Below are 72,089 nucleotides of genomic sequence, written 5' to 3'. Positions count from 1 at the left end.
GTAAATGGGATCAGATGTGATCTGAGCAGGGCACTAATAATGTCTGCTACATGTGAGAAATTGCAGATACATTGGTCTAGTCACTTGATTTCTGAAAAATGTATCATGCAGGACTGTAAACTGAAAGATTTATGGTTAATCGAAGATTGCTAGATAGTAATTAATTTACTTACTGATTAGTGTTAGGTAAAATTGTTCTAAATGTGACTTCTAAAAAAACTGACAATGTCTCCTCTGTTCTAAACTAACATCTTCTTTTTACATTTGAGAAAATGTGAATCCTGGAGGAATTAAATGACTTCTTTGTTGTCATGACAAGTTCCAGCATAATATCTGGGGGTCAAGATCTCTGAACTCCATATTTAATTATGATTATTTAAAAAAACATTTGCACAATGCCATTTATAGTCTGCAAAATTAAATTTTTGAAAATTTAGATATTATTGGAGTCAATAAAAATTAGTGGTATAGAAATGCTCAGGATAAAAAGTAAAACTGACAGATAATTGGGTAACAAATTATTCAGTAAATGAGGTGATACAAAGAGACATAGGTGCAGCACAGCTGAGCATAAAATTGATGTCTGTATTATTTCATTTAAGGATGGGCATATTTTTAAAGAATGCTTGTTCAATATATTTGATTTTTGAAAGACTCTTTCAATTGCTTGGTGTGCCATGGTTTGAAACTTGTCAATGAAAGCACATTCTTAAAAAAGAATTGTTATCTTTATTTAATGTCCTATTCTTGACCTATTTTCATATTTTAAATTATCTCTTACAATTTTTCTGATATAACTTTCTTGAACTTAATAGTACTTTTAAATGTAATGCTTCTCTCTGCTGGATAGGTGTATTTTTTTTTTACAGCTCTTTCTTCAAGTTGATGTCATAAGTAGGTCAGCACAATGAAATATATATGGAGCAATAGAAATGAACAACTTTTGATAAGTTGCAGATTCAGTTTTGAATTATGAACCCTTCTAAGTCTTAGTTCTGAGAAAATTAGACCCTGTTACTCATAGCTTAAGCCATTTTTACTATCAAGTGAGCTTCTTCTTCTGGTTTTATAGAAAAAAAAAAAGTAAACAATTAGACATTGCTTTTCACATTAAGGACAGAGAAAAATATTTTATTTAAAGCATGAAAACGATAGTAATTTATATTTGATTATAAAATAAAAAGACAGTGTAGTATAAAAATTAATCTACTCAACCTTTTATAATCATGTATTTTAACTTTATAATATTCTACCTGCTTAAGAAATATAATATTTCTTTAACTTTTAAATTGAGTGTTTTTCTAAGAATCATTTAAAAATAACCAATACTATAATTTACATAATTTTATTGAATTAAGGTCAAGCTAAAGACCTATAAATAATTCAGATAAATTATACAAATGAGTTGTATGTGTTTCTCTTTATTTTCATTCTATGATTGCTTTTCTCCTAGTATTTTAGAAAAATAATGATCAGATCTCTCAAATGAATTGATTGTCATTTGATATGCAAATACTTTAACATGTCTTAACCATCTGGGGTTATTATAAGCTTTTTAATCACTATTTTAATAGAAACAATGTGCCAGTCAAATTTACAAAACACAATTTTATTACTACCAGATCTAACACATATATATTTGACAGGGACAGATTAAGATTTTGTGGCACTAAAGCTAATGTAATTTGTGGGAGCTCTTTTAGAGTAAAATGGGCCAGGTGCAGTGGCTCATGCTTATAATTTTAACACTTTGAGAGATCAAGGCAGGAAGATCACTCGAGGCCGGGAATTTGGGTAACATAGCAAGAATTCATTTCTACAAAACATCAAAAAATTAGCTGGGAATGGTGGCATGCACCTGTGGTCCCAACTACTCAGGGGGCTGAGTGGGGAGAATTGCTTAAGCTTGGGAAGTTGAGGCTGCAGTGAGCCATCACCATGCCACTGCATTGTAGTCTGAGTGACAGGGTAAGACCTTGTCTCAAACAATAACACACACACACACACACACACACACACACACACACACAAGAAACAAGAAAGGAAAATAGAATAAAATGATTCAAAATTAAAAATATAAAATTATTTATTAATGCTTATTTTATGTCATGAAAATAATTTAAAAAATAAGAATCTTTCAAAGATGAAAAATATAAGTTTTTTCTTTACATTTAGATGTTTTTATTTGTCACTCATATACTTCATTTTGCTCACATTTGAATTCTGAAAATAATTCTGAAAAGGTACATGAAATTAATTATATATTAATTAAGCAAGAACAATGGTAATAAATCTTAAAATTAAAACTGAATTGTATTAAGTTATTAAGAGTAGATTTTTTTTTTTTTGATACAAAGTCTCACTCGGTCACCCAGGCTGGAGTGCAATTGTGTGATCTCTGCTTACTGCAACCTCCACCTTCCTAGTTCAAGCTCTTCTCCCTGCCTCAACCTCCCGAGTATCTGGGATTACAGGAAGTAAATTATTCTTATAATGTGTTGAATTCCTGGTAATTAGGCATAGAAGTTTTCCTTTTTTTTTGTGGAGAAAACACTTATTTATTTGGATCATTTTGATGCCTCAATGACAGCCCTTGCATGACTGTTTCTTCTTTAACCACCCCAGTTAATCAGAAAAAAATTCTGACACTCTGTAAAATAATCCTCAGACCTTAGGTTGCATAAAATGTGTAACTTTACACACCAACATAATAGCTATATGAAATTTTGCTCCATATGTAACCTAGCATAGGAAACAAATCAACTTTATGTCAGGAAATTAGATAAAAGAGAAAATAAATATGTGGTGTGTTTACAATACTCTAGGCTGCATCGGTGAGTATTTTTCTAACAGGAGAGAACTTCCATTTTGTCTAGGTTTTAATGGGAACCTAATCGTGTTTATAGCTTTATATGCCTGATGACTGGGAAAAGTTTCATCCTGGAATCTACAATTATGAACCCAATAAAAAAAATTTAAATAACTTTGGGACAAGTAATTTATATTTTCAATGCTCTGAAATGTCCACTTTATTAACACACATATATTAAGAAAACTATCTAGTATTTCATATTATTTTTATTAAAAACTAAAGTGTAATTGTTAAACTACTACAGTTTTTACATCAATAAATACTTTAAAATAATTCAAAATGTTTCTATATTTAAACATCTATATAAATTCTTTTGTACAAAACCAGTCTCAAAAATATGATGCATAAACAATTTTTGACTTAGAAAGCATTTCATGTGTATTCATCTAATCTAGTAGCTAATTTAACATATACTTTAAATATGTACTGAATGTTGAGCTGAATTATGTTATTGTGTTTCCTGAGGACTTCTTTTTTTTTTTTTTTTTTTTAATGGAGTTTCGCTCTTATTGCCCAGGCTTGAGTGAAATGGCACAATCTCGGCTCACTGCAACCTCCGCCTCCTGGGTTCAAGTGATTCTCCTCCCTCAGGTTCCCCAGTAGCTGAGATTATAGGCACATGCCACCATGCCCAGCTAATTTTTGTATTTTTAGTAGAGACGGGGTTTAATCATGTTGGCCAGGCTAGTCATGAACTCCTGACCTCAGGTGAGCTGCCTGCCTTGGCCTCCCAAAGTGCTGGAATTACAGGTGTGAGCCACTGTGCCCGGCCTTCTTAAGGACTTCTTAAGCACAATGGGAACACAAAAGGCATAAATAACTGATATATTTATTAACATGAAAATTAAAAGTCATGGTTCTGCTTCTAAAATGGTGAGGTAAGCTCACTGCATCCTATATATTCCACTGATGATTACAACTATAACCTCTAAACAAATTATAAAAACAATTGCTTAAGAACCCGGAAATGAAAAAGAGAATATAACTACAAACACCATAGAGAGTAAAAAGATAATAAAAAAGTTATGAAATAATTTATGCTAACAAATTCTACAACTTACTATGTTTCAATATCTTTAAAAGCAGTGTTCACTCAAAATTAAGACAAAGAGAGAGCTGGTTAGAGCACTTAAATGGTCCTAAGTCTATTAAAGTCATTAATTCATAGCTAAAACTTTCTATAAAAGAAAATTCCTGGGCAAGATTGTTTCACAATAAATTCTACAAAATATTTTTAAAAGAAATTATGGTAATTCTACAGAAACTGATTTTATGAAACCACTATTGATTTTAAAACAAAATCAAGGAATCATAAAAATATAAAATTACATATTCTTCATAAATGTAGAAGCAAGTACCACCAACAAAATAATAGAATCTAACAAATACACTCTATAGCAAGTAGAATCCAGCAATGTTTAAAAATATAATATATAAAGATTAAATGGGGATTATTCTAGTACATAAGGTAATTTGACCTTTGAAAACCTTCAAAATGTCATATAAACAGACTAAAGAAAAATCTGTATGAGCATCTCAATTAATGTTAAAAATATTGGACAAAATTCAACACCATTTTTGATACTCTCAGCAAAATAGAAATAGAAACCCTTTAACATTATAAATACCATCTACATAAATCTAAAGCTAATATCAAATATCAAAACTACTGATGAAAGATGAAATACTTTTTAAAATTAGAACTGAAAACAAGGCAGTGCTACCTATTCCTACCACTTCTAATTAAAATCATACTGACACTCTTACTGTGTACAAAAAGCTAGAAATATGGACTTCCAGATTGTTAAGGAAAAAATAAAACTGTCTCTATTTGTAGAAGAGAGAGAGCTATGTGGATAATCATATGGAATCAATAAAGATATGTCTCCAAAACTAATAAGTTAGGTAGGCATAGATATAGAGCAAATATAAAGAAAATATAATATTAATTTATGTTAACAAAGAACAATTGAAGTTAATTTTTTTTAAATGAACTATTTATGATGACACCAATAACACAAATTTGGTAAGTATAAGCTAACAAAATGTGCTCAGGAATTCTATATTGTAAACTAAAAATTAATGACAAAAATTTTAAAAAGACCCATGTGAATGTAGAGGTGTACCATGTTCATAGATTGAAAGATTCAACAACATTAAGATAGTAATGCTCAGAGCATAGTTATGAGTCATTATGAGCCCTATTTAAAATGTTGGATATCCCTATGCAGAAAACTGAATCTCTACCCATACTTTGCACCTTATTAAAAACTTAAACAAAAGATTTAATAGTACCAGTAAAGCTTGAAAATACAGAATATGTGGAAGAAAACATATAATATTTGAAATTTGTTATCATCTTATTTCTTTAAGATTTTTTTCTATATATATATGTCTGTCTATATATATGTAAATAATACATAAACTATAATGTTATGGTGTGTGTGCATGTACATATATAGGCTTAGAAGCATTGAACAACACAAAAGTACAGAGAAAGAGTTATGGAGACAATTAAATTTTGTGGATGAAAGGGTGCAGACAGTTATCAGAGAATGCATTAAAGATGAAAGTTACACTTTATATTAGAGTGTGAAAAAATGACCTGATATTCAGCTGAAGGATATTGGTGGAGATTTCTATCAGAAGATGCAGCACAAAACAGACAGCTGGTGTGAAATACGATGGTGAACTTCACAATTATGTGTGAGGATTGGTAAGTAAGAATAATAGTTTAAGTATTTTATTTCCAACGATTGCTATGTAAGGCTTTCAGGACCAAAGAGACTATTTTCTGCTTGTGATTGGTATGTGATAGGTGTGTGTAGACATTCACTTGCCATTAAAATGAAAACTGCATAAATGTCTGCCATTTTGGGGGGGGTTACTGCCAATTTTCAAATATTTGCATTAACACGGTTAGCTTCTAAATACTGTCCACATATGAAAGTAATATATGCTTTGCAGTTTCATGAAGGTAAAGCATGTCATTTAAATTTTCTATTTGTTCAGTAAAAACAATTAAAATCTGTTATTTTAGAAAAAGGTTACTCATAAATAAATACAATGATGTCTCTGTACTGAAGAACCTTTAAAAATGTTGTTGGAAAAAATAAAGAAAGAATTAACATAAAGAAGAGCTTTATGATATAAATAAATAAATATTTTAAAATATTTTTTCCCCGATCTTTTAAAACGTTAGTATTCACTTTGATTTTCCAATAAGTGTTTATTATGTTATTTTTATAAGTTATATGACCACAGCCAATAATTTTTCCATAAGGCATCTGTTAGTACTATTGTAATTCAGAACATTTATGTGATATAACCCAAGAAATGTATAGCTCATTATAACTGCAGAAAGAAAATGCAGCATTTTCTAAACTCTAAAATAAATTAACATAGTTGTTAGAGTATTGCAGCCTTAATTATACAGAAGAATCAAACAGATTTGTAAAGTAAATTATCAATATTTTAATGATGGGACCTGGGAAATAATGAATATATTATCCAGCATTGTATCTAGCACCTTGTAGAACAGAATGGATAGTGCTTATCTCTGAATTTTGCTCATTTTTTTTACCCTTTCCATTTGAATATGGCACTGCATGTTCAAAATTAAGCATACCAAACCTTCTCTTTTTGTTTGATATATCCAGTGGAATTCACAATAAAGCATTTGAGAGAAATGCATCCTTTATTTGTTAATTCTTCTAATGATGCATATGAGTGTGTAAGGTACCCAAATGTGTTTTCTGTGTGGTATGTGTGTGTGTGTATGTGTAGGTTTGTGGTATTGGCATATGTGTACATACATATATGGAAAAAATAAACTTAAGCTTTAAATATTATAATAAATATGATATTAAATATCCCCCATAAAATTCAATACAAAATTAGAGTTTTTAGAATTACTGATTCCAACATTGTAAGAATATTGAAACATGTATCAGTAAAACAAATTTGTGTTGCTCTTAAATATGTGTGCATTTCTGTGCATTTTGTGGTTTGTTGACAAATGCTAACAAATATTTTCATTCTGCATACTTGATAGGCCAAGACATGTAGGCAGTTTCTTTCACAGTAATAGAAGCAGAGCACACCTTCAATTACATACAAAATATTCTCACATTAAAATTACTTTAGCTTTTTTCTTTTATGCTGCCATTCAAGTCATCTAGTTAACTAATATTGTAGACTAATGGTATTTTTCCTCCCACATCCTGAATTTATATGAAGAATCAAGTCCTGAAGCTGTTCAAATTATTCAGTTACAGGTCTGGTAAGTCTAACAGGTTTATAATTGCCTGAGAAGTCCTAATTTAAATCTCTTCTAGACCTTTTGGGGTTGCTGATTACTCCAAGAAACTTCTTTTTCCTAGCCTAAAACTATAAGGATGTCTCACGACACATTTGAAACAAAGGAATAGTGCTATGAAAAAGGTATATATTTGAAAACCTAAAACAAAAAGAATTTTAATGATTCACTAAAATTCAAGACAACCATGAATGTAGTTGATGTCATAGAAAGTTTTCCTTGTCCTATATGCAAACTCTCTTGCTAGGCAATAATAGTTTTAAATTTAAAGAAGGCATTCAGAATCATTATTGACAATTATTTCAAGCATTTTGATCATGGTTAAGTTCTTTCTATTTGCTTTCTTCCCATTCTATTATTTGCTTAAATTTTGGCCCTTGCAGTTTGTTTATATTTTTTATACATGGGTAATAATAATGTTTAGAAGTTGACTTTTTCAAATTTAAACTTTTGCTGGGTAAATCACTGCCCATGGAGAGATGGACATTTTAATCTACTAGATACCTTAGGTCTGCTCAATGCTCTTTTTTTGGTATTATCCTTATTTTGTAATTTATCCTTCTTGGAGATACACATTTATATTCTAGACTTAGAAAGTTATTGATTTCGAAGTTTTCTTCAAAACATCTACCAGAATCATATATGCTAAATCTGCCTTCCTTCCTTACTTTTTCTGATGTAGTTTGGATGTTTGTCCCCTCCAAATCTCATGTTGATATTTGATCCCCAGTGTTGGAGGTGAGGCCTGGTTAGATGTGTTTGGATCATGGCTGTGAATTCATGAATGGCTTGGTGCCATCTTTGTGGTAATGAATGAATTCTTGCTCTATTATTTCCTGGAAGAACAGATTGTTAAAAAGAGGCTGACACCTCCTCCCCTCTCTTGTTTTCTTCCACTGCCAAATCATGCCTGCTTCCCTTGCTTTCCACCTCACCAGAAGCAGATGCTGCACCATGCTTCTTGCCTGCATTGTGAGTCTGAAGATTTGTGAGCCAAATAATCTGCTTTTCTTTATAAATTACCCAGCCTCTGGTATTCCTTTAGAGCAGTGTAAATGGAATAAGACACCCTCACTTCCTCTCTTCCTCCCTTCCTTTTAACTTCCCTTCTTGTGCTATTCATTTCATTTTATAAGGCTAAGAAAGTTGAATGACAGCAGTAGATTTCTTTAGAAAACAATTACATCTAACAAAATTAATGCCTCTCTGAAGTCTTGTTGTTAGGGTGCTAATTGTCCTACTTTGGTTAAGCTTACATTTTAAATTTTACCTAAAACAATGCAAAAATAAAAACAGGAGTATCATACTTTTATGTGTCAATAACAATTTATTTTTCGCTTTATAAAACGGAAACTCCACAAAGAGGTTTCCAAATCCATAAGGTGTCCCCACTTGCTACATTTTGCCCTTGGATCAATGGTTTAGATGATAAAACACACAGCAATTTCCCTAGTGCCCATATTCTACTGCTGAAGATAAAGAATTAAGAGATTTTTTTTTTCAGGTAAATCTGGCATCTAACACTACTCACAATATCCTTACGGTAGTTTTCTTTTATGTTATGATATGATATTAATTGTATTTTTATGATTATACCTTTTTTTAAACATGCAAAGTTTCATTGTGGAACATATGTTTTGAACACATTTATGTTCAAAACTATGTTCAAATGTATGTTTGAACACATTTAAACATTTGATATAATTTAAATTCTTCTGTGTGTTTTCCTACACAACATTTTTAATCTTGTAGGATAGTGCTTCATTTTCATTAGGAAAAGAAATTATTTTGTTTTGTTTTCTTTCTTCACCTAGTAACGAATCAGATTAAGAATTTCAATACATAAATATTTAGTGTAATTATGTTTCTAGTTAACACTGTTCTCAACAATAACTAACATATAACAAGATTCAAACTAAACTATATTTTTACTATATCAATATTTAAAATTACTTGCCTCCAAAGAAATACAAGATAACTGCAAGAAATACATTGTAGTGAATATATAAGATTAATAATTCTGAAAAATCAACGTGCACACACACACACACACACCCCTACATACACAAAAATATTTGTGACAATATTATATAAGTATATGTAAGGAAATATAATGTTTCTAGAGTCATTAGTTGTAACATTGGTAAAAAACAGTTTCAGCTATGAATGCATCTACAAGCTAGACCAAAAATATAATTTTACAATACACAAAGAATTTCATAAGAAGTGAATGTATATTTGTTGCTGATTATGTGGATCTGTGAATGTTGGCAATTTTATCATTCATTGACCACACAATGTTATCTCTTACATACAGCAGGCTTGATATGAGTCTATTTTGAGTCTTATTTCTTTTTCTGTACTTGTTTTTGTGCATAACAGTGTATAATTTGGTAGAGTATACTAGACTCTGTACTGGCTTTACTAGGCTCTACTTTCATTTCATTACTAATAGCTTTGTGATCTAGGCAAGTAGGGACATCATTCTAGATTCTTCATTTCTGATTTTGAAAAATTTGTAATGATTTAAAATGGCTCTTTTCAGCCTTCAAACACTGTGCATTTTCCCCAAATAGAAGAGCATTTACGGACAATCTTGCTGTCTAGAAGAACGTTTCTTTTTTTCCTTTTTGAGGTGGAGTCTCACCCTGTTGCCCAGGCTGGAGTACAGTGGCATGATCTAGGCTCCCTGCAACCTTTGCCTGCCAGGTTCCAGGAATTCTCCTGCTGGGATTACAGGTGTGCGTCACCATGCCTGGCTAATTTCTTGTATCTTTAGTAGAGATGGGGTTTCACTATGTTGGCCAGGCTCATCTCGAACTCCTGACCTTGTGATCCTTCCACTTCGGCCTCCCAAAGTGCTGGGATTACAGGCATGAGCCACTGAGCCCCCCTGAAAGTTTCTATTTTTAATTTGTTAGGAATGATCCTTTACAAGACCCTAATATCAAACTTTAAGATTATGCTTCCTTAGGTTTTAATTTTTGTGTCATGTCACATACATCTGAAATCTACTTTATTCTAAATGAATAAATAAATCAGTTTTTTTCCTCCAGATGAATTCTGAAATTACTAGAGTATATCTATTTATGATTAACCAACTTCTATAGCAAAGTCAGTTGTATTGATTGGAATAAAATCAGTCATCTCCAGTTTCACAATAATCAAATGTGTGTTAGCCTAATGTATTCTTTAGGTATATGAAGCATATTAATAAAAAATGGATTATCATTTGGCCCACATTGAAATTTCTCTGGGTGAATATTCAGGTACCCCAGGTAGAAGTTTCTCTAAGCACTAACTCTTACAATAAATGAAAGATATAATGTGTCACTTTACAAAGCAGGAAGCTATTGCAATATTTGTTTATGATTACTAATTAATATTTTGAAACATTGTATTTGTTATGTAAAAATAAATGTGTTTATCTCAATAAATATTATTGACGAAAAATCATACTTGGTAGAGCTTGTATTTGATATTATTTTTCTTCAAACATCCATGACAATTATAAGCAATCAAATTAAGAAGCACAATATGTAGACAAATTGACCTACCCAAGTCCCCCAAGTCATTCTCCTCTATTTGGCAACTTATTAGAAATGTGAGAGAAACAAATACTTGCCAGGAGGTTGGTGATTCTATATCTAAGGAGTCTGACTAAAGGACATGAGAGAAAGGAAAGATCTAACTCCTTAAGTAAAATATTTCTCTCTAAGAACAACATCACTGTCCACTACTATTAATAGCTCTTGACTATTGCATATAAATTTTTTTCTACTAAGGATTATAGGGCAGCAGTAATTCTTTTTATCAACTATTATCTGATATCTAGGGAGACAGCCTCTTTAAAAACAATCAGTAAATTCAGTAGTGTTTTCTCTGACTGCTAAAACGTTTTAAATTCAACATTTCAGTGAATTCTGCAACCATTATTTGTAGTTTAAAAAATAAAAGGTCCCCAATCTACAAGCCAGTGAATGACAATGGACTGAGAATAAAAAATAAAATAAAATAATAAAATAAAAGGTCTAAAAAACATTCAGAAATTTTATATAACAAAAAGTCCTTCAAGTTGAATTTTGTGTCCAAATGAAAAATGAATTTTAGAAGCAAGAAGTTAAGCATTACATAATTTATCAAAAGTGTTTCAACACTATTATTAATTAGGAAACCCTCTATAGTTAGATATATGCTGGATATACTCCTGCTTATCAAAACACCCAGAGCCACAGATTACGATTATTGTTGGATTATTTGTCCTTGTCTTTAAAGCAGCTATTTATGTTCCATTAAAAATAATGCAGATTTTCTTTTTTTAAACAGGGCACCTTCTCTGTGCATTATGACACAAAGATTCAAACTAAGGAGCAATAAGCATTGCATAGATCTGGTTCTTAAAGTTGGACAAAGGTACATAACATTCCTCCATAGTAATTACAAAAATAACAGTAAAAAGAAAAGAATGGGGGTTTTGTAGAATCCAGATTCAAGACTTACTCTATATGTTGCAATTATGATTATCCAGATTCATATGAATTCACAAGAGTGAACCAAAACACAAGAAACTATTTACCACATTGAATACCTTTTTACATCCTCATCTAAGGAAGATCATAGTTAGATATGATAGCTAAATACACACAAAACTATAATATTAAAAAAGCCTCTGAGATAATGTAATAATCTTTATAATTTATACACCATGTAGGAGATATACCTAGAGTTACACATATTCCACCCTAATTATTTACTGTGCTTATTTTTCTGATGTTTCAGAGGTCAGAAGAAAATGTAAAAAACGCATGAACATGAAGGTCATTAAACTGAGGTTCTTTAGGTGATAAAATGAAAGGAAATCCAAAGATGACAACCATGTAAAACATCTGGCATCCTGGCACCTGAACATTTTTATAACTAAACTGCTACATGTGCTTTTGTGGGACTGTGCCAGATGGACACTGCAATTATATACTGCATTGAATTACAACTCTCAAAGGAGGAGATTTGCATGCCTCCACTTAGATCATCTATGCACTCAGAATAAGAAAGGCTACGGAAGGGAAAACAAACTGATGTTGAAAAAGCCTAACTGGCTCAATCTCAATTCTTCTATGATTGTTGACTGCTTTACCCTTTAATGGAAAATTACTAAACTGCCAACATATTCAGTTGTTGTTAATAAGGTTGATTTCTATCTAAAAAGAACAACAGTTTGAATTACCACACACTACCTTTTTCACAAGTGAGATGACTTTTAATTCAGGCATGGAAGTATCACGTAAATGTAAAGCTCATTCATAAAATTCGAAATATACTGATTCTCTTGGATTTATTATCAACATTAGTTGGATAAGTCGATGCCTTCATTACAATGGAGACACTAGTCCTATACACACAATAACTCACCTTCCGACTGGCAGTGTCCCATTCCTCTGTACCTGTCTGCATCATTTTCTCAGCAGCTATTGATAATCAACAACTGCTTCCAGGGGCAATGGGAACTTTTAACTATATCTATTGAATATAAATTACATTGTTTTTAAACAAGCTAATTAGAAAATTTAATCTCTAACAACCTCTAGAAACAAACTAATCACTTGAATTTAACTATTAAATATACACATATATTTTAAAGAAACAACAAAAGAAGACACTGTTATTTGCTTAAAGTCTACTGTGGGTCTGGCATTTAAAATATATTATCTAATTTAATCTTTATAAAAATACTTGAGGATGGTACTATGTCCATGTCATATTTCGGAAACTCAATGAGGAAGAAAATTTGAACAAGAGAAGGAGGGAAGTCATTTTAAAAGAGGCCGAACCAGAAGTTCTGTTGCTAATCAGAACTAAGGTCTGATTAACAACACTGTTCATGAACTTTCCATAATACCAGACTGATACATATAATTAACATCATTAACATGGTTCAGTAAGATAAATTATTACTATTAGAAATAAACTTTTTCATCTTCAGCTGATATCTGCCTCACCCAATCCTGCATTATGTCTGGAATTCAGAATTAAAATGGAAATTACACAATCGTGGTTTATAATCCAGAATAAACACACAGCAAATGAATTCCAGAAAATTTCTTCCTCAGTTATTTCAACTTTGTGTAAATATTTAGAGTGTTACTCTATTGGTTTTGGTAATGCCTTTTTTTTCTAGTTGAAAATCCCAGGCTGTGATTTTTAAGGGTAAAATATAACAGTCAATAAATATTCTATCCTACAATTAAACATGAAAATTATTATGAAAGCAGGTTTAGGCCAAAGAAATTATTTTTTTTTTTTTGCCAAGTTTGCTGCCATAAATTAACCATGCATGAACATTTAATATAAATAGTGTTTACCAGGTTAGTTGCTAAGACTGTTACAGTTTAAAAATATTGTTTTTCTTTTTGCTGCTTGTTTTACTTTGAGAAAAAAATATTTAAAATTTCTGCATTAGTTGAAGAAATTGTGACCATGGTCATGTTTCTCTCCAGTTGTCCATGTAAACTTTCAAATCAATTTCTCACTTGGGCAAAAGAATGAAAAGGAAAAAAAAATTTTTCTTGTACCAAAAACCTAAAAAAATTACCATGATTTAGATATGCCGAGTAAGTGAAAGCACAGCTATTTAATTACTTAACAGGTACCACTAAAACATAAATATGTCTTTAATTATTTATATTATTATTATTGTTATTATTATTTTGAGATGGAGTTTTGCTCTTGTTACCCAGCCTGAAGTGCAATGGCGCGATCACGGCTCACCGCAACCTCCGCCTCTTGGGTTCAGGCAATTCTCCTGCCTCAGCCTCCCGAGTAGCTGGAATTACAGGCGCGCGCCACCATGCCCAGCTAATTTTTTGTATTTTTAGTAGAGACGGGGTTTCACTATGTTGACCAGGATGGTCTCGATCTCTTGACCTCGTGATCCACCCACCTTGGCCTCCCAAAGTGCTGGGATTACAGGCGTGAGCCACCACGCCCAGCAATTATTTATATTATAATAAAATTGATGGATCATTGGTTATACAAAGTAATCTACTATATTTATATTAAATCAGATTTGAAAACAAATATCTTATTTCATAAATCAGGAGAGAAATATGAAATTAATACAATTTCTAAGTGATTCAAGTAAAACTTGAAGAAGGAAATTAAGTTAGTTCATGTTTATATTTCAAAAATCGGGCAAAAATATTAATCTACCTGTTTAATAAATTAACAAAATGTCTAACAATTAGACATAATGGATTTTATTGTACTTGAAATTAATTTGTTATATATGTAACACCAGTGAGTACAAAATGATATAGGCAAAATTAGGAGTACATTTTCAGTGCCTTACAATATGGTAAAAGCTACTTGATCCCATGACAAAGTAAGGCCTTGTGGAATGAAATAGTTAGAGATAATTTTACAGGGGGAAAAGAGATTTAAAGCAGTGGAATAATCACAGTGGAGAAACTGACTATGCAAATGGAGTTAAGATCTATGAAGATTCACTTCTTATCTGGTACAAGAGCTAACTGTTACCAATTTTAACCTGGCAATAAAAAGTTCAGAGCTTACAGAGTATAGGATCTAATTTCATAGTATTCTGTTTTTGGAGTTCTGAATAAACCTCATCATCTGGATGTAATAGAAGAGAGATTTGAGATCCAACTGCCTGAGTTTGTCTTTGAATAGCCTTGAGTAAATCAAATTCAGAGACTGCCCTGCAGATATTCTGAAATTTGGTGGTAAAGCTAGAAGTTGTAAGATTGATGTTTGAATGGAAAGGTAGCGGGTGGGAATGAAGGCTGAGAAAGGTGAAATTAACTTTCTTAGTAACTAGCATCAAAATTAATTATCTTTTCTCCTTAGCTTTGCTTCCTTAAACAACTGTCTCCTTGTCATTATTTAAATCTAGATATATTATTTTTTATTCTGAGCAAAGGACATCTTATTTCCATCAAATTGTATCTTAAAATAGACTTCTGTTTCTTTGTGACTTCAGACAACCTGGGAGTACCATGGCAGATGTTGGCTGCTGTTGTTAAAGTTCATTCTGACTTCATGTAGAAGCCTGGGAAATCTTTATCATTGCATTCTTTTTTGCCAATAACTTGCATTGATTTTAATTCCTTCCATGAATTTTTAATACAGTCAGGATATTTCTAAATGATTTTTTTCTCCTTTCCTTCTTTCTGTAAACTCAAGGTCACAGCTCATAATAAGGAACTATGTAATAAACCAGGTCCATGCAGAAGTAGCACTAGCTTGAAAAATGATTCTCATTTCATTATTCTTATCCCTACATCTGAATGGCATTTAAAACATGCACTGTGAAGGTTGAAAACTGAACGTAAATGCAAAGGGAACTTTCATATTCTATATTCACATATTTTTGCTTTGTTTCTTGGCTTAATGGCTATTTTTTCAAGAGATGTAAAGCTCTAAAAGGGCAGATATCATTCCTGCTTTATTCAACACTCTATACCAGGCATTTAGCAACATACCAATCTTTTTTGTAGACGATCAATCTGTGTTGAACGACTGAAATCTGCCTAATCCCCAGAGATGATAATTAAAGATTAATTTTCAGGAAGTATGAGCCTTCACTTACTTTCCAGTTTAAGAGAAAAAAAAGCCATGAATGTTACATAGTGGCTTTTACTAGCATATTAAGTATTAATGTGCATCTTAAGGAGCATGATTGAATATGGAAATTGTATTTATACAAGTGAGTACCTGCACTTGCCATTCTTTGCCTTGTGTCTGAACACCCATGCCTCATTAGGGAAGTAAATTCTTCCATTGTCTGATGCTCACTGCCCATTTTCTCTTACTTATTATTTTTCCAATGTTCCATCTCAGCCTGAGTCATCTACCACATACTGGTCAGGCAAGTACACAATTCCAGGTTACTGTGATGAGAAGATATTCTTTATAAGAATTATTTACAGTGATAATCTGAGTGTCTCAGTTCAATTTACTCAGGTTTATTTTTTTAACAGCCTCAAAAGTCTTGAAAAAGAACAAATAAGAAACCCTACAAGTCATTTCTTTTCTCATTGCTCATTCTTGAACTTGGTTCAGGACCTCAAGATTTAAAAAATATTATTTGGGGCCCTGTACTGTGGCTCCCACTTGTAATCCCAGCACTTGGGAGGCCGAGGTGGGTGGATGGCCTGAGGAGTTCAAGACCAGCTTGGCCAACATGGTGAAACCCCGTCTTTAATAAAAATGCAAAAACTAGCCAGGGGTGATGGTGGAGCCCTGCAATCCCAGCTACTCAGGAGACTGAGGCATGAGAATCACTTGAACCCAAGAGGCGGAGGTTGCAGTCAGCCGAGATCATGCCATTGCACTTCAGCCTGGGCAACAAGAGCAAAATGTTGTCTCAAAAAATAGAAAGTAAAAAAAAAAATTTGGTATATACATGATTGTTTTTTCTTGTATTTGGTACTCTGGGTTATAACTATGACAATGTATACTTTTATTGTTCAAAATTAGATATCTTAGTGAATGAAATGAGGTACTTAAAATAATTAGACTGAGAAAATATGCATAAATCAGCACTATTCCAGGCAAAATAACCGTACAAATTATATTAATACATTAATGGACAATTTGCTATAATTCAGTTTATAACTGTCTCTGTTTTCAAGAAATTCCAAATTTACTGTTTTCCGATTTTTTCATCTATGACATAGCACATCCTGGATATTTATTTTACTTCACTGAAATAAACATTTGTCAGTTATATAATATGTGTGAGAATGCACTGTAGGAAAGATGTTACATCTTCGACATTTTTGTGTATTGGGAGATATGAAGATAAATGAGACATAGTTCTCTACAAATAGCCATTTAAAATAGGCAACCTTGCATAAAACTATCATCAACATGAAATTGTGTTGAGTATAAATAGAAGACCAAAGTATTAAAAAGAAAGAGGTGATTTTTTATTTTTAAAAAACAAGAAAAGCATTTAAGATGGACTTTGAACAATGGTGAAGATTCTAATAGAATAAAATAGATCTAAGTCATAATCTAATGAGGAAAATAGGACATTTAATTAATGGAAATGACTATACTTTGATAAAAGAGCTATTATATTAAAGCAAATGGGACTGTGAAGTGATCTTGAGATTAACAGCAACAGTGAAACTAGCAGCAACACTCTCTACCATTTTAGACTAGAGAAACTAGTAAGTCTGGCAGTGTTACCAGTGTCCAGGTGCCAAGATTATCCAAAGGAAGCTAGAAATTTGATAAGCCTTGCTCATGGAAGCCAGAACCTCAGAGATGATGAAGTGACTTTAGGAGAGGCAAAGACAGAAGGAGAGACATTCTGTCTTCTTCCTTTCCCCTGGTTGCCAATTCCCCCTCAGTGTCTTCCACTGGCCAAATTTATCAGGAAACCAGTGATATGGATCTCTGAAGGAGAGAGCTTTCTCCAATGCCAAGTAGCACAAAGAAAGAAGGCAAGGGAGGGACCAGAGTACATAAGAACAAAGATTTTAATAAAAATCAGAGGACATGAAAAACTAGTAGGTGATTTCTCTAGAAAACATCCTTAATAGTGCACATCCATTGTTAGTCTGCCAATCAATCCTTCTTATTTTTGTTTCCTTTATCATTTTTATTTGTGACGCTTTTGTTTTGAGAACTACTCCTTTGGAAAGCTATGTGTGTTTAGGAAGAACATGAATCATACTAATACCCACTTGTCCTTTGACAATAGTAGATCATATGGCCTAGTCCTCATTCCTGACATGTTCATACAGAATTTCAAAGTTGTTCTTTGTTTCACTTTAGACCAAGAGTTGTAAAGACCAGGGCTGCAGGCAGCTGGGTTCCCTGCCAAGAAAACACAGAAGCCTGGCAGCATTTGTTTAATGCTCCCCTCCTCACAAATCTCCATATTCCACCCCTTCAGCACAAACACATAGCAATCCTCTGCTATGTGTTATAAAATTAAACACCAATTTAAGAGAAAAATGTTCATAGAAAAATCAAACATAACACCAAGTCCCCAGACCCTATCATTGTGACCAAGTGTTCTACCCTAAGAAGATCAAAAGAAAAATTAATAAACTGCTTTTGTCAAAAATTCCTGGAAGGATAACACTTAAATTTTTAGGAAATTACTGAAGATAGATACATATTATATTATTCATATATTACTTTATTCTATCTAAATGCATAAATATTATATCATTCATATATTACTTTATCTAAATCCTGGAGTACTTTAACACTAAATACATTTAGCTTATAACATCTGTCACTTATTTTGATCAGGTAATAAGGGGAAAGATAAATTGATATATTATTGCTATTATCAATAAGAGTGTAGCTGAGGATGTGAGGTGAAAGAAATAAGTCAAAGAAATATAAACACTAAGCACTAGAAGAGGGACTCAATCAGTGACTGCAGTAATAAAACTCTGCAATTATGGAGGAAGTATACTAAAAGGGGTTTGTCATATGCATGAAATATGGATAGATATCAAGGGAGGAGAATATTTGGGTTGAGTGAGGAGCATGAATAAGAAAGGAAAGTTTGGAGTATTTAAGTCAGATTGAAGAAACAGTTCAATCCTAATGGCTACAACAGAAAATTGTGCTAATTATCCTTTCCGGTTCTTCCCCTCCTCCATCAACCAAGGAATTGTGTAAAGAACTGATTACAGAGAGATAATTTTGAAAACACAATTTTAAGCTCAATTTTAAATGTCCTATTGATTTGATCATTCCACAATGGATACATGTATAGATCCCATTGTACCACATAAATATGTACTTTATTACCTGTCAATTAGAAATGAAATAAAACTAGAAAGCATAAAATAAATCAGACTTCACAAAGAATGGTCCGTTGAAGATAATGACCTATGTCATATATGCAGAAACAGTCTACCAATAAGATAATAATCTTAACGATGGAGAAACATTTCCAGAATTGAAGTAAAACAGCAAAACAAAAGGCTAATAAGAGCACAGGTATTGTTTTGTTTTTGTTTTTACAAATGTTTTATTTTATTAACATTTAAAATATTTTAAATTACATAAAATGCACATATTTTACCTTTTAGTTTGGCAAATTTTAACAGTTGTATAACCTAATGTAACCACAACTCAAAACAAGAGATAGGGCATTTTTATATTTCCAGTTACTTCTTGCTCCTTTCAGTCTATTTATTCTCTACAAGAGGCAAGTAATTTCGTATTCCTAAAATTATAGATTAATTTTGCCTGTTTTTAGATTTAACATCCTTGAAATCACAATCTGGCTTTTTGTGTCTGGCTTCTTTTCCTTTACATACTATATTTGACACTATTCATCTTGTAACAGTAGTTCATACCTTTTAATATTTGAGTAATATTTCACTTATGACTAAAACAGAAGGATTTTATTCTCCTGAAGATGGAAATTAAAGTTGTTTTTAGTCTAATGCTATTACCAATAAGTCTGTTATAAATACTATTTCCCAAGTTGTTTTATGGACATATTTTTTTATTCCTGGCATAAATACGGACACATTATTGGCTATATTCATGTTTATTAGAAACTGTCAAACAGTTATCCAAAATAGCTACATAATTAAATATTCCCATTAGCAAATTTTGAGTGTTCTGGTGGATCCATATTCTAGAAAATATTTCAAAATTCAAACAATTTAAAAATTGTCTATCCTTTTTATTTTTGCCATTCTAGTAGGAGATAAATGTATCTTATTGTGATTTTAATCTGTATTTTCTTGATGAACTAAATAACAAAAAACCTTTTCATATTTTTATTGGTCATTCATACAACTTCTCTGGTTAAATGCCTATTTAAATTTACTCAGTTTCAACTGAGTTTTTTGTGCTCACTAAATTAAACAAAATTTAAATAGAATTTTTTTTTAAAAACTTCTATTTTAGGTTCATGGGTACACATGCAGTTTTATTACATGGTAAACTTGTGTCACAGGGGTTTGTTGTACAGATTATTTCATCACCCAGGTATTAACACTAATACCCAATAGTTGTTTTTTCTGATCATATTCCTCGTCCTACCGTCCACCCTCCATGTCCATTTTCCTCTGTGTCCATTTGTTCTCATCATTTAGCTCCCACTTATAAGTGAGATCATGCATATTTGTTTTTTTGTTTGTTCCTGCATTAGTTTGCTAAGGATAATGGCCTCCAGCTCCATTCATGTTACCTCAAAGGACATGATCTTATTTTTCTAAGGCTGCATAGTATTCCATGGTGTATATATGCCATATTTTCTTTATCCAATCTGTCACTGATGGGCATTTAGTTTGCTTCTTCATATATTAGATAAAAGGCTTTTTAAAATTATACTTTAATTTCCAGGATACATGTGCAGAACGTGCAGGTTTGTTACATAGGTATATATGTGCCATGGTGGTTTGCTGCAACCATCAACCTGTCATCTACATTAGGTATTTCCCCTAATGCTATCCCTCCCCTAGCCCGCTACCCACCCCTCTGAAAGGCCCCAGTGTGTGATGTTCCCCTCCCTGTGTCAATGTGTTCTCATTGTTTAAATAATTCTACTATAAAGACATACGCACACATATGTTTATTGCAGCACTATTCACAATAGCAAAGACTTGGAACCAACTGAAATGCCCATCAATGATAGATCAGATGAAGAAAATGTGGCACATATACATCATGGAATACCATGCATCTATAAAAAAGGATGAGTTAATGTCCTTTGCAGGGACATGAGTGAAGCTGGAGACCATTATTCTCAGCAAACTAACACAAGAACAGGAAACCAAATACTGCATTTTCTCACTCATAAGTGGGATAAGAGAATTTTTAAAGATGCATTTATTAAAAAAAAAAACTTCTGGTGTACAATTTTTCTATTTAATTTTCTATAGATGTCATTTAATGAGCAGAAAGTTTTTAACTCTAATACAATCTAATCAATTTTTAGTGCTTTTTATGTTTTATCTAAGAAAATTTTTCCCTAGCCAAAGGCTTGAAATATATTATCTTGCTTATTCTAAAAATATTTACTAGTTTTGCATTAGCACTATAATTTTCTCAAATTATTTTTTGTGTTTAGAGCAGGGTAGAGCATCTAGTTTCTACTTATTTATTATGTTGCTAGAGACAGGCAATTTTTCCAGTACTAACTGTAAAAAAGTATTTTACCTTCCTCATTAAATTGACCTGATATTTTAGTCAAAAATTAGCAGATTATAAATCTTCAGATATATTTTTGGAATCTATTCTGTTCATAGAACTTTGGTCTATTCTTTCACAAATAATAAGCTTCCTTGATTAATATAACTTCATGGTAATTTTTTACTTAGTTTAAGTAAGATTTACACTTTTTTTTTTTCCACTTCACGATTATTTGGGCTATTTTAAATCTTCACATTTTTATATAAATTTTAATACTAGCATAGAAATTTCTTCAAAAGTCTGCTAGTATTTTTATCGATATTGCACTGAAACCAAAAATATTCCTGAGAAGAATGGATGACTTAAACTTATTGAGTCTTTCAAACCAAGTACATCCCATATACCATGTGTAAGTCAGAATTATTTAGGTCTTCTTTAACTTCTCTCAGCAATATGTTGTGATATTAACGTACAGATCACAGACATATTTTGTTATATTTTTCATAGTAATTTGATATGCTTTGAAAATTATTAAAAATTGTATTTGTTTTTATTTTCTGCTTTATTTCTAAAACATAGTAATGCAAAAGTTTGTGCATTCTGACTTTGTTTTCTGCCACCTGGCAATAAGAACCACTAATTCTAGTAATTATTTGAAAATCTGAAATAATAATGTATGTACACAAGCATGTCCTCTCTAAATGAAGAACCTAACTCCTTCCTTTCCAATAATTATGCCACAGGTCTGTTTGTTCCTGGGAGAGTCATATTATTCCCTGGAATTCAGTTCATTTGGTTTCTGTGGTTTCTCAAAATTTTTAATGGATTTTTTTAAACTTTGGTTTTGTAGTTTATTTGGCTTGCTCTCAGGGTTTGGATCACAGCAATATTTCATCTGGTGACTTTCTACTTTCTTATCAGAGTACAATTCTCATGCATACTTTTGCTATAGCTGGGAATTAATTTTTAAATGAACAATTATAACATAAGATTAAGTATATCACGAGTATCCTCACATCAGAAATAATCACAAAACACAACCTTTTGACTATTGATGATATTACCACTTTAAATGTTTATCAACATTAATTTAAAGATCTAGTGATGTTTTAAATGCTGAACTTCTCCTTAAATTTTATTGTCATGTTTTGCATTAATAAAGCAGTTAAAAGCAACACTTGAAGACTTCCATCATGTATCAGAACACAGAGAGCTAGAAAGAATATCAATTTCACACTCACAATAACACTAAACATTATAAATTTCTAGGAAAATAAAAAAATACAAATAACAATAAAATGCTAATACACAATTATTAAAATGACTAAAACCAAAATAAAACTGACTATGCCAAGGACTTGTAAGGATGCAAAATAGCTGAAACTCTCCTACTTTGCTGACAGAAGTGCAAAACTACACAGCCATTTTGGAAAGCAGTTTTGTAGTTTGTTGCAAAATTAATATACACTGAACAGATAACTCAGTAATCCATTTCAAGACATTTGCCAGAGAAAAAATGAAAATGGATATTTACACACACAAATCTGTACTGAAATGTTTACAGAAGCTTTATTTATAATCAATCTGGAAACATAAAAAACATATGTCATTCAACCATTGATTATATAAACTGATACTTTCACACACTTGAATGACTCTTAGCAATACAAAGTGGTGGATTATTGGTATAAGCATCAACATGTATTTTGCTAAGTGCGAGAAAGAAAACTCAAAAGGCGATATGTTATCTGATTCTATTTGTCTGGCATTCTACAAATGGCAAAACTATAGGGACTGAAAGTATATCAGTGGTTGCCAGTGGTAAAAGGAAGGGGCAGCAATTGACTACAAATGGAATGAACAGAAAAAATTTTAATGTAATGAAATTCTTTGTGATCATGCCTATGGTTATGGACACATAACTGTGCATTTGCCAAGACCATAGAACTGTACAACACAGAGTGAATTTTAATGAATCTAATTTAATAATCAATAATAAAAACAATGTAAAAGACAAAAATAAGCAAGGCACTAGTGTAGGAGAATACCAATTCTTCACTCAGGTCCAGCCACAAGCAGATGCATAAAGCATTACTAGGAAGGGCCTCACATGATTTCTTAGCCCAGAGTATCCTGTTACTGGACACTTTCTTATCATGAATTAACCAACTTGCAGTTATTTAACATTATGTGGAAAAATTGAAAATTTCACTACATTCAACTAAAACACAGCAAGAACACCTTGCAAAGAAATTAGGTGATTATAGGAAGAGATTTAAGTATGGCCATTTCATGGTGGCTACTATAGTTCCTCAGCAACATTGGGTGCATATAAATCAATGAATCTAGGAGCTGTCTTTTTTTTAAAAGATCAACAAAATAGATAGACTGCTAGTCCAACTAATAAAAAAGAAAAACGAGAAGAATAAAATAAATGCAATAAAAAAATGATAAAGGGGATGTCACCACCGATTCCACTGAAATACAAACTACAATCAGAGATTACTACAAACACCTCTCTGCACATAAACCAGCAAATCTAGAAGAAATGGATATATTCCTGGACACTTAGACCCTCCCAAGACTAAATCAAGAAGAAGTTGAATCCCTGAATAGACCAATAACAAGGTCTGAAGTTGAGGCAGCAATAAATAGCCTACCAACCAAAAAAGTCCAGGACCAGAAAGGTTCACAGCCAAATTCTACTAGAGGTACAAAGAGGAGTTCGTACCATTCCATCTGAAATGATTCCAAACAATACAAAAAGAGGGAATCCTCCCTAACTCATTTTATGAGTCCAACATTATCCTGATACCAAAACCTGGCAGAGACATAACTAAAAAAGAAAATTTCAGGCCAATATTCATGATGAACATTGATGCAAAAATCTTAAATAAAATACTGGCAAACCAAAGCCAACAGCACATCAAAGAGCTTATCCATCATGATCAAGCCAGCTTCATCCCTGGGATGCAAGGCTGGTTCAACATACGCAAATCTATAAACATAATCCATCACACAAACAGAACCAAAGACAAAAACCACATAATTATCTCAATAGATGCAGAGAAGGTCTTTCAGAAAATTCAATAGCCCTTTATGCTAAAAACTCTTTTTAAACTAGGTATCGATGGAATGTACAAAACCTGGAAGCATTCCCTTTGAAAACTGGCACTAGACAAGGGTGCGCTCTCTCACCAGTCCTATTCAACATAGAATTGGAAGTTCTGGCCAGAGGAATCTGGCAAGAAAAAGAAATAAAGGGTACTCAACTAGGAAAAGAGGAAGTCAAATTGTCTTTATTTGCAGACGACAGGATTGTATATTTAGAAGACCCACAGTCTCAGCCCCAAATCTCCTTAAGATGATAAGTAACTTCAGCAAAGTCTCAGGATACAAAATCAGTATACAAAAATCACAAGCATTCCTATGCACCAACAACAGAGAGCTAAATCATGAGCAAACGCCCATTCACAATTGCTACAAAGAGAATAAAATACCTGGAAATACAACTAACAAGGGATGTGAAAGACCTCTTCAAGGAGAACTACAAACCACTGCTCAAGGAAATAAGAGGACACAAATAGATGAAAAAACATTCCATGCTTATGGTTAGGAAGAATCAATATCATGAAAATGGCCATACTACCCAAAGTAATTTATAGATTCAATGCTATCCCAACAATCTCCTATTGACCTTCCTCACAGAACTGGAAAAAAAAACACCTTAAACGTCATATGGAACCAAAAAAGAGCCCACATAGCAAAGACAATCCTAAGCCAAAAAGGAAAGACAAAGCTGAAGGCATCACATTACCTGACTTCAAACTATACTACAAGGCTACAGGAATCAAAACAGCATGGTACTGGTACCAAAATAGAGATTTGGATCAATGAAACAGAATAAAGGCCTAGGAGTATCGCCACACATCTACAATCAACTGATTTTTGACAAACCTGACAAAAACAAGCAATGAAGAAAGGATTCCCGGCCGGGCGCGGTGGCTCAAGCCTGTAATCCCAGCACTTTGGGAGGCCGAGACGGGTGGATCACGAGGTCAAGAGATCGAGACCGTCCTGGTCAACATGGTGAAACCCCGTCTCTACTAATACAAAAAATTAGCTGGGCATGGTGGCGCGTGCCTGTAATCCCAGCTACTCAGGAGGCTGAGGCAGGAGAATTGCCTGAACCCAGGAGGCGGAGGTTGCGGTGAGCCGAGATCGCGCCATTGCACTCCAGCCTGGGTAACGAGCGAAACTCCGCCTCAAAAAAAAAAAAAAAAAAAAGAAAGGATTCCCTGTTTAATAAATGGTGTTGGGAAAACTGGCTAGCCATATGCAGAAAGCTGAAACTGGATCCCTTCCTTACACCTTATACAAAAATTAACTCCAGATGGATTAAAGATTTAAACATAAGACCTAATACCATAAAAACCCTAGAAGAAAACCTAGGCAATACCATTCAGGACATAGGCATAGGCAAGGACTTCATGATCAAAACACTGAAAACAATGGCAACAAAGCCAAAATGGACAAATGGCATCCAATTAAACTTAAGAGTTTCTGCACAGCAAAAGAAACAATCATTAGAGTGACTAGGCAACCAACAGAATGGGAAAAAAGTTTTGCAAGCTACCCATCTGACAAAAGGCTAATATCCAGAATCTACAAATAACTTTTTTGAGGCTACTGATGATAATCAGCAGTTATTTCGGGGTACTCACTTTACATTTTTCCTCATCAGTGGAAACTTAGAAAACAATTGGGAAGATTCCAAACTCAATGGTACTCATGGCCGACACTCTACCAGGCACACGAGCTTCGAGGAGAGGGAATATATCATCCTAATCTGCATCAAAGATTGGCCCCCCTTAGAAAGGCCCCCCTTAGAAGGCATTGGCCCCCCTTAGAAGGCATTGTTGGCCCCCCTTAGAAGGCATTATTTCTTTACCAGCTACATTATGCACTTGTGCAGAAGGAAGCTGTTTCCAGCCAGCAGGTCACCAGCCTGGGATACCCACCGTGGGCATGGCAGTTGGTATACTGCTGACCATCCTTCTAGTCATTGGTATAATTTTAGCAGTTGTGTTTATCCACATGAAGAAAGATAAAGGCAAAGATAATGTTGAAATTGCCCAGGCATCTGAAGTCAAACCTCTGAGAAGCTGAATTTGAAAATCAATGTTTGAATTTATATGCCAAGTGCTATTTCAATAACCACCATCTAATCCTATAGTATTACCTTTCATCCAACATGTGCATTATAATTTTTTAAAGATATTCTCTCTTGTCCCTTAATATTTACTAAATATTCCCTTTTCCTTTTTTTTTTGAGATGAAGTCTCACTCTGTTACCCAGGCTGGAGTGCAGTGGTGCAGTCTTGGCTCACTGCGGCCTCTGCCTCCTGGGTTCGGGTGATTCTCCTGTCTCAGCCTCATGAGTAACTGGGATTACAGGTATCTGCCACCATACCTAGCTAATTTTTGTATTTTTAGTAGAGACGGGGTTTCACCATCTTGACCAGGTTGGTCTTGAACTCCTGACCTCAAATGATCTACCTGCCTGGGTCCCCCAATACAGGCGTGAGCCACTGAACTCACCTACTTAGATATTTCATGTGCTATAGACATGAGCTATTTTTCATTTTCCCATGACATTTTTCCCTTCTGCAAATGGCTTAGCTGCTCATTTAAAACAAACAAACAAAAATGTGTTTTTCCCTTTCCTTTTCCCAAGACAGACTGATAAATACTCTGTACAAATTTACAAGAAAAAAACAAACAACCTCGTCAAAAAGTGGATAAAATATGAACAGACACTTTTCAAAAGAAGACATTTATGTGGCCAACAAACATATGAAGATATGTTCATCATCACTGGTCATTAGAGAAATGCAAATCAAAACCGCATTGAGATACCACCTCATGACAGTTAGAATGGTGATCATTAAAAAATCTGGAGATAACAGATGCTGGAGAGGATGTGGAGAAATAGGAATGCTTTTACACTGTTGGTGGAAGTGTAAATTAGTTCAAACATTGTGGAAGATAGTGTGGCAATTCCTGAAGGATCTAGAAAGAGAAATACCATTTGACCCAGCAATCCCATTAGTGGGTGTATACCAAAAGTATTATAAATCATTCTATTATAAAGACACATGCACACATATGTTCATTGTGGCATTGTTTACAATAGCAAAGACTTGGAACCAAGCCAAAGGCCCATCAATGATAGACTGGATAAAGAAAATGTGGCACATATACACCATGGAATACAATGCAGCCATAAAAAAGGATGAGTTTATGTCCTTTGCAGGGACATGTATGAATCTGGAAACCATCATTCTCAGCAAACTGACACAAGAACAGAAAACCAAACACTGCATGTTCTCATTCATAAGTGGTTGTTGAACAATGAGAACACGTGGACACAGGGAAGGGAGCATCATACACTGAGGTCTGTTGTGGGGTTTGGGGGGCTGAGGAGGGACAGAAGTGGGTGGGGAGATTAGGGAGGGATAACATTAGGAGAAATACCTAATGTAGGTGACAGGGGGATGGAGGCAGCAAACCACCATGGCATGTGTATACCTATGTTACAATCCTGCAAGATCTGCACATGTACCCCAGAACTTAAAGTATATAAAAAAATTAAACTATTATAAATAAATTAAAAGTCTAAATGGAAATAACTCTTTATTAGAGTTAAGCTGATGAAAAAAAGCCCAGCCACTTTCCTTTCCTTTCTGTTCTTACTTACATCAGAGACAGAGGACATTAGCTAAGTGTCTTCATTCAAGACAGCACTTTTCATGAAGTCTTTTTCCAGTATTGTTTTGGCAAAATTCCATAGTTTCTGAAAACCATTAGATAGTAAAACACTAAGTGCAAACACTTACACACTGTCTTTGGGACATAAACAAGTTGCTTAAGTTATTTATGTCTCTCTCTTATGTACAAAGTGTGATTTAAACTTTGAATTTTGAAGTTTTATTCAGTAGTATATAATTCTGTAAGTCTTTTTTCTCTTTTATTCTAATTCCCCTTTAAAAATACACAAATATTAATGGACCACACACATATACCAATACTTTTCCTGAAACCCTCTGCCAATTAGACTATATTTAATAAGATTTTTAAAAATAATTTTTACTCAGATGTTTTTCTCATGTTTTTGGTTTGCAGAAATAGTTGATAAAGAGAATTTTATTAAATACTGCCAGAAAAGCACATCAGTTTAAAAAATAATTATTTTGTTTCTTATAATGAAAGATATAGCATGAATATGGCCTCATCAATTGGAGAAAAAATGTTTTCCTGCCATGATTTTATTAAGTGTGTAATCTAGGGAAGAGGTAGCTTTATTACCAAAATATGAAAAATTTTCACAAACTTCTTGATCTACCTGGTTCTTAAATTATTTAGATCAAGAATGACAGTGAAGTGTTGAAATAAAATAAAATGAACACTTCAGAGTGAGGGCAAAATATTGATAATTAGCTTTGAGTGTCTTTGGGCAAAAAAAACACAAAAAACAAACAAACAAAAAACCCTAGCCTTCTCATGTTTGTATGTTACTAGTTACTAGTTAAAACTTGCCTCCAGTTAGAAAGGAGGAACAAATCAAAGTAAAATAAATTTACAGAAACATGTTAATCATTTGCTCTCTCTTTATTTCCTTTACATGATTTTATTTCTCATGTAGCTTGTTCCAACATTGTTTTCAGATTCATCAAGTTTAGCATTTAACTTCAACATATTCAAGAGTATAGAATTTATTTGTTACAGTACACTCCTCACCCCACCACGCTTTTTTCCTTTTGCAGCCTAGTTTACTTTAGAAATGAGTAATTTTTCAACAAACACAATTTGTTCTAATTCAATTTATTTTGATTCATAAATATAATACTTGTTTCATTTTGATACCATTCAGTCAATACACTTTTATAACGTAAGACATAATGCATAAAGGCAAAAAGCTATAATACATATGATTATAACCAATGAAAGATGCAGTATAAAAAAAAAGACCAAAAGAAATTGTACTTTCTTTGCATTTTCACCTGACAAAGAAATCTATTAAATGAGAGAAACATAATCAATTTTTCAACCCATGCACTAAATTTGTGTTTCTCCAAATAAAGAGTATATTTCCATCCTCCCTAGAGTTGTTTCTTTTAACAGAAAACATGATTTATAGCTACTATACTTATTTGTACCACTTTGTCAACTGGAAATCATGTATTTCTTCTGTAAGAAATAATGCTGACTGCATGGTTGTGCATATTTCAGATTCTTTCAAATCTGGTCAAAATATCAGAAGAAGCTGTAATCAGGATATATCATTTTTAGAGCCTAATTTATTATCTTGTACTTTATCTTCAGATATTTTTATAAGATTTCCAACATAAGCTATTCTTTTTCTTTAGAAAAAGTAGAATAATTTAGATGTCATTTTATAGAATTTTTACCCCCAAAGGCAACTTTACTTCTGAAAACAGATTCATAATAATTAATAATCCATTACATTGTATGAGGCTTTAACTTTTATGTACACTTTAGCAAACATCTGTTTTGCTTCAGAGGTAAAACCAAACATCAAATGCTAACCTACTAATGTTGAAGAAAGAAATGGAAATTGTACCTTGTATCATTTATAAGAAATATTTCAGTAACACAAATTAAATTATAATTTAAATTCATTAAAACTTAATCAAAGGTATTGCTACATGGTTTATACTTTGAGATAAAAGCAAAAGCATTGAAAATTCAAATATATTGTTATTCTAATAGTTTTTGCAGAAGATTCATGAACTTAAATCAATACATGTTAATCTGGTCTCAGAGTATAAACTAATTTTCAGTTTGTCTTTAAGTTTGATGTTAAAGATACAGTATCATTACTCCATGATTTTCTGCAGTTCCTTTCTATTTGAAAGTGTATCTCTCCTAATGTCCAATCAATCAGACATTTTTTCTCTTCATTCCATCTAGGTAATAATTTTTTCTTACAGTGTCGGAGTAATTTTATCTATGTGTGTTATCTATTTTTGGTTTAATCATTTTATCTTAAAGAACACATGACACGGTTGAAATAGGGGCTCATACTGGTATGGCCTGAGTTGGAAATACCTATAATACACTCTCTAGGCTGTCATAATGAGTTTCCACCGACTGCGTAGTTTATACAATAGAAATTTATTTCCTCACAATTCTAGAGGGTGGAAATCTGGGGTCAGGGTGCCAGCATTGTCAGATTTTGATGAGGTCCCTATTCCTTATTTGCAGACCCTCTTTTTGCTCCTCTCATGGCAGAAAGAGAGAGGAAAAAAAAATAGAGAGAGAGGTGAAGAAAGATGGGAAGAGAGAATAAAAGCTGGAATTCATGTTCTCTGGTCTTTCTTCTTAGAAGGACACTGATTCCATCATGAAGATCCCACCCTCATCACCAGGTTCAATTCCAAGTATTTCATAAAAGTCTTTTTCCCAAATACAATCACATTGAGGGTTAGGGCTCCAAAATAGGAATTTGGAAGTACACAATTCAATCCATACCAGTGCCCTTAGGCTTCTAGCTATTGTTGCTCTTCCAGATTATTTGAAATTCTGCATCATTGCCATCAAATAGAGTGCTTCTTTCAACTTTTCTTCTGTCTTATGTTTAATACATTTCTGCTTATGTTAGGAGGTTCTATTTGAATTTAATGTTGTACTCTTGGTTTTGCTGTGTACAAAGGAACTGGCTCTAAGAATCCGGGACCAATTAAAAATCTAGATTACCATTTAATATTCATTATCATTTATTCAAACTTCTCTTGCTGAAGAACCAAATGATTACTATTCAATTCTATCATTCCCATTTATATGAGACTTTCAGCATCATCTTTCAGCTTTATCTTTTGCTGGAATTTACAGACTGATTTTTAAAACCATTTACCAATATTGACATTGGATTTTTTTTTATTAATATAGACAATATAATGTCATGCCCCACTGTATATAAAAGTCCAAAATGTGCAAAGGCCTAGTTTGGCCTTAATTATGTAAGAAAAATTATGATAAACAAATTTTACCTGAGATAGCTTTTGAAGACTAGGTAATAATTTTATATATAAAAAGGAAAGATTGAGGCCTGTGATGGTTGGATTGAATAAAGTGTGCATATAAATATTTCACCACCTCATAGTGATTTGAAGAGGTAAGTTAAAAAATACTATAAGTGAATTGTATAATTTAGATGGAAGAGTAAATGAATTACAACCAATAGGCATTTTTCTTCAACATGCTTTTAGGAAGATACTCAATGAACTTGCTAAAAATACGCATTTCCTGGATATTCTGATTTAGTATGGAATAGGTTTTCGAAAATATTGCACTAGGCAAACAAAATAAATAAATCATTTTTTTTTTTTTTTGCATAAAATTGGCGAAGTTCAAAATGCATAATGTATGGTCCACAAGGGTCATGATTCTCCCAGTACTTAACAAAGAAGCTGCCACATGGTACGTTATTAATAACTAGTTGTTTTGTAAATAAAACCTCCATAAATTATTTCCAAAATATTAATCAAGAAGGTGCATAAAATATATATTAGAACGGGGAAATACTGGAGTCAAAGAGTAAAGCTATAATATACTAGAATTATGTAAGTAGATGCCAACAAAAAAGAAAAAGAAAAGTTAAACCAAAGAATAAACAATCTATGTCCCTGTTCTCAATGATTTTTGACAATCATTACATTTTATATTATACATTGTACTGGACTTTAAAATGTCAACTGTGTATTTTTTATATTTTCCCAAGACACAGTGTAAATAAAGAAGAGAAAGCTTTAGAACAATCAGCATTTTATTTGCAGACTGTCAAAATTTCATTGTTTGAATGGCATGTTAAGACGTTAGCCTGAACACGTGGTTCACTACCACTAATGTAAACCAATCACCCATGCTCCTTGTATTTTCTCTTCGTGGAGCAACCTTCATTCATCCCTATTTCTACCAGATTAAATTGTATCTATTCTTCAAGAACGAACTGAACTTTTGCATTATCATTTTAATTGTGTATTTCTCTAGAGAACTAAAGCTTATCTCTAATGATAATAGTGCTTAGCAGTATTAAAGAAAAAAAATAATCATAATATTTGTTAATGCCTGCTAAGGTAGACGTTACTTAATGTGGACTATTGTGATAGGTACACAGGGAGACAACTACAGTGAAGTTTTGCAGTAGGAAAGAAAAATATTGCCCAACTTTGAATAGTAAGGAAAATGGCAAATTATAGCCAAATATCTGGGTGAGGGAATGTGGATGGATGGAAAATCAACAGGAGAAAACATGAGGGATACATGGGGATATGGGAGATGAGAAACTCACGTTAAACTGATTTAGCAGGATTCAGTTAAAATTGGACAATGCAGAGGTGAATGTGAAAGCCCAAATGTCATGGCCTACCTGAGAATGTAGTTCAGAGGAATCCAAGAAGATTTCGGTCAAGGAGAGAATCTTTGTCACTAATTCTTTCACGTTATTACATTATAGTTTATGCAATTTAATTGCATACACTGGTGTCATCTATATTATAGTCAAAAGTGTCTCCTATCTTATCTACCCATGGTGTTTAAATTCAGTATTTTGTATAAAATCATTCCCGTCTGACAAAGGGCTGATATCCAGAATTTACAATGAGCTAAAAAAGATTTACAAGAAAAAAACAAACAAGCCCATTCAAAAATGGGTGAAGGATGTGAACAGATACTTTACAAAAGAAGACATACATGAGGCCAACAAGCATATGAAAAAATGCTCATCATCACTGGCCATTAGAGAAATGCAAATCAAAACTACATTGAGATACCATCTCACACCAGTTAGAATGGCGATCATTAAAAAATCTGGAGACAACAGATGCTGGAGAGGATGTGGAGAAATAGGAACACTTTTACACTGTTGGTGGGAGTGTAAATTAGTTCAACCATTGTGGAAAACAGTGTGGCGATTCCTCAAGGACCTAGAAATAGAAATTCCATTTGACCCAGCAATCCCATTACTGGGCATATATCGAAAGGATTATAAATCGTTCTACTATAAGGACACATGCACACGAATGTTCATAGCACCACAGTTTACAATAGCAAAGACCTGGAACCAACCCAAATGCCCATCGATGATAGACTGGACAGGAAAAATGTGGCACATATACACCATGGAATATTATGCAGCCATTAAAAACGATGAGTTCGCGTCCTTTGTAGGGACATGGATGAACCTGGAAACCATCATTTTCAGCAAACTGACACAAGAACACAAAATCAAACACCACATGTTCTCACTCATAGGCGGGTGTTGAACAAGGAGAACACATGGACACAGGGAGGGGAGCACTATACACAGGGGTCTGTTGTTGGGGAGGGGGGGGACAGTGGGGGGGGGTGGGGAGTTGGGGAGGGATAGCATGGGGAGAAATGCCAGATATGGGTGAAAGGGAGGAAGGCAGCAAATCACACTGCCATGTATGCACCTATGCAACAACCTTGCATGTTTTTCACATGTACCCCAAAACCTAAAATGCAATAAAAAAAAAAGAAAAAAAAAATCATTCTCAATTAATATTCATTCAATAAACGAATGATTAAAAAAAGAAAAACACAACATTCTAATAACTCCTTAATCCTCTTCTATAGTTAAAAGAAGTAAAACCTGCCGGGCGCGGTGGCTCACGCCTGTAATCCCAGCACTTTGGGAGGCCGAGGCGGGTGGATCACCAGATCAAGAGATCGAGACCATCCCGGTCAACATGGTGAAACCCCGTCTCTACTAAAAATACAAAAAATTAGCTGGGCATGGTGGCGCGTGCCTGTAATCCCGGCTACTCAGGAGGCTGAGGCAGGAGAATTGCCTGAACCCAGGAGGCGGAGGTTGCGGTGAGCCGAGATCGCACCATTGCACTCCAGCCTGGGTAACAAGAGTGAAACTCCGTCTCAAAAAAAAAAAAAAAAGAAGTAAAACCTTTGTGTGATAGATTGTTAACCTGATGTTGACGTTAAGTTTACTTTTATAGGTGCTTTCCTTTACCTCTTTCATTTTCAATTTTTGTTTTCAATCATTTTAAGTGAACTAAATATTAGGTTAACTGTTTTTATTACTTATCCTAGGGCATATATACATGGCAATTGAAGATGTGCTTTTCAAGCAAACTCTGTGACATTCTGAAATTCAGTGACCATTTTGAATGGAGGCTTTAAAGTACTGCTAGTTTTTTTTAATATAATTGGTAGCCTATGTGGTAGCATTTGCTAATTAGATAACTGACAGCAGATGGCAGCAATTGCTGTCAATCAAATTATGCAATATCGCCATAGGTAAAATAATACCTTCAGTGCAGAAACGTCTGATATGTATGTTCTCAATTTGATCAAGAAATTAATGAGAACATTTTATGCTATTGTTTGAGTCGCTACAAATGAACAATGCTTAGAACCAATCTATATCTTTAAATGAGGTCATGGTGAAAGCAACTGTGAATTGGTTCATCCAGTTTTCTGTAGCTCATTAAGATATCCATTGCTAGAGAATCATGTAGACAGGTCACAACAAATCATACCAAGTGAGTTGTTAAGCCAGGTAGAATTCTATTGTTCAGACATGGCTTGGGGCCAAGTTTATGTGTCAACATGAAAAATGCTCATGATATGGTATATAGATAAAAATGCTCATGATATAGTATAACCTAGTCATAGCTGGATTGTCAGAGGTGTCATGTTCTCTTCAGCAATCTTTCATTAAGATCTATTTCCAGAGAATAATGGAGTCCATACTTACCATATGTTATGGTTTCTACGGAAGCTCACAGATATACACCATTCTTATTCTGGTATGTGAAGGAAACCTAGTTTTAGATCAGAAGCTGAAACCCTCTGCTTGCACCTCAGAAAATTACCTTTACAGACCATGTGGATATAAAAGCTTTATTGCTGACCCTGCTTGGTAAAATTCTATCTTCAACAATGCATGCTCAGTATTCTTAGAAATATTTCAAGTTTGGGTGAAGAGATGATTAATACATGTATTAAGAGGCTATCTGACCTCAAAGAGTACCAAGTGGCTCCTCTATTTTCATCAGCTATGTGTAGCCCTGTTATTTCAATCTTTATTATTGCCAAAATTAGAGAGAAGTTTAAAGACATTGTAAAGGTAATTTCCCCATGGCCCTGAAAGTCATTTTTAGAACTTTGGATTTTACTCTGGGTTGCATGGGAAGCCACCAGAGCCTTCTGAGGAGGAGTGAGATAACTTTAAAGTAATCACTGTAGTTACCATATCTCCAGCACACTGAAGGGGAAGCTTCGAGTAGCAGATCAGTTAGTATGACATTGTAAACACCCAGGCAAAACAGAAATTATGAAACATGATTGAATTCTAGATTTATTTTGAAGATGAAGCTAATAGAATATGCTACTCAACTGAATATGTGTTATGGGAAAAACAGAGAAAATCAAGGGGTTTTGAGTTTTTAAGTTGCAAGGCTGAAAGCATGGGCTTTCCATGAATGCAGTATGCAGGCTGTGGAAGGAACAGTCTTTGGGTTGTTACATATTTTGTTTGGCTTGGCTGTTTATTAGTTTGTTTACTTTCTGGTGGGGGAAAATGTTAACTCTGGTAATGTTAAGCTTAAGTTGACTTTGGGATCTACCTCCAGAGAGAAATGTAGGCAGTCTGATATTGTAGAAACGGGTTAACTAACGTTTTCCTGTTTGGGAAAAGAATTTGACTCATGTTTTGCCCTCTACTTCTGTTCTCTGAGCTGTTGAGAATAATATGCTAGTGGTGTTACTAATGATAAAGTGATGATACACTAAAAATTGAAACCAAAACTATAACACTTCAAAATGGACTACAGTAGGGCACACAAAACAGATAAATGCACTAAACTAAAACCAAGAGCTACATCACAGATTGTCTAATTTCAAACTGTTTTTAACACCGAGTTTCAGCCCCATATGTTCCAAGATAGGACTAAGAACATACTGAACTAACAAAAACTCTGTGTGAACTCATATGTTCCAAAGACAAGACCCTGTTACAGCAATATCTTGGTTTGCAAAACCTGACTAATCCTTACTATTTGAGAAATCAAAATTCTATTAGATCCTTCCTTTAACTCTCCATTTTGAGACATTTCACTGATTCTCAGGTGTACGCTTTTTTTGCAACAAATTCAAAAAAGTTAAACTTTTTTTTCTGTAAGTGTTTCAACGGGTTTTGGAAAACATAGGTATGGTCAAAAAAGTTATGACTGACAAACTGCCTTTTCACTGGGGAAACTATAACTACTTTAAAAAAGCCATAGCATTATGCTTCTCCAATGGCAATGAGTATGGTAATTGGGTATTCCCATTATAAAGACCCTGGAAGTTATGCTTTTTGAATTGTTAGAAAAAATATTGTTCCTGTGGTGTATGAGTGTTTTAGTACTGGGTGGATATTGCATCTCCCTGGAAATTATTCTATTTCCTTGCCTCTGAGCTATACAAGCAGCTTCTTTATCTGCAGATAAAGAAGATGTAAGGCTCCTGATTGCAAGCTGTCGTAACTGAGTTACATCGTTTTGTGTTGGCTGATGTCAACTGAAGGCTAAGACAGTCTTGTGAGTCTGAAACTTTAGCTGAATTTAGACAGAATGCTTTTGGTGAGCATTCCAGCTAGGCAGCAGGGAATTCATAGGGAAGCTCTTCATCGTTGATAAAATTGTGGACAATATCAGTGGCATTCAAAGCCAGGAAAATAGATGAGATTTAAGAGTGAAAGGAAATAAATAAGCAAAGTAGTCCATGAGCTGAGGCTTGGGGCATTCCAAATCTAACAGTTTACACAGATGAGAAGAACCAAGAAAAGATGATTGAGAAGAAACAACCAAAGGTAAGGAGCAGTAATTCTGCATACAAGCAGCCAAAATAAATAGTGTCTTCAGATAAACAGTAATCAGTTTTGTCAAATGCTTCTGATGAATCAAGGCAGGTGAGAATTGAGAACTGCGTATTCAATTAAGTAAACAATTCATGTCCATTGACCTTAACATGAACATTTTCAGTGAACTTATAGGGCAAATACCTTATTGGAAAAGGTTCAAGTAAAAGGAGGCTAAGTGGAATTAAAATTTAAAGTGCAGACACCACTTTTTGTAAGGAGAAAGAGACATGAAGGTTTATTGGAGAATGAAGCAAGAACAAAAAGAGTTTTTTTTTCTCTCTTTATATAGTAGCACTATTTTTTTCAAGCAAGACATAAAAGAGCCTATATGCATGCAATCTTGATGTTCTGCTGGAGAGGAAAAACAATGGTTACACATGAGGTAGAGGGGAAAATGAATGTTTTGGGTAGATGAGAAGGGGATGGGCACAAATGCAGGGACTGGCCTTAGAAGAAAACAAGATGTATTTATTGATAGTTATATCTGCTCAGAAATGTTTGAGGAAAAGGTTGAATTGTTCTCTCATTTTAATTTCAACACACTGAGTTTCTGTTTGTGCATTTAACAAATATTTAGGAACTTTTTAACTGCTGGGGCACAGCAATAATCAAAACAGATCAAAAGCAGCCCTACCTTCATGGGGTTTGCATTTTAACAAAACTATTGCATTTGAAATAATAAATTACAGAATAAGAACATTTCCTACAATATTCATCCAATATCATAAAAGAACATTTCAGTGTTGCCTTGGTTATCTTTGTTGAAATTTCAGTCTCAGTATTTGCTTGAAAAAGAAGCATGAAAGGAACAGTTTGAATAATGTTTCTTTTAAAAGAACCCCTGATTCAGCTGACAAAAATAATTGTATCTGGCAATCACTGTTTCCAAAGAACTGATGAGATTGTGTCAGCAGAGGTTTGAGGAGGAAGTGAACACTTCCAGATCTAGTGTTAAGTTTTCCTGAGAATGGCCAGGCAAAATCAATATAAAGCCTCTATAGGTTTCACGTCCTATGGAAAGAATAACTTGGTCAATGCTATACTATTACATCTTTTTAACATCAAAATCCATTGAAATGACTAGACATAGCTCCTAACCAATGCTTTGTATCAAAGCCAATTCAGCATCTATTATTTTAAATGTGGTCAAGATAACCTTATTTAAAACTGCTACTTGAGCTGGCAGCCACAATTTTCCACAGAAAGATTTTGTTCATTGTTTGTGCATGACTTGTACTTCTAAATCACCTCAGGGATCTAGGTAAGCATTTAATTCCAGAGAAATACAGGCTAAAGCTATTTGTTGAAACATCTTGGTGTACAGGAAAGAAAAAAAAGACTTCTTTCTACTCACAGAAGTAGAGCATTTTTTTTCCCTGAACTTTCCATTCCATCTTGTATCTTCTTCATTATTCTTTATTTTTATTTTGAGTATTTGCTAACCCTTAGCTAATTTCATAATGTTTCTATGCATTAACTCATTTTGTCTGTGATTTTGTAGTTACCATGGTTGGGTGACAAATAACTTATTAGACAGGCTCCATTAAAAAGCTATTGAATCAGAGTTTCTTAGGAGAGGGTTTAAAGTATTTTGATAATTAGAATGCTCATTAAAGTTTAAAACCCAGGACCCTTGCTTCTATAGTTGGTCCCATTGCTGAAGGAATGCTATTGGCTATGAGATAATTATAACACTTCTTTTAAGTGATTTTCCCCCTTATTTTGAGGGCTCTAGTTACTATTAAATGTTTTTGTCATGGTGGTGGTTGTTGTATGTTTTGTTTTAACCTCTTTACTGCCATTCTCAACTGGAGGGGGTTGATTTGGCCATTCTTGGAAAATTTAGCAATCAATGTCTACAGTCATTTCAGGCTGTTGTATGAGGGTAAGTGCTAGTGCTTCTAGTCTGTAGGGGTCAGAGATGCTTCTAAACATCCCACGATGTGTAAGGTAAGACACCATAAAAAAGAATCACCTGGACAAAACTATCAATACAACTGAGAGTGAGAAATCCTGCCCCAAGGCAACTGACTAGAATTGATAAAAACTTCAATATATTTAATTGTCTACACAACTCAGAGCTCATAGAACCATGGAAATTATGGTGGTAATGAGGCAGATTTCTTTTAGTATGTTGATCTTCCCTGGACTTCATGCAACTTAACATACAGGACAATTAAAGTTTCTATAGAAGGCAGGGAAGAGAGAAACATGGTTCTAAAGAATGTAACATTAAAACTTGAATGACAAAATGGTGGAAGGGAGTATAAACTTGAGACATTCTTTTCTATACTCTGGACATTGAGGACACAATTAAGCATAGAATTTTGTGTCCATGATAACTACAAAATAATCTTGTGATTAAAAAGAAACAATTATAGCAAAGTAACAAATTAATCTGAAAATTTTTCCACTCGACCAGACAATTAAAGAAAGAATGATTGTCGATTTGTGTGAAATTTCATCCTTTATGGGACAATGTTTTTGACAATTAACAACGGACGTCAGTGCCATCTGGGATTTTTCTGTAAAACAAAGAAAAAGTGCTATAGAGTAAAGCACAGTAAAAAAGAACAGTGCTTTAGGTCATAGTAATGCACTAGCACAGCTTCATAAATCAATAAAAAAATGATATTCTAGAAAGCATACTCAGAAGGGTAATTCCAGAGCTATAGAGAATCTTGTGCCCATGGCACTGGAATTGTCGCTATAAAAGAAATAAATAAACAAAAGCAAAAATGTAAACACAGTAGAAATTGAGTAAATACCAAAAGACTAATTTCCTGTTTTGAATATGGAATCACTGTATTATCAATTAGCCCTTACATTAAGTGCAACAATAATTTCCAATTTGACAGTAAGTAAAAAAGTAAAACAAACGAAAAAAAAAACCTTAGGTACTGGATGTCTTTTTCAAAGATTGTTCTTCTTCAAACATGTAATTTTGTGATTACAATATGAAAGACTGTCTTGAAGAATAATTTGCCAAAAACATTCTCCAAAAATGATAGCACAATAAAAGTTTATCCCTCCCTTATATCCTGTTAATTTTCAGTTACTAGTTAATATGACATGACCACAATATGCCAGTTGTATGTTTCTTGGTATACAGGGTTTCGTGGAAACTAAATTTCATTGAGTGAGAAAAATATTTTGATATTTCACCTAATTTTCACTGGGTAAGAAACACATTTTGACTGGAAAAAACATCAAATGGGTGACAAGGCTGATTATGGATGACTGCAATATATATCAGAGGATTTCTCTGAGGAGGTGATATTTGATATATTATTTTCCACACATAGGTACAAATACAATGAACAATTTATCTGCTAAAAAATAATGTTTTCAAAGACTATAATATTCTCTCATGTTAATATTGAACAAATATAACAGTGTCAAATATTTAATATATAGGTTTATTCAAATAATGGATCGAATTGAATATATTTTGACACAATTTTGAACTTGCTTTGGAAAAATTTTTTCATTTTTAAATCCCTCAAAAAACCTCAAATTTTCTCAGAATTCATACCAATACGTGCATCTTTCATATACACGTTTGTGTGTGAGTGTGTGTGAATGTGTGTGTTGATGGACATTTAAAAGTATTGTTTAGTTATTTGTGAATTCAACTACTTTACATGTTTATTCAGAATTTGTATGTTATACAGCTAAATGTATTTTACATCAGTGGCTGATATTTCTTGATTTTTTAATGCTACATTATGCAATAAGAGTATTAAAATATAGTTACCTATATTACGACTCTCTTATAACTTGTTTAACTATGTACAAAATATTATAATTACTTTGTAGTCATTTGAACTACCTAATTTGATTTTGTGACATTTTTCAGACCTGAAAGAATAACTTAGCATTACTTACTACCAATCATGATAACGATTGAGAGTTCAAAGGAAAATTAGAGTTTTGTGAAATTTGTATCTGAAACTATAAATTTGATAGCTTCTTAAGAGTTCAAAAATTTTACAATGAGACCAATGATGATATGAATTAATGTGAATTTTTTATATTGTATAATGAGATGTCTCAACAGTTGAAAGATCTCATTGAATAACTCATTTAATTATTATTTTCTACATGCTCAATGCATAACATTATAGAACCATGCATGGAATGTCATTAACATTGCATCATGTTCTTTATTGCAACTTAAATTTCAGTATAGTATCAAAGCAGAATATCCAAAATTATATGAAAAGACCACTGAAATATTCTTCCTTTTTGAACTACATCTTGTGAGACTAGGTATTTCTCATATCCTTTAATCAAGATATTATATAACAACAGACTGATATAGTAGCTGATACAAGAATCCAACTATCATCAAATAAGCCAGATAGAAAATATTTGCAAAAATGTGAAACGATGCCCCTCATATTATTAATTTTTTTGGAAAGTATAGTTATTTTCCATAAACCCATTATTTGTGGTAACATGTAATAAGTTTATCATTATTTTAAATTAATTATCTAATGAATATTTTTTAAATTTCTTAACTTTAAATTCTAATACAAGGAACATACCTACATCTACATCTATATGTATATGCCTATATTTACATCATCCACATAAACACAAATTCTTTTGTATCCTTGAAGATTTATAAGAAGGTAAAGAGTTTCTAAGTTAAAATGTTTGAAAATTGCTCTATTAAAAGTATATGTGGGGAACTATATAATATTCATAAAAGAGTTCCTGGCCAGCTACTGGATCCTGGTGGAATAGAGCATCTCACCATAGGATATATTATAACCACATATGCAGAACTGCCTAATATGTATGAATTCAGAAAGTTGGGTAGGCTCACATAAATCTATTGGAAGATGCATATATGTGAGATCAGGCACAATTAAGGCCAAATGGCACATATAAGCTGTGTAAGTTAAAACCCTAACCACCACATCACCACTTTTGCATTGATACCTCTCTTTCAGTTCATACCTCTGATCAGATGGATGGATCTCTTATGCTCAGCTAACGGAAGAAATAAACTGATGAGCTTCATTCTCAAATGAGTCAGACAGGTATGTGTATGAGAGCTAAAAAACTGACTTTGATTAAATGGGAGCCCTACCGTAGAGTTGCTCTGCAGTTTTAAAAAAAAAAAACCCTCTTGGGTCAGGCTTCAACAGTTGCACATGATCATCTACTGTATGTGGAAAGGGAAGTGGCCTAGTTAAATATATATATTCATGGGGCATGGCAAACAATTTGGTTAGTTAATTAGAGGCCATAAAGGAGAAAGATTTGAGGTCTGTGAAAGAAGCTTGTAAATGCATTGATGGGAGTGAGCATAAGGTATGAAGATCTTGTACTGCATGTTAATACTTATCAAAGATCATCCATCCTGAATGAGGTATCAGACAATCAAGTAGTAATACATACTTTTTTTTTTTTTTGCGATGGAGTCTCACTGTGTTGTCCAGGCTCGAGTGCAGTGGCAAGATATTGGTTCACTGGAACCTCTGCTCCCAGGTTCAAGCGATTTGACTGCCTCAGCCTCCTGGATACCTGAGATTTCAGGCATATGCTACCACACCTAGCTAATTTTTGTATTCTTAGTAGAGATGGGGTTTCGCCCTGTTGGTCACCCTGGTCTTGAACTCCAGACCTCAGGTGATCTGCCTGCCTAAGCCTCCCAAAGGGCTGAAATTACAGGTGCAAGCCACCACACCTAGCGTGTACTTGTTTTTAAATTTTTTTTTTTAATTTTTGACATTAGCCTTTTTCATAAGCCATCTCCATTCTGGTATAATGAGCATGAACTGAGGTGTCATGTAGGCAGGAAAGAAGGTGAGGCAGGGGCAGGCCATTAAGTTCTCTATTCACCACGGCCTAACTACTGTAGCTACTGAAAGTACCATTGTCAGTAATAGAGACCAACACTGAGTCCTTGATCAGGTATCATTTTTCTTGAAGACAATCAGTAGTTGGTGGAAAGTTTATTTTAGTAAATCACTTCTACCTTGGAAGATGTGGATATTCATCTTGACTAGAATTTGCATACATTGTGGTTATGGGTGTGTCTTCTTAGCCAGCACTACTATTCAAAGGATTACAGTATTTGATCTCCTGACAAATATACCAAATCACAATATTTCAGGATAAGGGATTATATCTATTAAAGAAGGTGGAGCAATGGACACATAACCATGACATTCACAACCCAGAAGTTGCCAGCCTAATATAGCATTTCAATAGCCTTTGAAGGCACAGCTAAGATGGCAGCTTTGAAAATATTCCCTGCCAAGATGGACTACTGTGCTAATCTATTCTCATGATGCTATGAAGAAATACCCAAGAGTGGGTAATTTATAAAGAAAAGAGGTTTAATTGACTCAATTCCACACAGCTGGGAAGGCCTCAGGAAACTTACAATCATAGCAGAAGGCAAAGGAGAAAAAGGCACCTTCTTCACAGGGTGGCAGGAAGGAGAGATGCCAACCAAAGGGGGAGAAGCCCCTTATAAAACCATCAGATCTCTTGATAACAATATTATGATACTCAGAGAACACTGATACACAAACCTTCGGACAAGTATACCTTTCTTTAGATGCCAATATATTCATGCTTCTATGGGTGGAGTTTTAACCTGAAAACTCAGGTGAAATTTAGTTTCCAAACCTTGTGATTCTTATAGTAATTGGATATTTTAGATAAATGATAGGGTTGAATGTCAGGGAAAATGAAGGTAGAAAATAATGCTCAGTTGACGTATAATCAAAGGAAAGGCCTTGACCATGTGTCAAAGGAATAAAAGAGTTTACACATATGTTCCAAATTTAAGTAAAAGTTTTAGGCATGTATTAATCACTTATGATGTTCTTTTTAAAAAAATTGTATTTAACTAACCAAATGTTTAGCTAAAGATATGTTGAGGGGAGAGGTAAGATGGCTTTTAAACCATTTTAAATTTATACTAATATAACAGGACAGTGAATGTAATTTTAGTTTTGTGACTTTTGTAGAAGCCCCAAATTGGAGAAAATTGGTAAGAAACATCACTTTATAAAAAGCTGCTAGAACAATGCATGCCAAATTTTCTAAATGATAGCTGCACTATCCCGCATTACACTTCCAACTCACAAAAAACCAAGACTTCAAAAAGAGAATTAGAGTCATCAAAATATAGAGCTTTCAACTAAGTGGGATATGCTTTCATGAAGTAGGGACTGGGGATGAGAAGCACCCATAGAGAATGAGGACAAAAAAAAGGGTCACTGTCATCTCACCTCTAGGTTTGATGCTTTCTACTCTGCAGAGTTCTATCAGCCCACTGTAGTATATTCAAAAGGTTCACAGGACCTGACATTTGCCTCCTAGAGCAATGCCACCCAAAGGGTGGTCCCTGAACTGCTTAAATAGTAGAGAGACTGAATGTAAACATTGGCAATTTGAGAATGTCTGTTGTGTCTAATTATAATAAGCAATAAGGATTATATTAATACTTTTTGTTTTCTTTTCATTTTTCTAGTAATTTATGTTCATTGCATTTTGCATAAATATAGTTTGTAATCCTTGAAATTTAATATAAGACAAAAGAATTTGGTTATTTCCTCCATGTAGAATTTGACAAACACTGACCTAGTGTGTGGGGGCAGCTGATACCTGCCTTTCCTCTGTAATGCTGGGCACTGGCTCAAGCCAAAAGCAAAGGAAAGAGAGAAGGCAGCAGATGGACAGATAGCCTTTGGGTTTTTCCTGAAGCGAGCAGAACTAGTAGTGGTTAAGACATAAAAGTGTCCTGACAAACATGATGATGGCCTGTCAGGTGAGAGGACCCCAGTACCAAACTGTGTGGAGGCCACTGCAACAAAATCTTTGGATGGGTTGATCACAAAGGGACAGCTACAGAAGGTATCACTGTTTTCAGAGGACTATGCAGTGCATAGATAATGATTTCAAACAAAAGATGCTTAAATTTGAATCTCTTCATAAATAATGTTTGCTTGGGTGACCACAGACATTTTCTAGATGATTGTTTCTTTGATTCGCATGAGTAAAAGATTGTTTAGACAGAAAAATGCTCAAAAAAGCACTGGGTACTTAAAGTATTTGTAGCATATTTCCTAGTAAATGCTTAATTATTATCCAAATATGTTTAGAATTCACTTGTGCAAGGCAAAATGTTATTAGGGAATTTCACAGACACAGTATTCCCTATGTAGTTGATATACTAGAGAGATAAATAAATAAATGTCATATACCAAATTACAGGACAAATCATTTATTATATTTGGAATTCTGTATTGTATTCTCTCTTCACCCATATTCTCTCTTATAACTTTAGACATATTTAAACTCAACATAGAAGTAATATAGGAATCAGATTTGTTGCAGTGAACATGAGTTTGGGAATGTGGCTTGGACATGTATTCTACTATACTTTGCACAAAGTCTAGATCACACAAACTATCTGAAAAGGGAGAGGGGTTTGAAATGAAGGAGAGAAAATAATGTGGATGACTTCCAGGTTTTTGGCTTGTTAGCTCTTCAGAGACCCAGCAAAATTTTGCCATTTTGTTTTAATACAAGCAGAATATTAATACAGTAAACTATGTATGTTTAAGAGTTTAGAGGATAGCTCCTTTGATTAGAAGCCAAGTCTATTTCTCTTTCTTTGAACTTCTTTAGAGTTATAATTCTGTATTCCAAGTTAATTGATACAATGCCCAGATTGAGTTTAAATGATAACCTTGCTCTCTTTTAAACTTCTCACTTCTGAGGGAATTAATTGGAAAACATATTGATGCCTTCTTCTAATCTAATTGATCTCAAGATTCCAAGGCTTGGACAATAATTTCTAGTGATATTAACTAATTATTTCTCAAACAACTTTGGCGACACACTTCTGCAATGATTAACTATAGCTTACCATGAAATAACATTCTGTACAATCATAACACATCTTCCAACACCATCAACTGATCACTGCCAAGTTAAAAAAAATAATAAAAATAAGCAGGTGGTAGACTCAAACCCTGAAAAATAGCAACATGAGAATGCACTGTGCAAATCATAACTGATTGTATGATCTTTCAAGGGCATTTTTATATCCTGGCATTCTGATAAGTAAATTTATAGATAACAGAAAAAAATCTGAATGCCTCTGAGATGCTTTTGAGACATTTAGTATATAAATTATAATGACTTACATTTTATTTATGAATCAGCCATTTATATGTTTTATATGTCTGTTTTAGTCAGTTTATCCCTTGGAATTTCACTTATTATTTGTAAAATGAGTTTAAAGTACTAGAGAAATTATTTTAAGTTGCCTTCCCTCAGCCATTTCTGTGATTACTAAGTAAAGAGAAAGAGGAAATTCTGGCAGTTAAAGCTCTAAGATTTCTCTTTTGTGAGAACTGCAGCAGGTCTTCATTTACCTGTTGCATATATGTATTGGTCTTGGAGGTAAGATTCCTTTGAAAGATAATTCTGACTAAAAATTCCTGTATTAGTAGTTAATGAAAGCATCTTATTATGCTAAACAGGATTCCAGACTGAAAGGCATAAGACTGATATTACCACATCATTTTATTCTATGTTGATTTAATTGTATAAAATTACAGTTTATGTAGGTCAAAAGTGGTAAACTCATGTGATTCTAATGTGCAATAGCACTACTTTTATAATAGTTAGGTTTTACCCTCCCAACTCCAAAAGATGTCAGTCATTATTCTGCTTTAATATAAATTGATAAAATATATACATGAAAGATTTTATCAACTAAGGCTTATTTCTATCATGTTTTTGTCGACCTTAGTAAAGGATAAAAAGGAAATGTGAAAGGAGGGGAATGTAAATATTTTCTAGAATATCCTATCAAAGTTTGAAATTGTATGTAATATAGTTTTATAAAAAATAATATAATGATAATTTTGAACTTTATCCACAGAGGTAGCTGTTAGACCTTGAGGACATTATAAAAACATTATAGCAGAAAATGTGCAGGATTTTGAATGAATCATTTATAAAAAATTCTCTTCCGTACTTCTATATTATTTTTCAGTTAATTATTTATTTTATTTATTCATTTATTTAGTTTTCAGACAGAGTCTCTTGCTCTGCTGCCCAGAGTGGAGTGCAGTGACAGGATTTTGGCTCACTGCAACCTCCACCTCCCTTGTTCAAGAGATTCTCCTTCCTCAACCTCCCAGGTAGCTGGGATTACAGGCATGCACCACCATACTCAGCTAATTTTTGTATTTTTGGTAGAGAAAGGGTTTCACCACATTGGCCAGGCTGGTCTCGAACTCCTGAACTCAGGCGATATGCCTGCCTTGGCCTTCCAAAGTGCTGAAATTACAGGTTTGAGCCACCGTGCCTGGCCCCATGTTTCTTTCTTAAATTCAACTGACTGAATTGGACCTAGATGTAGAAGAAAAAATTAATCTATAAATATTCTTATTTCAGTTTTGAAAACTACTGAATTGCCATTATTGAAATCTTTTATGAGATTTCCCAGATAAAATCTGGCACATTCCTGGAAGGAATAGGGAGTCTATACCAGAAACATCTAGCAGTAGGGATCATACTAAAATAAGATTACAATAGAAATCACAAATAGAAAATAGATAGAAGGACACCAAAAATGGTAATGTAAAAAGGGATATATAGGAAAGGCTGGTATCACAGAAACTGAGAAGCAGTGAATAGGTCAGTTTGGAAGGAGCCCGTTAACAGTCAAAGAACACTCTGCCTACTGACATTGCTGCTGTCTTTATTAGTAGTATTTTCCTGTGTGTTGGGGCATTATTTCTAGCAAAAACAATTTTCCTTCTTCCCAAGCCATAGCTATAATTCATTTTCATATTAAGGTGAGCTATTCATGAAAAATTACCACTTGGAGTTAAATATTTCTCAATCCAGGACAAAGCTAATAGAAAAGTAAAGTTGAATGGTATTTGCAATAGTGATGAAATTAACGAGATTCTGTTGTCCTTTATCATGCTACTTGTAAAGGTACAGCCTAAGTCTTAAGAACATGTTGTCTCTAGATCCCAGTTCAATAAGTCTCTGAGATTCTTTATTCTTCCTTACCCTGGCAGAGACACATCCTATCTTTAACCTGCTGCCTATCCCCTGCCCGCCCCCAGCTCCTCTGTAATGCCTGCTCTAAGTGCTCACACTGCTACTGTTGTAGCACACAGCTGGCCTGTGTTAATACTGGCCATTCCACATTCACCAAAATAAGAAGGCTATTCCCACATCAAAGATTATAAGAATTTAATAATGTTCCCCTAAAGCAAGCCTGATTCTTTGCTTACAATGATAGTTTTTGTTGTTGTCATTTTGGACCTGGAGTAAATTCCACACTAGGATGTCTAATGGCATACAGTATCATTTCTTTCACATAGACCTATGGCCTTATAACAGAGCACAGAACCATATACTGTCTGGACCCTGGCTATTTCTCTGACCTCATTTTCTACCTCTTTCATCTATGTTCTTTTTCTTCAAGCTACAACTGGCCTCCTCGCTCTTTCTTAGAAGGAATTCTTTTGCCTTATATGTGCTCCCTCTAGTTATCACAAGGCTCACTCTTAATTCATTCTCTCTCTCGAATTGCCATCTAATCAGTATCTTCTCCTGCATCACCTTATATAAATTAAAAATCTGACATGACACTTCATGTCTTAACTCATTTTACTCAATAGCACTTAAAATTATGTCACAAAATATGTATTCATTTTATTTTTAAATTATCTACTCATCTCCAATAGAAAGCAAACTCTAAAAGGGCAGAAACATCATTTGTTTGCAACTTCACAGCTGCATCACCTGGTGCAGTGCAGTGACTGGGATAGTGCAGGGCTCAATACCCAGGGGAGCATCAATAAATAGCCATCTTGAGACATATCTCAATGTTGGAGTAAGACTTGTCCAGAGATATATCCCCACAATGGTTACTGGCAATTTTTTTAAAATAAAAGTTTCTATCCCTAAATACTTCACAAATCAATGCCAAATAAACTCATATTTGTTTTTCTGAATACTCTGATATATAATATGTACATTAAACTCATAATTGTATTGATGGCAACATCATTTGTAACCCGCTAAATTTTCTACATTCAAGTTTTCAAAAGATATAGAAGGTTACTCAAAGTTTTGATTTAGGTTGTTTGGAAAATAATTTGTTTTCTTCTTCAAAAAAAACTTCATCAAAAACATTTTTTTTTTGTCATGTTCTAGAACATCATGATGTTCCAAATATTTGCTTTTGTGGTGAAAAACAACATGAGCTGTCACTAAGGTTACTTCTGATACCATTTTTTGTAGGTGATCTAAAAAAATAAAGATGAGTAAAATAAATCTGTAAAATAAATTATTGGTCAAAAGACAAGGTTTTAATTCCTCACATGCACAAATATTTTTCAGGATGCCTGTGTCTTGGAAACATTTCTATTTGCTCCTAGTAGAAACACTTTTATCTAAGTTAGAAGAAGCCTGACATCTTAACTTTTATATAAATTTGGATTTGTCTCAGGGGATTCAAGGTATTTCAGATTTAAAATTTTACTCCAATATACTTGAGAGTGATATTTAGAATATCTATTTAGAAGAATCCTTATCATTTATCTGTATCATTTAAATGCATTGTATTGCATTGTTATCAAAATAAACATGAAAAAAAGAATAGAGGCAAAGGCCCCCTTGAGGCCAGAGTATGAAGCTCAGATAAATATTTATATCCCAAGTGGAAATGTTCTGAATGCAATCTTCTCTTTCCCTCATTCAGCTATGATGACCTATCATCTATATCAGGTGACAGCATTCCAATGTAATCACTTGAAGATTGATTAATCATTTAAGGTTTTGCAGTTAAAAGGAAAACATTTACTAAAAGTAATATAGAGCCAGATGATATTTTGGGACCTTGACCTGCCTTTTGAGTTTAAGAAATGATGCTGTCATATTTCTGTAAGAGACAGCATCTGGTATGCAAGATAAAATGTTGTTTCCCTAATATGTCCCAACCCCAAAGAACTAGCTGATGAGAAGCCTGGATGTTTGTATGACAAGCTTAGGTATTTGCTTGCCGCTGTGAAAATTAAATTGTCATTGTGCCAAGGATACGCAGAGAATATCCATTAGCAACTGATGTCAGTATGTATATGTTGAATTTGAATGGGCTCTTTGTACAAATCAAAACTGGTTATGTGAAAAGAAGTAGAGATCAATTATACATTTGAAACCTGAATTCTTAAAATAAATATCAAGGCAAAACAGTGAAGGAAAAGATATTTTAGTTCTTAAGTTCTTAGCTATTTGCACCTTTGAGGCTCTGACGCACTATTTTTTTTCCTTATAAGAAAAACAATTATATTATTCACAAAGAAGTTGTGATAAATAACAAAGATTTTAATATGTGAAAATGCTCTGAACTGTTGAGCTACTGACAATGATAACCTAAGTCTACATAACAGCAATAGTTTTGAAGAACTGATCATAACAAGAGGTTGAATTCAATGCACTCTATACAAGATTTCTTGTTAGCACGTCTTTAGAAATGTACATGTATATCTGGACCATAATATTTGTTAATTATCACTTCTAGAGTCCCATGTTCACAATAATGACAGGCAGTTTTCACCTGTTTCCTATTTTGAGTCTGTTTAAGAAGTAACATCTCTCATGTCAATATATGATGGAGACAGTGGAGATGGAAAAAGGCAGGATTACTGCTAACATAACCAAATGCTTAATGGTGAGAGAGATAAAGTGACAGGCTGGAAAATGTTTGTGTAAGTTTCTTCAATAATTTTTCAAAAAGCTGATTTTTAAAAATTGCATTTTTTTTTTTTTTTTTGAGACGGAGTTTCGCTCGTTACCCAGGCTGGAGTGCAATGGCGCGATCTCGGCTCACCGCAACCTCCGCCTCCTGGGTTCAGGCAATTCTCCTGCCTCAGCCTCCTGAGTAGCTGGGATTACAGGCACGCGCCACCATGCCCAGCTAATTTTTTGTATTAGTAGAGACGGGGTTTCACCATGTTGACCAGGATGGTCTCGATCTCTTGACCTCGTGATCCACCCGCCTCGGCCTCCCAAAGTGCTGGGAAAAATTGCATTTTTATGTTACTGAAGGATGATGTATTAGTTCGTTCACACTGATACAAAGAAATACCTCAAACTGGGTAACTTATAAAGAAAAGAGATTTAATTGGCTCACAGTTCTGGAGCAGAGGCCTCAGGAAACTTATAATCATGGCAGAAGGTGAAGGGGAAGTAGGCATGTCTTACATGGCTGGAGAAGGAGGAAGACAGAGAAAGGGGAAGTGCTACACACTTTTAAACAATCAGAACTCCTGAGAACTCACCCACTATCATGAGAACAGGAATGGGATAGTCTACTGTCATGATCCAATCACCTCCCACCAGGTCCTCTTCCCACATCAAGGATTAAAATTTGACATGAGATTTGGGCATGGACACACATCCAAACTATATTAAGTGATGTACTGTACTGTCAATTGTTAAAGGAATGAGAAAATTTTAAAAAAATGATTTGGAAATGATCATGTGCCAGATAGTATTAAGGCACATATGATATTTGAATGTGTTCTTTCATTTGTCCTTCACAACCACCCTATTAGCCCTACAACTGTATTTCTCTTTCACAGAAGAGAAAACAGAACTATCTTCAACATTTATGTTAGTATGTGATAGAATACTGATTTAAACTCAATTTATTTTAATCACTAAATCTCAGCTCTTTCCAATGTATTGTCATGGACACCAGATTAGGCTATGTATATGTGTGTATGGTGTATGTGTCAGTATGCAAACACATATATGTGTGTGTGTGTGTGTGTGTGTGTGTATATATATATATATATATACACATGGGCACTCAATTATTTTTATTTTTATTCTATTCCAACTTAATTAAAATATTAGAATTTATCATAATTTGCTTAAAGTTTATCATAACTAATGCATATATACCAAAATATCTAGTGTAATTTAGAGTCCAGAAGAAAAGATAGGACTTATTATTTTTTATCTTCAAAGCATTTGTCATGTCTTTTAATAGGTGTAGATAAATAATGAGGAAATAGTATGTACATGTAGACCTTTGTAAGTTTAAATGTTAAACTTCTTGGACTGGGAAAAGAATAGTACAAATACTGGGAAAAAGGAACTGTGGTTTGTGAAAGAAAGTCAGCAATGTGACAAAAACAAAGAAGAGCCTGCAGAATTGTAAGAAATCTTGTATTATTATCCAAGTCACAAAGAATAAAAAATTACAATACATACCAAGATCCTAAATTATCTTCACCTTGAGATGTGAATGTGGTAGAATCAGTTTATGAAGAGCTATAAGCAACGATGTGACAGTGAATATTTAAGAACTAGTTCACCAGAAAGTGGGCAGAAAGCTCAGTTTGGTACCATTTGCTGATTTCTGTGGTGTTAATTTCCTCAGCATGACCAATTTCAAGTTCCCACTTTTTTGTCACCAAATAGGAAAATGGGAAAAAAACGTCAAAGTTATCTCTGTGATTCAGTTAGGTCTAGCCCAGCACACCACTGGCTAAGTAAAATGCAAATTATAGGTGCTAAATTCAGTAAGTGTTGGCCCATAATTAAGAGAGTTCCATTAACAGTGTTTATAAGATGACTCATGAATAGTCTAAAGACAGTAAGGTTGGTCTTAAGGTTTTTAAAATTTCAGAAGTTGGTCAGGACTAAGATGGAAGCCCTGGAACTAAAGACTAGATAGCAATGAATATTTTTTCCAAATGTTTTGTAAATCAAAATCTAAAATTTCATCTCCAAGTAAAGGAACTTGGAGAAATTAGATATTTCTGACTGCGTTATCAAATACATAGTTTTCATTAAATGAAGTATCTGACCATTTTTGAATTTTTAATGGAATTACAATGTTTAATCAATATTGAACTTTTTAAAAATTAGATAGACCTGGCATTTATTTAATTTTCTTCAGTTACTTGAGGTTTTGAAGATATGACTTAATAAGTAAAAAATTATTTCTGTGAAACAAAAATATTTCATGTCCTAATTTTCTAATTGTTTTTAAATCTGTGGCTGGCGGCACCTCTGCTTGGGTTTTGCTTGCATACACTGGGCTTGTTCCACACACTTGGCCCAGCAGGCTGTGGTTGGCTCCTGCTACTGGTCTGGATCCCATGCCAGCTAACAGCAAGCCAGGTGCAGAGTGGTGAGGAGTTGTGAGCAAGGAAGCATGAGGTCCAGCCACTGCAGGAGTGCTAGCTTTGGTTGGGTAGGCAGCTCCAGGGGTGCCAGCATGGGCATCAATTTCATGCAAGGCTGCACTGGACTGGACATACTGCAAGCCCCTTCCGCCACAAACACCAGCATCTGAATAAGGGAAACATAATGGCGCCCAAAGTCTCAAAGACTCCAGGAACTGTGGAGCCCCAAAGGTGGTCTTTCAACATGTCACAGCCCTGGCATGGGGAGCCCCAATGTCTGGATGCCCAGTAGAGCTGCAACTCTTCTCTCCTTCTCGTTGCCCACAATGTGGTGAGCAGGGGGCATATTTCTGCACTGTTTGTGTTACAGCTCTTTCAGTCTTGCCATTTGGCAAGTCCTGAGTTTTTGTCCAATGTCCAGGAATAATGAGGTATGTGGACAACTGGAGGTGAGTAAGGCAGAGAGGAGCTTCACTGAATGACAGAACAGCTCTCAAAAGACCCATAGTGGGTAGCTCTTTTCCACAGTCAGGCCATCCTGACAAGTATCCAGCTCTCAGAAGATAGGAGGCCTGTGGTGGGTAGCTCCTTCCTCCAGCTGGTAGTCTTGACGTTGTCCAAGTTTGGCTGAGTTTACAGTTTGTCCAAGTTTGGCTGAGTTTATAGACTCAGAAAGGAGGGAAGGGCATGCTGATTGGTCCATGGGCAGCCATGGGCAGGCTGGGAAAAGCACTATAAGTTCTCACCCCAGGCCATGGACTCCACCCAGAAATGATAGCCCAGCCTGTCATTAGGCTTTAAGCCATCCATGGATGAAAGGTGGGGTTTCACCTGGAACGTGTTCCTTTTTGCTCAGGAACCTGTCTGCCTTCTGCCACCATCAACATGCTATCCAGGCACTCAGGCTGTTTGTTCCAAGGGGTGCCTGCAGGCCCTTGCCAAGCCACCCTCAGCCACCCCGCCCTGGTCTTCCTCTCATACTTGTTGGCATCCAAAGTCTGAAGGAGGACGAGGCATCCAGGGGCTGCCATGTTGGTGCTTCCCTGAGCACATGCATACTCAGCTAGGGCCCCATGCACCTGGGCTCAGGCATAACTTTGCTTTGCAATCAGAGTGGGCACTGGAACAGAAAGAGGCCAGGGAACAGGAGCAAGTACTTTCAAGCCTGCAACAAGGGCAAAGGGCTTCCTGGGCCTCTGAAAGTGCAGTGATGCTGGGATCTGGAGCTGCAGCCCAGTGGCTGCTGCTGTGCCCAGGAGCATGGGGTTCCTGCCCTGCCAACTTGGTCGGGGGAAGGACTCTTGCCTCTTCCCAGCTCCCTATGACTCTGCAGAACATGCAACCCTGGCTGTGCCTTCCCCACTGCAGCTGGCATATTTGCAGTGGCTGCTCCAGACTGGCCACTGCTGCCACAGTATTTGTGTGTCTAAACATATCTAAGCATAAAATAAGTAGAGTAAAATATGGTATCAGTGATTTTACAAAATGGTACATCTGTCTGGAGCACTTACCATGAATGAAATTTGCAAGAATGAAAACTGCTCTTGGTGACTGAGTGGTGAATGAATGCAAAGGCCTAAGGCACTACTGTATACTTCTATAGACTTTGTAAGCATTATACACTTAGGTTACAATTAAATTTATATGAAAATTAAGTAATTGCTTTATGATGTTACAATGGGTATGATAGTAGGCTAAATAAGTTTTTGGGTCCATTGTATCATTGGGACTATTGTTACATATGTAGTCCATCATCAACTGAAACATCATTCTGTCCCACAGGACTGTAATTTTTAAATACTATTATTTATATAACATAAAATTATATATAGCAATAAAAATCATACCATTCTTAACAAATGTTCTATTTATAGCTAATTTTAAGATTTAATTGCAGTGCAAATTACATTGATCCACTGTCCATCTTTTATTGAGATATGTGATTAAATAGTTAATAAACCATTTATAAAGTATCAATAATATGAAAACAAATTCAGTGTTTATGTAAAAAATGTTTAATATTTTGGATTCAATTATTTGATAAATACTTCAAAAAAAACTGTAGCTATGTTTGAAAATGAAAACATTTATACACACATTTTTACAGTCCTTACTTCCAAGCATTTATACTTTTCTCGAAATATTACGCTTTAAGCCAAAATTTTTCATTCTTGCTCTCAGCTTTGAGGTACAATATTTGGAAAGGTTAGGAAAATTTGATTAAGTCATTTTGAGTTATCTAAGGCTGAACTTTTAGAAATTGTTCAGACATTTTTAATACACTTGAAAAGTTGAAAATAGTTTTGTTTTTAAAGTTCACACTTGGCACATATTTAGTCTTCACTGAAGAATGGATGCCAGAACTTCTTGGAACAAGTTGGGGTACTTTAAAAACAAAATTGATATCTCTGTACCTTTCGTCTGATACCGAAGTTATTTTTATTTTATTGCAAAAACTAAATAAATAAACGAAAGCCCTGATAAGTAGCATTTCAAATTATGTGGTGCAAATATTTCCACTGCTGCAGATTTTAAGCCACCAATGTTACTTCTCTGAATGCTGAGTAGAGATATGAAAAACTGGCTCTCATGAGCAGTTATGTTGTAGCTCCTTTCCCTTACTACTTAGAAATGCTTACATTCTCTTTGGTCTCATATGTTATTTTTCTTCTGATATTTTAGTTTCATTTAATTTTTTTCTAAAGGTACTTTTTTTTGTACTTCTAACACATGAAAGTTAAATTCTCTTTAATGTATATTTTAATATGACTTTGCAATTACAGAAGCATTGGATTGAATAAAATTAGAACATACAAAAATATATAAAGAAATACATCTATAAAATTATATTGTCCACTGTCTGGAGATAATGTCTCTCAATGCATTAGTGCTTATTTTTGTATAGCTTTACATACACACACACACACACACACACCCACTTCAGGAAGATTTTTAGTTGGTGTTTATTAGTAGCTTTTCCATTTTTTTCTATTTAATTTTTATAATATTTTGTCTTTATTGTGGACTTCACATTTTAAATATCTTTGCTTATTTAGCTTATTTACACCTACTTATTTCATAAGTTCAATCAGTCTGCTTTATCATCTGAAACCCTATAACTTGCAATTCTCACTCAAAAGTAAATATTTTCCTAGGGTATTTTTATATTTATTTGTGATCTAACTCACAACTGTGTTTTCACTGGGAATTCTCTGTAGCTTGGTTTAAGCGTGGTTTTCTTTGTAATAATTTTTTTTCTTTCTTTTATACACACACAGAATTTTCACTTCCTTAAATATAATTCTTTAAATTTTAGTTTATTTTTCTCACAGTTCCTATAAATTTAAACACCAAACCTATATTAGAAACATTATACATTGTCAGAGTATTTATTTTGCCATCCAAATCTCAGACACAGATATAAAATGTTCCTCTTGTTCTACCTTGTGTAATTAAGCAAAATAGTTTCTCCAGATCTTAACTAATGAGACAATATCTCAAGATATTTAGCAATTGCAAAAGTCTTATTTCCAACTTTCAAACTATTAGATTATTTCCCATCCCTGTTTGTATGTTAAAACAAAAGCTATATGACAAATGAAATAATTAACAAATGGTAAGCATATTAGAAGTGGTTAATATTGATACGCTATCCCCAGTACACAGAGAAGACACTTCATTAGCTCATACACTTATAGGTAAAGCTATGATTTTTACACTTTCTTCTTTATTTCCATTGAAGCAAAATAGGGCCATAACTAGGGTAATGGAATCGGGGGAGGGAGGGCATAACAAGAAAAAATAAGTTCTCTAACTTGCCAACCTATTCTCTATTGCAAGAACACCAACATTTTAGAATTATTTTTGAGATTCCAGAGAATTTTTTCATAAACAAGTATTCATAGCTACTGTATCTTATGGTTTGTTTCCCTTCTATTTGTCTTTGATTATTTTAATTAATATGTTCTTTTTGGGTATTTTTTGATCCATGAAGGCCAAGAGCCACTTTCCACCACAAGCTTATATTTGCAATCACAGTAGTCATATATAGGCCTGACTTCTCACTACCAATGAAAGAATGGAATTATCACTTATGTTGCAAGCCAACTGGCTTTGAATTATTTGAGCTAAAATTTAATGATATCACGTGTGTTTATATACATACATATATATGTATATATGGACATATATTTCTATACATGTGTGTATACACCTGCACACACATATATGCATACATACATATTTCCATACATGCACACATATATACAGACACATGCATATATGTTTCATTTGTGACAAAATGCCACTTGTTTATTCCTGTCTAAATTTCACTTTACAAGTACTCAGTGCTAATTTTCTTGTGTTAAAGAACTTCGCAATTATTATAGTCACATGGACATGCTTAGTATTATATTTGTAGCACCACTACTGCCCTTAAACATGAATTCTAAGTCCATAAAGAACCTTTGCTTGCTTCAATTGCTAGGCTTTATTGAGGTTATTCCTGTGTTTGTTTGCTTTCTTGTTTTTAGGGATGAGGTCTATGCCGCCCAGGCTGTTCTCAAACTCCCCGTCTCGAGGGATCCTCTGACCTAAGCCTTTGAAAGTTTTGGAATTACTGGCATGAGCCACTCTGCCAGGCATATTGAGGTTACTCTCATCCCTATTACAACTCAGATATTTTAATATTGAGTTTAGTATTTTCTATACAATAGGAAATGTACCTAAATTTTCAGCTATACTTAGCCCCAGCAGTCCACCAGAAAAAGCCAAATATACCAGAGTCTCAAAATTTAGCATATTTTAAGATAGGCTTGGGATTTATAAAGTTCTGCTTCAAAATATTTAATTTTTTTATATATTATTAATAAGTAATGTTTATTTGACATTAAAAAAATTTTTTTTTCCACCTGGTCATGCTAGAACATTTTTTAGAACAAAGTCACTTAGTAGAAGAAAAATAAATTTTTTCAAAAACCTGATTTCAAAAAACAATTAATTCTGACTGTGTAGAAAGAATCTTTGTTTTTCTACTGATATTTCTCTTTAAAAAAAAAGCAAATACCATTAAATTATATATTAGTTATAAGTTCTTTTGGCATTAACTTAATGAATGAGATATAAAATCTTATAGAATACACTCAATTTAATCTTACATAATATTTAATCAACTGCTAAATTCCTTTAACTTTTTGAAATGCTATTTATAAAAAACAGTATTATGATGCTAATGTTAATGCATATTTCACACTGTTTAGATAGTATTAAAAAAGATATAAATGAATTTAATGCAAAAATATCAAGATCTAACTGGAGATATATTGGGTGTGAAATGTATATTTTCAAATAACTTCTTGATCTAAAAATATAAACTATGTATTTTCAATATATACTAATATAGTTCAAATAGAAATGGTTAATTAGATATTAAGAATACAGTCAATGGTTCCTACTCTGTGACATAACTAATTATACAGGACATAACAATATTCAAACTGCAATAACATCTGAACCAGAAGGCCTATAATTTAACAGTAAAATAAAATAAGTCAGGAAAATTAATATTGTGATATATTAAAAATGTGAAATTGATTTCTTTAATATAATGAACATTTAATATAACCAAGTTCATGACTCAGCATTTTTAATATTGCCATTATTACATTACTTAAGGGATATTTAAATGGAAAGCACTAAACTGCTAGATATTAAAGCAAAATGTAAATGGATAGGTAGAGAACAAATTAAAAATATTTGTGATTAAGAATATGTGCATATGATATGAAAAGAGAAATTGAATCTAAATAATTTTAGTTCATAAGTCTTCATAGGATATCATATTGTATTATTGTCTTATTATTTTACATAGGACATCATATTGTACTATTTTCTTATTTTACATTAAAAAGGGGATTATTTTCTTGAAATGATGTTAAATTCTAGAATGTGGGCCAGAGTTAACACTATGATAATAATGTTAAATTTTATTAAATATTATGCTGCCTTCTAAAATGCCATGATAAATTGACTGTTATCCAATGTTTTCAATGTGTTGCTTTATATATCTTGTACCTCTTGGAACATGAGGGTGTAGGCCTCTACTGGGGAGTAGTAGAGTACTGAGGAAATTTGCCATCCAGACTCTAGGCTGCTTATTCCTGGAGAGTTACGTGAAAAAAATAAGCACTCTTACTTAAGCCAATAGTATTTTTTGTGTCTGGTGAGCAGTAGGATCTACATGTTCATCAATGCAATATATTTCAACTTTATTAGACATTGCATTTCAGTTTTCCAAAATGGTTGTGTGAACTACATTTGCATAAGAAGTTATAAGATTCTTAGAATTGCACCTCTCCCCAGTTTTCAATTTTATTGTCAGATTTGAAATTTTGTTAAAATAATCAGTGTAAAATGCTATTCTTTTTTAATGTTATTTGTACTACACCATTACTAATGGTGTTGAGATGCTTTCTAAGTGGCCAATTTCAAAAAATTCTCATGAATATTTTTTCCATGTTTCAGTAAGGTGAGATTGCTTGCCATATACATATATCTATATATATAGATATATATATACACATATTCACAAAATATATATTCTAAATGTAATATATATTCTATATATATTCAACATATATTTTGAATACAATTATTTATAGAATAAATAATATTTAATCTTGGTATATTTAAAGTTTTAAGCTTTTCAAGTTTTAAGAAAATAACCTAATTCACTAAAATGTATTAGGATACATTTCTATAATATGTTATTTTTATCTCTTATATTTTTAAAATTCAATTTCCATTTTATTAGCAACTAAATTTGACTCTTTTATTGTTGATTTTTATAAACGTCTTTACTATAATTTTAATCTAGACCTTATTGAATTTTATTAAAATATATGTTGAATATGTATATTGAATATATATTAAATAAGTATACTAAATAATATATATTCAATACTATATATTAAATATATGTAATATATATACTATTCATATTAAATATATATAATATATAATTAATAATATAATATATATTATGTAATATATTCAATAATATATATTTAAAAATTCAATATATTTATAAAGGAAATTATAAATTCAATATTATATATTTAATATAATAATACATATTCAGTATATACATAATACATTCTAAATAGATATAGAAGCTTTTTATATATCACAACATTCCAGGATTTTCATTAAAATGTTGAATAATGTGAATAAAGATATTCTTAATTTTTAGTATTTTAGTATCAATCATGCTGGGAAATTACCTGTAGATATAGTATAGTCTATTACATTGAAGAATATTTTATTTATTATATTAGATAAGTACAAATGCATTCCACAAGCCTTTCTCATATCTGAAGAAAAAAATTATATGGCTCATTGCTGTTGAAATAAATTAACTGATTTCACAATACCTAATAAGGTTTACCTTTATGGAATAAACAATACTTAATCTTAGTATATTTTAATTTAAAAATACTGCATATCAAATATGCTAGAAGGTTACCATGAATCCGTTTCTATTGATTAATAAATGAAAATATTTATTCTATGCTTTTCTAATTTATATGTGGATTTGCTGGCATTACTGTTATGCTGGTGTCACAAAATTAATTCATAATCTATAATTTTCTTAGTTCAAAATCTATTTTATAACAAGACTAAACTGTTCTTAAGAAAAGGACTTTTTGTGATAAATAATTGACTTTGTGGTGTGGACTGAATGTTCTTATTTCCCCAAAATTCTCATGTCGAAAGCCTAACTCCTAAAGTGTTGGGGAAGTGTATTAGAAAGTGGGTCTGTGGAAGGTAATTAGGTTTAGATGAAGTCATGAGGCTGGAGACTCCATGATGAATGTCCTTGTAAAAAGAAAAAGTGACTAGTGCTCTCTCTGTCTATGACAAGCAGGCTTCCTTCTGCAAAGCAGAAAAAGAGCCCTCTTTGAATTAAATAGGCTGGTACATTGATGTAGATCTTCCCAGCCTTCAAAAACATGAGAAATAAGTGTCTTTTAAGCAAATCAGTCCATGAAATTTTTGTTACAGAGGCTCAAACTAAGACATCTGATAATTGCTTCAGTTGCACTCCTTGACGTTCTTTTTAAAGTTTCTTTTAAAGCACATCTTTTTGTGGCTATATTTCTGTTTAGTTTTCTTACTTCTTATGTCAAAAGTTTTAAGAAAATACCTACGTCATTAAAATGTATTAGAATACCTTTCTATAATATAATGTTATTTTTATCTCTCTATTTTTTAAATTAAATTTCCATTTTATTAGCATCTGAAGTTGACTCTTTTATTGTTGATTTTTATAAACCTCTTCACTACAGTTTTAATCTAGACCTTATTTCTGTTTATAATTCATTAATTCCTTCTCATAGCTTAATTAATTCCCACATTCTAATTTTCACAGGTTTTAGTTCCTTTTTGTAACATTTGGTGCAATTGAAATCAATAATATCTTGTTTAACAATTAAGACATAGATTTGCTTTTGATAACTGTTTCCGGTTCATCTAGGTGTCACAGGTGATGTTTCATTCTTGTCTTTTTATATCATATATTATAGAAATTTAGTTTATTTCATCTTCAGGGTTATTTAATGATTTTCCTTATTCTGCAATACTTTACGTTCTAAAAGTTAGCTTATATTTAATTTTCATGTAGTACAAAAGTAAGAATAGCTCCTTTACTCTTTAAGTTCTAAGCTGAGTTAAACTAGGTACTTGAGACAGTCAACTTTCTACAGATATTGATAAAGCCTAAAATGACAGACAGCCTCCATGGCTTCAATACTATTTAAATATTTGGACTTTAAAAGGGAAATTATAAGGTTTCAAATGCATTTATTAATTACTCTTGGCAACTATGATTGTTAATCTTTTACTTTAAAATAAACACATAACAAACAGTAACAAGAAAAATCTAATTTAATAGATCTACCACTGCATTGGAGACTTAGAGACACAGTTCTAATAAATTTTGGAGAAAGGAAAGGCATTTATAAAAAGCAATTATGGCTTATTGAAAGAGATAAGCTTTAATTAGTGTAAGAAACACTTGATGGGATAAGATGCTAAGACCAATTCTAAGGCACGTGAATACTTTGGTAAGTTACTGAACTTAATGTACTAAATCACAATTACTAATAAGATTGACATTTTCTTACTTTTGTTATTATTACATTCTTCTTTTTGATTTGAGATTTCTAAATGAAAGGATATTTTGTCTTCACTTTTGATTGCTTCTTTTGGCATATAAAGCAGCATATATGTTATACTGATAAAATAAATGCAACTTTTACAAATTATATATATTGTAAACCCTATTTCTTTAAATACCTAATATCACCTTCAAGCAGGGGAATTTTAATATTTCATAAACCACAAATGTAATAGACTTTACAAAAGACACACAAAATTAAAAAATAATATAAAATGGGGCAGTGGATTCTATTTTCTTTTGGGGGTATCACATTAACATTAATGTTTGACCTACTGAAATCTAGTATCAAAAATATTCTCTGTGAGGATGAGTTGTGAATGATTTTTTTTCTAGCTAAGAACATGTTATAAATTTAGACATGAATAGAACCTTAGAACATATTAAAATAGATTATTTTAAGAATAATAGTAGAAATAGCATTGCAGTGGTGTTTTCTTTTTTCTTCTTTGACCATCAGCAGTCAAATAGTTCTGCTATTTGACTGATAATAGATAGTTCTTTATTCTTAGAAACATTAGATATAATATTTTAATGGTTTGGAAAGCACATAGGATATTGCTGAGATCCAGCATTTCTATTTTCAAAAGGAAGTGTCTCTAAGAAGCAAAAATATTTAAAATATCAACAGTTATTTTTATAGTATGTTATTTCAAACTATTTGCCTTTTAAACTTATAAGGATCCCTAAGTATAAAAAATATGAGAAATGTGTAAAAGGATAGACCTTATGATGTGCTCTTACCACTAAAACAATATAAAGCAAAAGAACAACAGCAACACACACAGTGAAATTTTTGGAGGTGATCCAGTGTGTTTAGTACCTTGGTGGTAGTGATGGTGATTGCAGCAGGAAGCAAACAATTTCCTAGAGTTCTTAGGCAGAAAGGGGCGAGTCTCCACTGAGGTCCAAACTTCAAGCCAGTGATGGCCTGCAGCCTGGGGGCCAGGCTGCAGGTTCCAGGTAAAGTTCACAACCCAGAGTGGAAACTTCCTTGATATCCAGTGGCAGCCTTGCACAGAGTCATACTTATGCCTGCTCTTGGAGCTGCCCACCCTGCCCCAGCAGCCAGCATGCTTGACTGTGCACAGTAGCCAGACCTGTGCTTGCACACTCATGCAACCCTTGCTGCTGTGCTCCTGGCTTGCTCTTGGCAGGTATGGGATCTGGGCTGCTAGTGTGAGCTGAGTGCAGCCTGCTGGGCTGAGTGGTACAAGCCCAGTGGGCATGAGTAAAACTCAAGCAGAGGCATCCCAGGCCAAAGAGGTTTCCAGATGGCTAAGTGACACCCAAAGGATTCTGTGACATTTCTGGGGGCTTGTCCAGGATCTGCAGAAGGTTTTGAGTAATTGCTGACTTGCTGGTTTCTGTCACTGTTTGTTTTACAGAGACCCTAAACTCCACAATAGCCAGAATGCAAGAAAACCACCAGGCCTCTGCTGGACAGGTAAAAGCCACTAAGATGGCTGCCAGACTTAAGACATGGAGGACATCACTTGCTGGGGAGAACACCGTCAATATCCCATCACCCTTGGCTTAGTTCCAATCTGGTTTCCCTTCATAGCGGTCTAGCCATCACAAGAGATTGGAATAAGGTCCTAGGGCAACTGAATGCATGTGGCTGAGTCTTCGATGATGCCTGCAGGCCCCTAGACCAGCCAGTTAGGGTGTCAGCAAAGACCGCTAGTCTTATGGGATTTTCCTTCTTCTTTCCTGGCTGTTATAGTTTCTATCTCTTCTTTATATACAATGTTAAAGGTGTTGTTGCAAACCGCGGGGGTAACGTAGTCATCAGGAGTGCAATTCAGAAAAATCTGGTTTCTGTCTATTCTTCTTCTTTTTTTTTTTTTTTAAATCAAGCATATTTTAATATAGTGATGATAAACCTGAATCCAAATAACAAAAATGCTTATATATAAAAAAAAAATTTTGTGCTGGGGCAAGCCGAGGATAGTCAAGATGAAGCCGAAGTGAAGCAGAAGGAGCTCGGGCTATGGGTTACAGTTCAGGCCTTGTTGTAAATGCTGAATGTGATGTTAAGCACGTCTCATTGCCTCTGTGGGTCTCAGTTTCCTCCTCTGTAAAATGGGCTGGTTTAAGATGATGATCTTTAAGGCTCCTTCAAGCTGTAAAAGTCTGAATCAACGTGTGTGGGTGTCTGAGGAAGGGCTGTGGAAACTTGGGATGCTGAAGCATGCACTATTATTTATAGACCTATCACAATCACATTGGAATGGAGCTGCAGTCCTGCCCTGCAGAAATGCATCTGATAAATGATTTATTTATTTATTTTATTTTATTTTTTATATTTTTAATTGTACTTTAGGTTCTGGGGTACATGTGTAGATCATGCAGGATTGTTGCATAGATACATACATGGCAAGGTGGTTTGCTGCCTTCTTCCCCCCATCACCTATATCTGGTATTTCTCCCCATGTTATCCCTCCTCACCCTCCCCACACCCTCATCCCTCCCCTGACTGCAGTGTGTGATGCTCCCCTCCCTGTGTCCACATGTTCTAATTGTTCAACAGCCACCTATGAGTAATACCATGTGGTGTTTGATTTTCTGTTCTTGTGTCAGTTTGATGAGAATGATGGTGTACAGATTCATCCATGTCCCTATGAAGGACACAAACTCATAGTTTCTTATGGCTGCATAGTATTCCATCTGTCTATTCTTAAAAGTGAGGAGGATGTAACAACTATGTTTTCTTTCCCTTGCTGAACCATCAGCATAGGGTGAGAGGCTAATTCCCCCAGGCACCCTCCCCTACCCCACATTTAAGTTGTTTTTTCCACCATGTCATGAGTCAACATAGTCCTGCAAATACAGGGAGCTTTTCTATTCAAGGAATTAATTTTTTCCTTTTGGGAGCCACCTTATTAGGCCAGGTCCCCAGTTCTTGAGACTGGTTTCACAGCTTCATCTTAGCATTCTGATTAAGATAGGGAAGCAAAGGAGAAGCTGTGCTATCAGTTGCTGGCTGCATTTTGATGAGGGTCCCCTGAGACTAATTAAATGCTCTGTACACCTTCCTGAGGCACATTTTTGTCACAAATTCAATCCCAAGCTTTGGTTTGAAGCCCTAAAAAGGAAAACTCAATCTTAGGGACCCAGAGGCAGTCACAGCCAAAGGCCTGGACACTTTTCAGGTAAGCATGACTATCCCTGTTAAATAACATTAAGGCCTTTTACTCTACAGGCCTTCCACTTCATGGATGGAGGTTATGCTTGCATCCATGACATAAACAAGGTCTAGGGAACCTAAAGGTAACACACAGTGGGCAAATAGGACTTTGTGAGGTGAGTGAGAATATTCCTACCAAACAGGCCTCCCATACATGGGTAGAGGTCATACTCACATCCACAGGCAGCAACCACAAATGTCACTGGGACTCAGGGATATAATGACAGAGGACAAAAGCAGATGACTCTTTTTCTCTTTCTCACACAACCCAGGTTTTTGCTGGAAAAGAGAAAGGACCTAAGAGGAACTCTTCTCTTCCATATGGGTAAACAGTTATCTTCAGCCTGCACTCCTCTTGTTTGTATCCTGAATCACTGGAACTCCTTTGACTCTCAGTCTCTGGAGGAGTACCTAATATTCCTTACACAAAGGTATGGCTGGATTACTTTCTGCAGGCAGGAGAAACCTGGCCTCAGAAAGGGAGTATTAATTTTAATACCATCCTGCAGCTGGACCTTTTCCATAAATGCAAGGGCAAATGTCCCAAAATCCCATGGAAATCTTTGCCTTGCATGGTAATCCAGACCTTTGCCAACATTGTAAAATTGATTCAGCCCTCCTAGCTGCCACTTAGGAGAGGCTGCAGTGGGGATGAGCTTTGTATCTCATATAATGCCAGGGAAGTGGATAAGCCTTATTCTATTGGAAGAACAGCAGTACCATTGGAGGACCCCAAATGGGAACCCAATGATGAAGAATTTTAGGGATGTAAGGAAGTAAACCCCATAGGCATCTCCAGCAAGGGAGCAAACTCCCTCTTGTGCTGCTCCTCCTGCTCCACCCTATCCCTCCTATACAGTTTCTCTCTCAAGGTTGTTCTATCCTAAAAATCCTTATTTTAGGCAGGCCCCAGTCTCACTCCAGCTCCTACAACAAATTCCTGGTGAATATAGCTCCAGTAAGGTACAGGTCCCCTTTTCTCTATAGGAGTTAAAGCAAATAAAGGGGGATCTTGGCAAGTTCCAGACTACTCTAATAGTTATATAGAGGCTTTCCAGAATTTAACCCAAGTATTTGAACTCTCCTGGAAAGATGTTATGTTACTTTTAAATCAAACACTGACTACCACTGGAAAGCAGGCCACCCAGCAAGTGGCAGATAATTTTGGCGATAAGCTTTGTATCTCATATAATGCCAGGGAAGGGGATAAGCCTTATCCAACTGGCAGAATAGCAGTACCATTGGAGGACCCTAAATGGGAACCTAATGAGGAAATGGGAGAATGGAATAGGAAACACTTTAAGGTAGGCATGTTGGAGGGCTTATGAAGGACTAGAACTAAGCCTCTCAATTACTTCAAACTATTTGTGATAGACCAGGGGTTAGATGATAATCTCAATGAATTTCTGTAAGGGCTAAAAGGAGCCTTGGTAAAGCATACCTCTCTATCTCCTGATTCAGTCAAGGATAACTAGTCTTAAAGGATAAAAGTGGCCACTTCTGTCTTTTACAAAGAGATTGGAGGAAGCCACAGAGAGAGAAAGAGAGAGAGAGAGGACATAAAAAAAAGGCAGAAGCTCTAATGACTGCCTTGCAGGCTTACAAACCCCCAGTCTCTGAGATGCACCTGTTAACTGCTACATAGGTGGCAAGCCATGGCATGTTAGGAAGGACTACACAGGCAACATAAGGAACCACCTCGATCCTGTCTAATTTGTGATGGGGTACACTGGAAGGCAGATTGTCCCCAGAGATGTATGTCACCAGGTCCAGAGTCAGTCTCTCAAATCCTCCAGCAGGACTGAGAGGTCAAGGGGCTCCTCTACCCAGTTCCACTGGTTCAGACCACCATTACTATCCAGGAGTCCTGCTTAATTCTGAAAGTTAAAGGGAGGAAGTTGAACCTCTTCCTAGACACTGGAGTGGGTCTTTTAGTTTCCCTGTCATCCTTTTTAACCTGGGCCTCCCCTCTTCTCTTAGCACAACCATGAGAGACAACTCTGGAAAGTCTTTAACCCATTATTTTTCTCAAATCCTTACTTGTAGTTGGGAAGACTTCCTGTTTACTTATGCCTTGGTAATTATGCCTGAAAGCCCAACTCCTCTACTAGACAGGAATATTTTGACTCATATGAAAACAACCATCCTGATGGCTCCAGGATAGACTCTTTGGGTACCCCTCACGGAGACTGATATTAACCCAGAAGTGTGGGTAAATCAAGGGAAAATTGGCCAAGCCACAACCACCACACTGGTCCAGATCCACCTTAAGACTCCTATACCCTTCTCTAAGCAAAGAAAATATCCCCTAAAACCAGAAGTTACAAAGGGGCTAGAAGCCACCATCAGTATTAAGAATGCAGGGTCTCCTCAAACCCTGCAACAGCCCTTTAACAACCCAATATTGGGGGTACGAAAGCCCAATGGGAAATGAAGACTGGTCCAGAACCTCTGCCTCATTAATGAGTCTGTGGTTCCAATTCATCTAGTGATTCCTAATCCGTATATTCTTCTAACTTAAATACCTATGAGAACTAAATGATTTACAGTCCTGGACCTAAAGGATGCCTTTTCTGTAGAGCATTACACCCCGACTTCCTGTAATTGTTTGCATTTGAGGATCCGTACAAGCAGACCACCCAGCTAACCTGAATGGTGTTACCTCAGGGATTCTGAAACAGCTCCCACCTGTTTGGGCAGGCATCAAAGTATCTCTTTGAGTTCCTTTATCCTCAGATTAAAGTTTTACAATATGTAGATTATAATCTCCTGTGTGCCCCAACTGAGGAACTCTCTCAGGAGGGCAATAAGACTCTTCTTAATTTTCTGGCTAACAAAGGATATAAAGTCTCAAAATTTAAGGCTCAGCTCTGTCAGACTTCAGTGAAGTACCTAGGCCTAGTCTTGTCAGAGGGGACCAGGGCAGTAGGTGAAGAAGGAATCAAGCTCATCTCCTCCTTTTCCTTCCCCCAAGTTCTCAAGTAGAGAAGTTGAGATAATTCTTTTGCTTTACAGAATTCTGCAGACTATGGATCCCTAGGTACAGTGAAATAGTGTGTACTTTATGTCACCTAATAAAGGAGTCTCAGGCAGCTAAGACTAACTCTCTAATTTGGAAACCAGAGGCTAAAAAGCCCTTTGACCAATTAAAACAAGCCTTGACTGAGGCATCAGTTTTTAATCTTCCAATAGGGAGAAGAGTCAATCTTTATGTATCAGAAAGGAAGGGAATGACCCTGGGAGTTCTAATCCAGTCACAGGATCCTGCCCAGCAGCCTTGTAGGCTACCTAAGCAAGAAGCTTGATTTGGTGCTGAAAGGGTGGCCAGCATGCCTCTGAGCAGTTGCAATGGTAGCCTTGTTGGTACCAGAGGCTACTAAGTTAACCATGGGGAATAACTTAATTGTTGATACCACACATAATGTGGAAGGACTGCTGTCTTCTAAGGGGAGTCTCTGGCTAATGGACAGCTACCTTCTCAAATATCAAGGTCTGCTATTTGAGGGATTTGCAGGACTGTTAAGAACCTTCCCTCACAAAACTCGGCCACCTTCCTCTCAGAGGAAGCTGGGGAACTTGAACATGATGGAAGATAATAATGCAAACCTATGCCACCAAAGAGAATCTCAAAGAAACTCCCTTAGAGAACCAGACTTAACTATTTTTATGGATGGAAGTTCCTTTGCAGAGGAAGGGATCCATAAGGTAGGGCATGCAGTAGCCACCCTGAATGACATTATTGAGAATGGACATCTCTCCTCAGGCACAAGTGTTCAACTAACTGAGCTAATTGCCCTCATCATGGTGCCTGAATTAAGCAAGTGAAAAACAATTAACATTTATACCAATTCTAAGTGTGATTTCCTAATCCTCCATGCCCATGCCACTCTCTAGAAAGAGATGAACTTCCTTATAGCTAAAAGGTGTCCCGTTAAATACTATCAGAAAATTAACAAACTATCACCCTCAGTTTTTCTTCCATGGTAAGCAGCAGTAATACATTATAAAGGCCACCAAAAGGGGATGGATAAAATAACAAAGGGAAATGAATTCACACACCAAGAAGCTAAATTGGCTGTGAGAGGGCCCCAGATTTCTAATCGACTTGAGGGCCCTCTGATCTGAGAGGGCTCTATAAAGGAAATATAACCTCAGTATTCTGCAGAAATAGAATGGGCCACCTCTCAGTCCTCAGGATGGCAGCAATTGGAGGATGGCAAACTTTATCTATCAGCTTCCAGCCAATGAAGAATTCTTAAAATCCTCCACAAAACCTTTCACTTAGGTAAGGATAAAAGCCATGAATTGGCCCAAAGCTTGTTCTCAGGTGAAAATCTGCTAAAAACAGTCAAACATATTGTTAATGCCTGTGAGTCTTGCCTTAAAAATAATTGTCTCAACTGATGACTCCTTCTTCCTGGAACCAAAAGAACAGGAAGTTACCCAGGGGAAGACTTACAGATAGATTTCATCTACATGTCAAAGATAAGGGGCATCAAGTACCTCCTGGTGTGGGTAGATACCTTCACTAACTGGATACAAGCATTTCCATGTTGGACAGAGAAAGCCTTTGAGGTGATAAAAGTACTAATTAATGAGATAATTCCTCACTCTGGACTTCCTAAGTACCTTCAGAGCAATAATGGCCACTTATTCAGAGCCTGTCACCCAAGGGGTCCTAAAGGCACTAGGCACACCATACCATCTTCATTGTGCTTGATGACCTAAATCTTCAGGAAAGGTAGAAAAGACAAATGGTATTATCAAAATACACCTATGAAACCTGTGTGAAGAGACTCATCTCTCCTGGATTACTCTTCTTCCCACAGGCCTATTATGTGTTAGAAACACCCCTTTGAAGCTGAGTTTAAAGTCCCTTCAAAATAATGTATGGATGGCCTTCACTACCAATGATTTCTTCCTAGACCATGAAACCTCTTATTTGATTAAACATTTAACTTCTTTGGCTCATTTTCAACGGGAACTAAAACAACTATTGGAAGACGGGTTCTGTGAACTAGGGTCACCTCTATTCAATGCAGGTGTATTAGTGCATTTTCATGCTGCTTACAAAGGCATATCTGAGACTGGGAAGAAAAAGAGGCTTAATTTGACTTACAGTTTCATATGGCTGAGGAGGCCTCAGAATCACGGTGGGAAGCAAAAGGCAATTCTCACATGGCTGCGGCAAGAGAAAATGTGGAAGATGCAAAAGTAGAAACCCCTGATAAGGCTATCAGATCTCGTGAGGCTTATTAACTTCCATGAGAACAGTATGGAGAAAAACCATCCCCATGATTCAATTATCTCCCACTGTGTGGGAATTATGGGAGTACAATTCAAGATGAGATTTGGGTGGGGAAACAGAGTCAAACCATATCATCCCACTTTGGCCCCTCCAAATTTTATGTTATCACATTTCAAAACCAATCATGCCTTCCCAACAGTCCTCCAAAGACTTAACTCACTTCAGCATTAACCCAAAAGACCAAAGTCTGAAGTCTCATCTGAGAAAAGGCAAGTCCCTTCCACAAATGAGCCTGTAAAATCAAAAACAAGCTAGTTACTTCCAGATACAATGGAGGTATAGGTATTGTGGAAATATAGCCTTTTCAAAAGTGAGAAATGGCTAAAACAAAGGGGCTACAAGCCCCCTGCAAGTCTGAAATCCAGTGGGGCAGTCAAACCTTAAAACTCCAAAATGATCTCCTTTGACTCCAGGTCTTACATCCAGGTCATGCTGATGCAAAAGGTAGGTTTGCATTGTCTTGGGCAGCTCTGCCCTTGTGGCTTTGCTGGATATAGCCTTCTTCCCTGCTGCTTTCACAGACTGGCATTGAGTATCTGTGGCTTTTCCATGCACAGGATGCAAGCTATAGGCAGATCTACCATTCTGGGGTGTGGAAGGTGGTGGTCCTTTTCTCACGGCTCCACTAGGTGGTGCCCCAGTAAGGACCCAGTACTTCCCTTCAACACTGCCAAACGTCTGTCTGGGCATTCAGGTGTTTCTATACATCTTCTGAAGTCTAGGTGGAGGTTCCATAACCCCAGTTCTTGACGTCTGTGCACCTGCAGACTCAACCATGTGGAAGCTGTCAAGGCATTGGGCTTGCACCTTATGAAACTACAGCCTGAGCTCTACATTGGCCTCTTT

General features: G+C 34.5%; 1 long non-coding RNA gene across 1 annotated transcript; it reads left to right on the top strand.

The window, feature by feature from the left end:
• Positions 1–36,987: 36,987 nt before the first annotated feature.
• Positions 36,988–64,192, top strand: LOC105730519 (uncharacterized). Its single transcript, XR_001110492.1, has 3 exons — positions 36,988–37,248; positions 42,261–42,350; positions 64,134–64,192. It is a non-coding gene; the product is annotated as an uncharacterized LOC105730519 (long non-coding RNA).
• Positions 64,193–72,089: the final 7,897 nt, after the last annotated feature.

This window comes from Aotus nancymaae, unplaced genomic scaffold (genome assembly GCF_030222135.1).
Source record: "Aotus nancymaae isolate 86718 unplaced genomic scaffold, 86718_ANA_hifiasm-v0.15.2.pri h1tg000040l, whole genome shotgun sequence".
NCBI classification, from domain to species: domain Eukaryota; kingdom Metazoa; phylum Chordata; class Mammalia; order Primates; family Aotidae; genus Aotus; species Aotus nancymaae.
The sequence above is the reverse complement of the archived record's forward strand: the minus strand, read 5'-3'. Positions and strand labels throughout refer to the sequence as shown.